The sequence below is a fragment of the Monodelphis domestica genome, chromosome 6 (assembly GCF_027887165.1).
Source record: "Monodelphis domestica isolate mMonDom1 chromosome 6, mMonDom1.pri, whole genome shotgun sequence".
Classification (NCBI taxonomy): domain Eukaryota; kingdom Metazoa; phylum Chordata; class Mammalia; order Didelphimorphia; family Didelphidae; genus Monodelphis; species Monodelphis domestica.
In genome coordinates this window covers 25880970-25953058 of record NC_077232.1, presented here as the reverse complement: position 1 = coordinate 25953058, position 72089 = coordinate 25880970, and the positions used below count along the sequence as shown (strand labels likewise).

General features: G+C 34.7%; 2 protein-coding genes across 2 annotated transcripts; both read left to right on the top strand.

Moving 5' to 3' along the window:
* The first annotated feature begins 23291 nt into the window (after window positions 1-23291).
* Window positions 23292-24233, top strand: monDomV1R1279 (vomeronasal 1 receptor monDomV1R1279). The gene has a single exon (NM_001167523.1). The coding sequence runs from the start codon at window positions 23292-23294 to the stop codon at window positions 24231-24233; it is 942 nt and encodes a 313-aa protein (NP_001160995.1).
* A 28807-nt stretch (window positions 24234-53040) lies between these two features.
* Window positions 53041-54089, top strand: LOC100616878 (olfactory receptor 4S1). The gene has a single exon (XM_016423531.2). The coding sequence runs from the start codon at window positions 53088-53090 to the stop codon at window positions 54015-54017; it is 930 nt and encodes a 309-aa protein (XP_016279017.2). The 5' UTR covers window positions 53041-53087; the 3' UTR covers window positions 54018-54089.
* The last annotated feature ends 18000 nt before the right edge of the window (window positions 54090-72089 follow it).

Below are 72089 nucleotides of genomic sequence, written 5' to 3'. Positions count from 1 at the left end.
GATTTTAACAATGATTTACATATAACCCAGATAAATTGCTTGTCAATTCCAGGAGGGTTAAAGGAAGAAGGAAGAGAATGATGAATCATGGAACCTTGGAAAATTTTTTTCAATAAGAAAAAAAATGGACATAAGATGTCTGTGACACTAAGGTGGAGTTCTATCTGATGCTCACAAACTTGCTACTGTAGGACAAGTGGGTCACAGACCTCCCCCACTGTGGGTAATGTATATTTTTGGTGATTAAATCTAAAAATGGGTAGGAAAGAGTTAATCCTATCTTCACAACAGTAGAAACAATGGTGACAGCTGCAGCAATGATCTGAAGAGCTCTCAATCCAAAGATGACAAGAGGCTCAGGAAACATCAAAAATAAATGACAGCGGGTCTTTTCAGGCACTGGGTATAGCTGGCACTATGAAGCAACTCAATTGCCCATATGTGGTTCTGGGACACACGTGCAGGGCAAAGAGGAGTACTGATACTCAGCCACATAGAAATGGGAGCCCTGAACACAGTTTCAAAACAAAGTGAACATAAACATTTGAATGTACAGGTAACCATAGCCCTTCCTGGGTAAACACTGTCACTTAGAGAACAGTGACCGTATCTCTCCCAATATTGCACTTTCACTGAAGTACCAAAAATTTGTAGGATCTTTCCCCAACCCAAACTAGCTCTGAAAGTTGCAGCATCAAAAAATGAGCAAAGCTTGGATTTAACAAAGATTCTAAGTCAAGAAATACACTGGGAAAAATTAGCAAATAAAAGAGCAAAGAATTGACTATTGAAAAACAATTACAGTGGCATGGAAGATCTAGGAACATACTCAGAAGAAGACAACAATGAAAAGAGCTACCAATAAAAGACAAAAACAAAACCAAAAACCCTTCAAAGTAAAATTCCAATTGGACAAAAATTGTAACAAGTATTACTGGAAGAGTTAAAGAAAAATATAGTAATAGTAGATGAAAAATTGGAGAAAGAAATGAGTTATGCAAGAAAGTATGACCACAAAAACAAAACCTTGGTAAAAGAGGCACGAAAGTGTTGAAGAAAATCACTCACATGCACACACACATACACACACACACACACACACACACACACACACACACACACACACAAAGAATTGGTCAAATTAAAAAAAAATTAGAGAAGTGTAAAAAATCACTGAAGGAAAGAATTCTAAAAATGTAGATTTGTCCAAATGATGAGAAGTATAAAATATTTCACTGATTAAAAATATTTTCTTAAACTTTAGAACTGGGCATTGGGAAAGCTTGAATCTGTATGAGAGATCAAAAAAGAATGAATTAAAATCAATAGAATGAAAATGTGAACTATCTCATTAGAAAACCTATTTACCTTTAAATTATGTTTGAGAGAGCTCATTTAAAATGTGTTCGATTAACCACTATTCAGACTAGCCTTTCATTCCTACTGTTAATCCTACCTTTTCAGAGTATGATATTTGTGATATAATGCTGCAGTCTCCTTGCCAGTATTTTAATTAAAACTTTGCATCTGTAGTAGTAGTCTCTCTGTAACCGAGAATGACTATTGTCTTTGTGCTTTTTCTTCTATGGTGTATCCTCATATGGCTTTGAAATCCAAAGACTGAGGCTCAAAGTTTGTGGCACATGGGGCATTGGACACCAGTTGTTACGGGAGGTGCAATTACGGCCTGATGTCAGCATTCACACGCAGTGGCAAGACATTGATGTTGTTTGTCTTCAAAGGTGGTGGTGGCATGACTGATGTAGATATGCCAGCTGCTTCTGACAGAGGCAGCAAGTTCTAGTTGCTTTGGTGTAATGCCAACCCACTTCAAGTTTAACTTTAGCTGATCCTTGTATCTTTTCTTTGGTCGACCTTGTTTCCTGAGTCCAGCTGACAGTTCACCATAGAATACCTGTCTTGGTATTCACTGTGGGCCCATGTGGATGATGTGTCCAGACCATCATAGCTGGGTTTTGAGGACCATGACTTAGATGCTGGTGAAGTTGGCGCTGTCGAGGACTTCCTGGTTGGTGATTCAGTCCTGCCATCAGATCCTCATGATTGATTGAAGAGAATGTTGTGGAATTGCTCTGTTTTTTGTGCTTTCGGTACAGTGTCCATGTCTCACAACCATACAGGAGCGAGCTGAGGACCACTGCATTGTACACTTTGAGCTTCGTTGCAGTGCTTACACAGCTCTGTTGGAGGACTTTAGAGTGCAGCCACAGGAGTGCCTGGCTGGCCTTTTGGATCTTAGCATTGATCTCGTGATCTAGGGACCCATCGTTGGTGATGGTGCTGCCCAGGTCCTTGAAAGTACTGACGTTGGAAAGCTGGGTGCCCTCGATTGTAATGCAGGCTGGTTAGTTGACCTCCCTGGTGAGGGTTGGAACAGCACCTCTGTTTTGTTGAGGCTGATGGTCAGGCCAAACAATTTTGTTTCGATAGAGAACCTGTCCACAATGGTTTGAAGATGATTTTCTTGGTGGGCCATGAGAGCTTCCAGGATGAGTCTCTCTGTTGTCTTTGTTTTTGCAGTCAGATTGCAAAGGTCGAATAGTGAGACATCCAGACAGTATTTGATATAAACGCCCAGGTTTAGATCCATCACAGCATGTCGTAATACATGGATGAAGAATAGGTTGAATAGTACCAGAGCAAAAACGCAGTCTTGTTTCACGCCATTGGAGATGTTGAAACGATCAGAAGTCTCTCCACCAGCTAGGACTTCCCCTGTCATATTGACATGAAAGAGCTGGATCAATTTGATGAATTTTGCTGGGCAACTGAGCTTGCTGAGGATCACCCACAATGTGTCCCTGTTCACTGTGTTGAATGCCTTAGTTAGGTCTATGAAGACAATGTTGAGACTCAGGTTCTGCTGAAGGCATTTTTCCTGTATTTGCCTCACCATGAATACCATGTCGATGGTGCTGTGATCTGGTTGGAAACCACATTGTGATTCAGGCAGGTTCTGCTCTGAAACAGATGACAGGAGTCTGTTGAGTATAACACAGGCGAGGATCTTTCCAGAAGTGGAGAGTAGTGAGATGCTTCTGTAGTTGTCACAGACTGCTCGTGTGCCTTTGTTCTTGTATAGGGCTAAGATAGAGACACCTCTGAGTTCTGAGGGCATGTCTTCCTCTTCCCATTGCTGGTCAGCACTATATGGAATGCCTGAAGTGCCTTTCCCTTTAAGGCCTTGTACACCTCGGTTGGGATCCCGTCTTTTCTGGGTGCCTTGCCTGTACTCATTTGTTTAATGGATTTTTTGACTTCTTCTATTGAAGGAGAGACATCAAGTTGTTCAATGGTGCGGTTTTGGGGGATCTGGACAAGGGCGCTTTGGTTGACTGAGGGGTGTAGGTTGAAGAGCTGGCTGAAGTGTTCTTTCCACCTGTTGGTGATGCCGTTTTTCATCTTTTATGAGAGTGTCACCATCAGAGGATAGCAAGGGGGTGGTGGCAGATTTAAATAGCCCATAGACAGTCTTGAAGGCACTGAAAAATTGTTTGTAGTTTTTCATATCAGCAAAGTGCTGGATTTCTTCTGCCTTTCCTTCCCACCATCAGTCTTGCATCTTCCTGATCTCACACTGCGCCGTAGCTTGGAGAGACTTGAATCTGTTCTTTTTAGGAGCAGAGTTTGGGTTATTTTGCCACTCCATAAAGGCTTTGTTCTTTTTGCTCAATAGGTCTTCAATAGCAGTGTTGTTCTCATGGAACCAGTCCTGGTGGTTGCGTTGCTTGGGGCCTAGTACTGCCTTTGATGTTTCCATCACTGCATCTCTGAACTGGTTCCATTTCTCAGTTGGGCTTTCAGTGAATGGTCCCTTGGCAGACAGCTTGTTGTCCAGGAAGGACTGGAATGTTTGCAGATAAAATGGATCTCTGAGATGACTCACGTAAGATGTGCGAACTGTCTTGGCACTTTTTGGATGACGAGGCACAATGCGCATTTGAAGAGTCACTCTAACCAATCGGTGGTCTGTCCAGCATTCAGCTCCTCTCATGGCTCTGGTAATCTGTATGTCCTGGATGTCTCGCTGGTGTACAATGATGTAGTCAATGAGATGCCACTGTTTTGATCGTGGATGCATCCACGTTATTTTATATTTGTTCACCATTCTGAACACAGTGTTTGTAATGGTGAGTTCTAACTCTGAGCATTTGCTGAGTAGCAGTAGGCCGTTGTTGTTCATTTTGCCCACGCCTTGTTTGCCAAGCACTCCTTCCCATCTTTCATAGCCATGGTGAATGCGGGTGCTAAAATTTCCCAGTAGTATCAGCTTGTCATTTGTGGGCACTGAGTGCAGGACAGCACTTAGGTCAGAATAGAACTGCTTGATGGTCTCCTCTGTGCTGGTCAGTGTTGGGGCATATGCACTGATCATTGTGGCATACCAGTCTTTGCTGAGAGGCAAACGGATCTTCATGAGCCTCTTGCTGATGCCCACAGGCAAGTCTGGCAGCTATTTGCGAAAACCAGTCTTGATAGCCAGGCCAACACCATGGATTCTGTCTTCATTTGAGGCTCTACCTTTCCAGAAGATATATCCAGTGGTGGGTTCACTGAGTGATCCCTCTTCTGGTAAGAGTGTTTCACTTAAGGCTGCGATGTCGATGTTATATTGCACCAGTTCTTTACCAATTAGACCTGTTCTGCTCTCAGGTCATGGGGTATTCTCTCTGTCAAGTAATGTCCTGATGTTCCATGCTCCTAATAGGAGTTTCCTTGTATTTTGTTTTCTTTGATTTCAACTGCTTAAAGGGATGACCCGCCAGCTGTGGTGTGCTTACTGGGTGTTTGCAGGGCAGGCAGAGTTTGGGACACCTTTTCTAGTCCCCTCCCTTGATTAGGGTGAGCAATGCTATCCTAGAGAGGGCTGCTCATTTGCCCAGTATGCTGCCAAATGTCCCTGCTGCCCTACATGGGCAAGCGACCACTGGTCCGTGGGCCACCTACGTGCAGGATCATGACTACAACTGCCAGTGGTCACCTCCACCTGTTGCATCACCACTCTCCCATCGCCTCAGGTCTTGAAGAGGGTGGGTGGGGTTAGGATAGATAAGTGTGCACAAAGACACTTGTGCATGAAGGAGATTTAAGTGGAAAAGTTGATGCACAGAGATAGTCCCACTCTCTCGGCGTTGGAAGCCTGGGTCCACTGGCACGAAAAGTCATTACATCTGGAGACTTCCTCAGCTGCATTGGATGGCCATGTTGTCTTTTGTGCTCCAACACGCCCTAAGCACTCCACAATGCTTTGCTGCGTCGCCATCTCAGCCGTTGAACCTTCTTATTGGTTTCTTCCATCTGTTCAGCTGAAGCAGTCTTCACATGCTGGGTGAGAAAGGCCCTGGTTCACCAGGGGTCTACGACCTATTGGCTACCCTCACAGGGTTTAGCCGGCCTGTCGAAGCCTTTGCCTGGGGTGTGGCCGCTGCCTCATGTTAACAGCAACTAGGAGCTACAAGTGAGAGCTGGGTGTCAGGTGTTGCATCAGTATTCTCTAGTAAAATTGATTTATTGTTTCTTTCTCTGTTTTTGCTCTTCCAAATTGAGTTATCAGTACCATAATTATGTTGTAGAAGGATTTAAGCAGGACTCAATCTTCATTTATTTTTCTAATATTTTATATACCATTAGAATTAATCATGCCTTAAATGTTCAATAGAATTCATTTGGAAACCCTCTGGCCCTGGGAATTTTCCTTAGGGGTTCATTAATGGCTTTTGTAGTAACTTTTTGGGAGACAGGCATATTTAAGCATTTTCTTTTCCTTTTCTGCTTATCTGGGCAACCTACATTTTTTGTATATATTCAATTCCATACCATTGGAATTTTGCCCAAATTTTTTAATACAGCTAAAAAATTACAAAATTCATCTAGAAGAACAAAATATAAAAAAAAAATCAAGTGACTGATGAAAGAAAAAAAATATGAAAAAGGCAGTCTAGGAGTACCCAATATAAAAATCTATTAAAAAGCTATAAGTATTAAAAATAATTTGGTGTTATTTAAGAAATAGAGTGGTAGACCAGTGGAATAGACTAGCTTAGTTATAAAATATATAATAGAAAATGACCTTAACTATTTAGTGTTTGATAAAAGATTCAGATTTTGGGAAAAGGGAATCAGTATTTGACAAAATTAAGAATGTATGGTAGTATCCGAGTGGATTCCAAAATTTCACACCCTATTTCAAGATTAAGTAAAAATGGCTATATCACAGACATAAAGTGTACTATCATAGGTGAACTGGGGGGAGTGGGACATAGAATAATTTATCTGTCAAATCTATGGCTAAGGAAAGAATTTATGACCAAACCAGATAGAAAGAATTGTAAAATGTAAGATGGATAATTGATTATATTAAATAGTTTTTGCAAAAAGAAAACAAATTCAAGCAAAATTAAAATAAAAAGAATAGAGATAAAAAAGAACATTTTAGAGCAAATATCTCTAAATTTAGATATAGGTATAGATAACTGAGTAAAATCTTAAGAATTCAAATTATTCACAAATTGATAAATGGCCAAAGGATATGAATATGAAAAAAAATGTGAAGCAAGGTGGTCTATTAGTACCAGATCTTAAACCATACTTTAAAGCAGTGGTCATCAAAACATTATGGTACTGGCTAAGAGACAGAAAGTAGGATAAGTGGAATAGACTCAGGATAAATGAACTCAGCAAGACAGTCAATGATAAACCCAAAGATCCCAGGTTTGGGGATAAATATTCACTATTTGACAAAAACTGCTGGGAAAATTGGAAAGGAGTATGGAAAAGATTAGTTTTAGATCAACATTTCATATTCTACACCAAGATAAACTCTGAATGGGTGAGTGACAAATATAAAGAAGGAAACTATAAGTAAATTAGGTGAACACAGAATAGTATACTTGTCAGATCGTTAGGAAAGGAAAGATTTTAAGACTAAGCAAGAGTTAGAAAAAAATTACAAAATATAAAACAATTAGTTTTCATTATATTAAATTACAAAGTTTTTGTACAAACAAAACCAGTGCACGCAAAATTAGAAGGGAAGCAACAAATTAGGGGAAAAAATCTAAAAATCTTCATAGCAAAAACCTCCGACAAAAGTCTAGTTACTCAAATTTATAAAGAGCTAAATCAATTGTTCAAAAAATCAAGACATTCCCCAATTGATAAATGGGCAAGCAACATGAATAGGTAATTTTCAGATAAAGTAATCAAAACTATCAATAAACACACGAAAAATTGTTCTAAATATCTTATAATCTGAGAAATGCAAATCAGAATAACTCTGAGGTACCACCTCACACTGAGCAGATTGGCTAACAATGCAAGAAAGGAAAATAATAAATGTTAGAGGGAATGTGAAAAAATTGGGACATTAATGCATTGCTGGTGGAGTTGTGAATTGATCCAATCATTCTGAGACCCACATATGGGGGAGGAATTAAAAGGGTGGAAGTATCTCCTCTGGGAAAATCCTTTAGGAGACTCATTGTTGCCTAAAAGATTTACCGACATTTCTCATTCAGGCTTTAGCAATGCAAGGGAAAGAGGGCCCAATACTTTACCAACCATAGCTATAGCAAAAGTAGCATCAATAATAGCAGTAGTAGTGGCAACACAAGGACTACTCAGGCAGAAGCAGCAGCAATTGGAGTTCCACAGAGGGGGAGGGCAATGAGAAAAGTTTCTTTTTTTTTAATTAAGAATTTTTTAATTAAGAGTTCTAAATACCATTTATGGTCTCCATAAATGTAATATTTAAATTAATATCCAAAACTCAAAGAACTATATTTTATAAATTGTTTTTAATAATCACTTTATGTAAGAGGAATAAAAGGAAATAGAAGCATAAAAAAACCCAATTAACTAACAAAATTAAGACCATGTGACTAAGTTTACCTTGGTTGTTTTAAAGGCCTGCTCCAGTAAAACTGTGACACGAGTTATCCGTAAAGATACAGTGAGAGAGGCTGGGCTACACCAAATGTATATCCTTCCTGCATAAGAACCTAACATGAGAAGGATAGTGGGAAACTGGGGGTTATAGTTTTCCCTCATTCTCCACCCTACATAGTGTAACAAGATTAGGAAGGGCTGCATCAATCTCAAGATTTGATTATTTGAGAAAATGGCCTTCAACAGACATCTTCAAAAAAAAAGGACAGACCTCTGGGTGGTCCTAAGTTAAGGTTGAGTCACCATTGGCACATGTGAGACTCAGGAAGTGAGGTAGAGAATATCCTCAGGAGTTCTTGGGACTTCCTGTGAGGAGGGCTAGAGTGCAGTGCAATCCTGGAGCTTAAGCATGGAAGAGCCCTGCAGACAGCTTTCCTTCAGACGGGTCACATGAGTGATAAGTACTTACCCCTTTCTCTGCCTTGGTTATCCAAGGCCTTAATGCCCACTTTGGCTCAGCCTGAGCCAGAGTGGTACTAAGTTAAACTTCTTTCCTTCTCTCCCTATTTGCTTCTCTCCCTTTTCCCTTCTCTCTCTCTCTCTCTCTCTCTCTCTCTCTCTCTCTCTCTCTCTCTCTCTCTCTCTCTCTCTCTCTCTCTCTCTCTCTCTCTCTCTCTCTCTCTTTCTCTCTCTCTCTCTCTCTCTCTCTCTCTCTCTCTCTCTCTCTCTCTCTCTCTCTCTCTCTCTCTCTCTCTCTCTCTCTCTCTCTCTCTCTCTCTCTCTCTCTCTCTCCCTCTAATATTTTCTTACTCCTGTTGTAATTAAAACACCATAAAAATTAGGCAGCTGACTTGGGTATTTTATTATTTGGGATTTCCCTTGACGATGATTTAAATTTAGATTTTTTTTTCAGTTTCAACCATAATATTCACCCTTTACAGTTCATTAAGGAGATTGGTCTGTAGTTTTCTTTCTCTGATTTTGATCTGCTTTTTTTGGAATCAGTACCATATTTGTATAATAAAAAGAATTTGGTAAAACTCCTTCTTTGTTTATTTTGTCAAATAGTTTATATAATATTAGGATTAATTTTTTCTTTAAATGTTTGATAGAATTCACTTATGAATCTATCTGGCCCTGGGGGTTTTTTTGATACGAAGTTTCTTGATGGCTGTTCAATTTTCTTTTCTGAGATGTGTAATAATTAAAATAGTGGGAGAAATAAATTGTTACAGATAGAGTGGTTGTTAAAATTGTGACCACATAAAAAAAAAGACAGTGTTTTGTTTTTAAATCATATATAAGGTGGTCACCAGAGAAAAATTCCCAATTATTAAATATACCCAAGTCAGCTGGGTTTTATAGAGATTTTAATTAATACAAAATTAAGGAATAAATGAGAGAGAGAGAGAGAGAGAGAGAGAGAGAGAGAGAGAGAGAGAGAGAGAGAGAGAGAGAGAGAGAGAGAGAGAGAAAATAATAGGAAAAGGACTAGACCAGTTTAGGCCAGCCTTAAGAGAGATCAGTCAGGTTTTATCCACCCACCACAAGATTTGTCCCAAGTAAGATTCTAGTGTTCAGAGAGACACCAGGCCAGCTCCATCTCAGCTGACTCCACCAGCTGAAATGTCAGTCCTGCTCTCTCATGAGGCCTCCTTTTAAAGGGAATTTTCTCCTATGTCACCTCCCCTAAGTTCTCACATCTACCAATCACAGTAGACGTTTTTCAAAGGACAGACCATTCTTAATTCACACCTAAGAAGGCGTAAATTTTGATTAACTTCACACCAGAAAATCTCTGAGTAAATTCTCACCTCTTCGCTCCTTGTAAATTCACAAGTTGCCTTACCTTTATAGGTACTTAGCACCCTTTTGTATTAGATTTAAAAATAGGCACAGCTTAAAAACTTTTGCCTTACTATAAGTACGGGTTTAAGTATTTTTCATTGTTCAGCAAGGAGTTTCTTCCCCTAAAGCAGGCTTAAGTAGGGGTGGAGAAGAGATCTTCACATTCCTGATCTAAGTTCCTTCATTGTTTAAAATGAGGAATGGTCTTAACCAAACATTATGATGTAGGATCTGAGAATTTTTGAGGTTCACAGATGAGATTATTTAAGTATTCTATTTCCTCTTTTGTTCATCTAGGCAATTTATATTTTTGTAACTATTCACCCATTTCACCTAGATTGTCATATTTATTGCCATTTAATTGGGCAAAATAGTTTTTAATAAGTACCTTCATTTCCTCTTCATTGGAGGTAATAACCCTCTTTATGTCTTTGATAATGTCAATTTTATTCTCTTCCTTCTTTTTAAATTGGATTAACCAGTATTTTATCTAATTTATTACTTTTTTCAAAGTACTAGAGCCTAGTCTTATTTATTAATTCAATATTTCTTTTACTTTCAGTTTTATTAAATTCTCTTTTAATTTTTAGAATTTCCAAATTTGTTTTTCCCCCCTGGGGATTTCTAATTTGTTCTTTCTCTAATTTTTTAACTTGGAAGCCCAATTCATTGATCTCTACCTGTTGGTTTTGTTGATATAAGTACTCAGAGGCATAAATTTTCCCCTACATGTGGCTTTGGCTATATCCCTTAGATTTTGTATATGTTGTCTCCTCATTGTCATTCCTTTTAAAGAATTCCATATTTGTTTCTATGATTTGGTTTTTGACCCAGAAGATTTGAAGATTTCAGTTGTTTAGCTTACAATTAATTTTAAATTTTCTGTTCCATGGATCCCTATTATTTTGTCATTTTTATTGCATTATGATTTGAAAAAAGTTGCCTTTATTAATTCTGATTTTCTGCATTTTTTATAATATTTCTATACCCTAGTACATGGTTGATCTTTGTATATGTACCATGTACTGCTGAGAAGAAGGTATATCCCTTTTTATCTCTGCTCAGATTTCTCCAGATATCTATTAGCTCTAATTTTTCTAACATTTCATTCACTTTCCTTACTGCTTTCTTCTTTATTTTTTGATTTGATTCATCTAGTTTTGAAAGGGGAAGTTTGAGATTTTCCACTAGTATGGTCTTACCATCTATTTCTTCCTTAAACAAGTTTAATTTCTCCTTTAGAAATCTAGATGCTATACCATTTGGTGCATAAATATTTAGTAATGACATTATTTCATTGTTTTTACTTCACTTTAGCAAAATGTAATTTTATTCCTTATCAATTTTAATCAGATCTATTTCTACTTTTGCTTTGTATAGTATCATGATTGCTACTCCTACATTTTTTCCTTTAGATGATGCATAATAAATTCTACCCAAGTCTTTTCTCTTTAATCAATGTGTGTCACCCTGCCTCAAATGTGTTTCTTGTAAATAACATATGATAGGATTCTGGTTTTTAATCCACTCTACTATCCTCTTTGGTTTTATGGGTGAGTTCATTCCATTCACATTAAGCATTAAATTACTAACTGTATAGGTCACTTCAAAACTGAGTACCATTTTTCTGTCCAAGTCGACAAGGAATATAATCTTTTGACAACATTGTTGAATTTTCTAAATGTCATAGAAGAAAATCAAAACTGGTTTAGGAGGGCTAGCTTACTTAAGAAATTTTAGTTCATGTGTGTCCTTTCTATTTTTTTCAATGTGGTTAGCAATGGAAATAGGAAATACAGGTATTGTGATTTTATTGCCATTATTATTGTTACTTCTGTTTTGATTGATAGAAATAAATAAAACCCACCATAAATAATAGTTAAGATTTAATTATTTATTTAATTTCCTTTCATTTATTAAGCTATCATAGCCATTGTTTTTACTTTCTCTGAGTTTCATGAAGAAATGTATAGATATAAAGAACACAAGTAGCAAATTTTTACCAAAAGTATGTTTCTTTTGGCAAAAACTAACACTAAACCTGAATATCCCCTTCAATTTTGTCTTCCTTCAAGAATTTATTGCAACCCTGTGTGAAGAAGACAATAACTCTGCCCTCACCCACTTTTAAATTCAATCACCAGAAGAGTATACACCCTACTTATCCTTAAGTATGGGGAGATCTGTGACCCACATGGGCTATAGTGGGTGATGCATCAGAAATTGACAGAATGTCCCTGGCAGTGCGAAGCAAAGTTAAAACTGCAAATGTTCCACCTAAAGTGGAAGGAATGAACAGGAAGTGATGAAAGGAGTGGTATTTTAAAGTGGGAGAAACTTCCTATGACCAGTTCTTTTCACCTTCTAATTTGACCTTGAAAGAGCTCCAGCTAGGGACCTTGTACTGCTCTTGGATTTTCCCTTAAAACTACCATGTGAGTGAGTGAAAAAGGCTTACTCCTTTCCCTTGTTTTTGTGGAAGTACTAGGCTCGGGAGAGGCCCCTCAACTTAGAGGAGGAGTCTTGGCTGGGATATTTTTTTTTTTTTAATTTACCTCTGGGTCCACCCTTTGTTACGTCCTGTAAAGTCCAGCCTGGTTTGGACTGGGTAGGGGTAATTATCTACTTTCTCTTATTTCCTTATTTTCCAAATTTCTCCTTTTGTAAATAAACTACCATAAAAAGTCATCCTGACTTGGGTAATAATTTTGGGAACCACATGTTCATACATTTAATCCAAGCCTTTTAATATTAAACCCTTTAACCTGTCAGCTCAGTAGTCTATATTTCTTTATGACTTCCTTCCTGCTCTTATAGATGGTTATTTAGAAGTTTATATATAACATATTTACAACAACACTGAATCAGAAGACTAGCTTATCTGTTTTAAATATATATATATATATATATTTGTCTCTAATTTTGAAATCTAATTTCTAATTGATTTTTTCCTTAAGAAAAGCTAATCCTTTTGAATAGCTAGTTTATGTAAGAACTATGTGAAATTTTGAAAACCCTTTTGAAGTACTTTGGAAATTTTGTCAAATTAGCAGCTTTAAACTTCCCTCAAAAGCACATTATTTCTAGAGCTCATGATGAACAAACAGATGACACAGTTAGAAAAGGTTCCAACCAGCTTCTCAGTAATATAAAGAATTTATTTAAAAGAGATTTTTCTTAGCATAGTTTTTAAACCCTTTGCCGAGACCCAATTCCAGTTAAGAAAGAAGTTCACCAATTTAAAATCCAGTTGAGACAAAGTATCCTCCAAACTCTAATAGAGGCTCAAGCCTACTCTGTGGGCCTCTTTTTCCCTGAACATGACTAACTAGAAATTATAGAGTAAATGATACTAACAACAATCTAAAAAAAATTAGACTGAACACAAAAAAGCCCACAAAAAGAATAACCACTTAAGAGATGGGGCAGACACATATTTTATGGTGCTACTAATGCAAGAAAGAACCATCCAGATTCATTATAAACAAACTCCAATATGAACATCATTTTCTATCATAAAAGTTAAAATTAAATCTCAATAATAATATTATATTTTAAGAGATTTAATAATGATAATTAGAAATCAAGGAATAAAGAAAATACAAAATAAAAACCACCTGCCCATGACTGGTTAGCCATTTTTTAGTCAACCCCAGTCACCACCATCAATGCTGATACTATATCATAGAGAGAGAGAGAGACTCCAACGCCCACACCCTTTATCCTCTGTCTACAGGAATTACATACTAACAGGAAGTCAGTGGGCTCCTGGATTATGTAGTTCTTTTTTTAGGGTAACAAATTTCAATTATACATTATCTAATGAAAATGAAAATAAAATTTCCTGTGTTTGCTAAGACTCAAATGTTCTATCTCTAGATTGCTCTGAAAACAAAAACACTGAAGAAATATTATTTTAAAAACAGATTCAGGAGGTCAGCTAGGGCATTTAGTGGATTAAGAGCAAGGCCTAAAGTTGGGAGATTCTATTCAAATCTGACCTCAGAGACTTCAAACTGTGTGACCCTGATCTAGTCACTTAATTTGAGTTGCCTAGTCATTACTGCTCTTCTATCTTGGAACTAATACATAGTATTGATTTTAAGATGGCAGGTAAAGGTTTTAAAAATAGGTTTAATTATATTTTTTGTTGAAAAAATCATGAACAGCCATAGATTAAAGATGGGAGCCATCACATATAAGTGATCAGAGATCTGGGGAAAAAATGTTTCCCTTCCAAACATCCAGAGTTGGTCCTTTAGAAAGTCTAATTAACGACTTGTAATTGTTGACAGGTATTTCTATCTTAGACAAAGTATTGCTTTTTTTTCCTCAGACACATCCCAGACTTGTTCTGCTGATATTATTTAGTGTTATTTTCAGATGACATGGTAATCGCTGCTCTGGGGAGTTGAGCTCAGAAAACATAGTCCTGATAATTCTAGCTTGGTTATTGCCACAAACTACATGCACATACACACCCATGCACTACTCTAACCACTGCTCTGTTAGCATAAAACAGACTGGTGAGTGCCTTTATGCTTTGGACACAGGGAGAGACATTCCTGGAAATCTATTCTTGAAGAATGGGATTCTCTCAGTGATGGAGAAACAGAAGGGACCTTGTAAAAGAATTATTATTATTATTATTACTATTGTTGTTGTTGTTGTTATTATTATTAGTCATTCAAATCTCACAAGAATGTATTTCTATTCCTGATACTTGTATGTTCTCTCTCTCTTTGTCCACTCCCTAACATTGTCCCCAAGGAGACTAATGGGTGTATTTTGAGGCACAGCACCCAGAAGGCTCTGATTCCAATGCTGGGAGATTCTGTGTTGCATCCATCCTGAGAGAACACTGGGTCCTGATTACTCCCTTTCTGACAAGATGAGGGCATGGAGTTGTAACTTTCATGACTGAGCTTAACCACAGGAGCACAGCTGGATGATCAAATCTGGGATGCAGGCTCTCTGTGCTGAATAGTCAGTGGGGCCTGTCCTTACAACATCACTGGTCCTTCTGAGAGCCCTGACTGACTTGTGGCATGGGCAGAGCAAAATGGGCCTTGAGCCCTCTGGCTGCTGCTCTCAGTGGATTCAGGCTCTGCAGGTTCATCAGATCTCCTCCTCACTGAGGCAGACTGTAGGACTTTGAACAAAATCTGGATGATAGGCTGAGTTCCTCTGACATTGTCACAACCAAGTCTTCACAGTCTATTCTTTCTTCTTGTGCCAGTCCCATAGACTCAGATTCAGAGCAGAAGAGATGTCAGGAAAGTTTAACTAAAGGTCTCATTTTACATGTGAGGAAACTGAGGCCCAGAGAAATTCAATGACTCAAAGTCCCAGGAAGGTAAGATTGTGGGGACTGAACTTGAATGCAGGTGCTCTCTGACTCCCATTCTAGCCTTGCTTCAACTCTCCTACTTTGCTTTCAGAGGGGCATTTACTATTTGTTTGTTCTCAATGTCTCTTTAATTGGATCTCTGGGAGGTGTTCTCAGCTTTCTTTTTCCCTCACTGTACCTCTTCTTTTACCTTTTTCTATGATCCCTCCTTGGGCCACTCTGATAGTCACAGTGAGCCTCAGATTTAATACCTTCTGACATTTTAAAAATGATTTTCTATGAATTGGGGAAAATAGCTCTCAGCCATTAGGCTTAAAGAATGTCTATGAATCATGGTGAAATGGGAAAAACAGTCAAATGAGAGACGCTAACTTGGATTCAGAGATTCTAACTCCTTTCCTTGGTGCTTGTGCTGCCTTCGGGAGATCATTTCATTTTTGTAGACTTCTGGTTCTTTATTGTTAACAGCAAGAGCAGTACCAATATTGAAAAAGTGTCCATTGACCAAGCTATAGCCTAAGAATCCTTCCAGTGGGAGATTCTATATTGAAGTGTCTCCCTGTCAGACACTGATCTCTGCCTGCCCTCCTCAAATCCCCAGGCTCTTTGCAGAATGTATGACCTTATCCTAGAAATGTAGGTCTGCTAAGGCTTTTCTCAGACAAAGTAGTGGAGGTGGGAATTGAAAGGAAAGGAGTTGCCATAACACTGTTCATAACTCTAAGCTACAACACTTAATGCTGTGACAAATGTAAATATTTCATTAAATATTGATTGCAAGGTCTATGGAAGACTTACTTAACTGGACTTGATTGTTGGGGAAAGGGCAGTGGCACCTGTGAAAGAAGAGTGGGGTCTATTTAAGCTATTGTGGTGCTCTCTTCCACTATGTTTTAAAGAAAGCATGTGACAGGGGGCAGCTGGGTAGCTCAGAGAACCAGCCCCAGAGACGGGACGTCCTAGGTTCAAATCTGGCCTCAGACACTTCCCAGCTGTGTGATCCTGGGCAAGTCACTTGACCCCCATTGCCTAGCCCTTACCACTCTTCTGCCTTGGAGCCAATACACAGTATTGACTCCAAGACGGAAGGTAAGGGTTTCTAAAAAAAAAAAAGAAGAAGAAAGCATGTGACAGACTTTGGTACTTTGTTCTGCCATCCCCTCCTCATCCTGAGATCTAAGTTATCAAGGAGAGGCCAGTGTTGCTGTCTTAGTTTTCTTTATTAGATAATATTTCATGAAATTGATAGGGAGCAGCCTTCTATTCATATGGAACAACCTAAAAGATTGTAGGCTCCAGTGAGATAATTGGACAGATGTGTTGGAAATATAAAGATCTCAAGGAATCCTTTTGACAGAAGTAAGGCATACATCGTGTCTGACAAAGAAACCCACGTCCATCCATAGTGCTAAACTGGTCTAAGGGGAGATTTGAAAACTGTTTTTTCTTATGAGGAGAGGACATGATCCCTCATCTTTCCATTTGTGATTAGCTGTTTTTCTTTATATATTCTTATCCTAAGTTCTAAGGTAACAAAGCTATATATTTTGATATTTTCTTCTTATCAATTTTTTATTTGGGTAATGTGTTTTATGGTTTTGGTTTTATAAGATTATTCACTTAAAATAATATGGAAACATGTTTTGTGTTGTAATATATCTATAATCCAGGTTGAATTACTTGCCATTTCCAGGCAGGAGGAAGGAAGAATGGTGAGAGACAATTTGACTTATATTACTTTGGAAAACATATGTAAAAAATTATCAAAATTTAAAAAAGAAATAAATATATTTTAAATGAATACATTATATTTCCAGTTTAAGACATATTATCATGCCATGATTCTAATGAACAAATCAACTGGCCATGAGTCCTGCAGAGGTTAAATGCCTGGAATTTGATATTAAAATAATTCATTTATGAAGTAATTTCTATCTATTATTTGTCGTTATTTAACTAAGAATAAACAAATGACTGAGAAAAATAAAAATTAACAAACTGAATGAACTTCTCTCCCTATAAGTTTTCATTGAAGTATTCCTCTCTCTTTGATGTTTTTTTTTTATTCCATTTCATACTGTACATATGGTTCTTATGAAGCAATAGAAAGAGTTAAAGGTTCTAGAGTTAGGAATCTTGAATTCTAATGCAATTGTAGACACTTAATAGCTGAGTGATCCTGGACAAGGCACTGGATCTCATCTCTTTCAATTTCCCCAAATATAAATTTGGAATAATAAGACATGTACTTCTTAAAGATTTTATGTAGGTAGCAAATTGCCTGGTACATACTAGGAGCTTAATAATGCTTTCTTTCCTAGATACCTTCTTCCTTCATGCTTTCTTACCTTTTACCCAACAATTTTTATCTCTCCTTTATCTAGTTAGATGTTATATATATATATATATATATATATATATATATATATACACATATACATATACATATATACATAGTCATGAACATATATATTCTAAACTTTGCATATAAATATTTATGATAATTAATTTACAGTGGTTTAATATAGTTTGATTATCAATAACTTAAAAATGTTTTTCTCTTTAGAATGCTCTAAGGCTTCTGTTGTAAAAGCAAAGATCCTTCCTCTGTGGTTGGTCCACTTCTATTTGAAACAAAGACAGTGATTTGTTATTTACATTTTATACTGTTCTTTTTATTGACTCCCTGTTCTGATTTGCAAGCAAAATGAGCTTCAAGATTAGTGAACTGATAATTTAATCAAATAACATCCTTGATCAACAATTCAAAATATGCTTTCATGTATTGCAGATAACTAATACCAGTTTTTTTTCTTTTTATCCACAAAGCGAATTTATTACAAAATGCATGCTTTTGCTTTATTTCACATTTAATTCCATCATTTGAGAGAATATTTTTACCTGGATGTTGTCTTTTCAACTTAATCATCTTATTTAAATATTTTATAATAAATTCAGTGAGAATAAAAATGATCATTTCTTCATAAATATTCCTTGGACATCAGCTTGACCTTCATTGAAAGTTAAGCCTCCTGTTAAATGCAGTAGACATATTTATTGTCATCTTGCTCACAGTTTTTATGGACAAAAACAGTTTCCTGAAATTTCCTTGATTTTGCCATTATTATATCTTACTAATAAAGTTTGATTTTTTCTATAGTTCATTATCACAACATAATTTCTCAGGCTTCTAGCTTTGGATCTGCATCTAAAAGCTGAGGGTAATTCCATGCTTACTGGACATTTTTTCATCTCTAGCTCATACATCAGTGTCTTTTATAACAATTTCATTCTATAAGAATCTTGTTTTGACATTCTTGCTGTCCTTAGTGGTAGTAGTGAATTAGTGAACATTCTTACAAAAGCAAAGTCAGTAGAATCTTCTATTTGTACTCATCTATAGTTTTAAGAAAAATATCTGTGACCTTTTAATATAATCCTACTAACAATAATTATTGGGGAAAATTTAGGCAAAAATAGATTAAGGAATTTTCTCAGAATCACAATTTGCTAAGTGATTGCTAATGGAGTGTACCAAAGATCTTTCTCAAATTCAGGCCTTACAATTTATCTGCATTGTAGCCTAACTGCCTGGTTCTTTCCAAAATTATGAACAGAAATACAAAAAAGATTTTTAGAAAATATTTATAATATGAAAATAAGGCATACAGCATATTTGTGTCAAAAGTATCAATAAAAATGGAGGAAATTTTAATGATGTATACCAAAGGAAAACCATGAAAAAATGATCCTTTTATAGGTAAGTAATGCACTGGTTAGTGCTCTGTGGCTGGAGTTAGAATGAGTTTAAACTTGTCTGTAGTTATTTATAATCTCTGTGTCATGGAGCAAGTTACAAATCTTCTTCTGCCTAAGTTTAGTCAGGTGTAGAATGTGGGTAACGGTAATAATTACATGCTAGGGATGTTTGTAAGGTAAAAACTATTTAACATTTGTTAAGTTATCATAGAGTCTGATATACAATTGGTGGTTTATCCCCTTAAGGCACTCAATAATGTTTTCTTATTCTAAATCGATTTCAAGCCTTTGTAATTTTATGCCAAAATAAGACACAAATCTTTAATGATTAATATCAAATAATCTTGGTATATTCTGTTTAGTACTTAATGGTAAAAGTCCCTGATCAAGTGGATAGTGATATTTACTTTAAAAAGTAAAATCTAGTTCCTAGGCATTAATGGGAGTGACTACTCTAACTCTGTCTGAAAAACATTCTGTCCTCATTTCCTTTTCTCTCCTCTGAAGGTGGGGTGTGATAAATATAATTACTGTCAAAATTTCTAGTCTTCAATGGGCAAACATACAATAGCAATATTGAGCCTTTCTTTAAAATTAATGTTGTTTCATCTTCATAACTAAACCATATACTGCAACTCTGATATGAACTGCATGTCCCCTTCCATAAACACTTAGTTAGTTAATTGAATGGAAAAGATGACTGCATAGGAAACAATAAAAGTTCCTACCTTGGCATCAAAGTTATACACAATGATATGGTCAAATTCTTTTATAATTCTCCACAATTCCTTTTTTTCCCCAAAACTAAGAACTCCTAGAAAGCCTATAAATTCTCATAAATAATTTTATGAACTTTGGAGTACCCTTGAATTATTTCCTAGATTGTGTTCAAATGCCTGGGTTTGATTTTCTATTTGAAGAGGGAACAGAGATTTTCAACCATATTTCTAAAGTTAAGATTAGAAAAATACATGTCTCCTTTTTTTATTGTGTTGCTTCTTGGTAGACAGTATCATTCTTCAAAATTGCCAAAATCTATAACTCTTTAAGTTTTAATCCATTATCTTAGCAAAATTTTTATTCCATTTTTAAGAAAACCCTTTCTTTATCATCTTATTTTTAGACAAAATATGATATAATGAAAACAAAAAAATTCTAACTCATTCTGAAATTACTATGCCATGATTCCTTTTATTTGACTATCAGTCTCAATAACTTTGTTTACTTTATATTTATCAATGAATTAACTAAAAATAAATTAATAATCCCTGAGCAATTTTATTTATTTAATAGAATTTATTTACAAGTGTTTCAGTTCATTATTTGGAAAAAAAACATTCACAATTTATTCTTTAAATATTAAATCTCTTGCTGTGTATGATTTTCACTTGGTTCTCCTCAGTTCATTATCCCTGGCAATTCAAGTGTTTTTTGGTTTTTTTTTGGTTGTTGTTGTTAATGTTTTTTTGTTGTTGTTCATTAACTTGCTCTTCACTTCTTATGGCAGAGTGTAATGCCATCATAATCATATATCAGAATTTGTTTAGCTCTTCATAAGTTGATGATCATCCTCTCGATCTTCAGTTCTTTGCCACGGAAAGAGAGCTGTTATAAGTATTTTGCAACATATGAGTTATTTCCCTTTTTCCCCAGATTTCTTTGAGAAAGAGGTCCAGGTCTATTGGTTTGTGCAGTTTTATAAGTATCTGGGTATAATTCCACATTGCTCTTCAAAATGGTTGTATCAAGTTGCAGTTCCAACAAGAATGTATTAGAGTTCCCATTTTTACCATCCCCACCAACATTTGTCTTTTTTGCCCCTTTTCCATTGTAGCCATTCTCATGGGTATGAAGTGAATCTCACAATTGTTTTCTTCTGCATTTCACTAATCAGTAGTAATTTGGAGGATTTTTCTCATGCCTATATCTAATTTTGCTTTTCTCATCCAAAAATTATGTCAATATTTTTGATTATTTGTCAATTGCAAAATGGCTCTTATTCTCATCAGTTTGATGATAACATCTCTATAGTTTTGAAGTAATAATTCTGAAAAACCACCCTTTTTCTAATTTTCTGCTTTCCTTCTAATCTTGTAAACATTGAGTTGATTTTTACAAAAACTTTTAAATTTAGTGCACCCAAAGTTATCCAAAGTATATTTCACATTGTTCTCCATCTCTTATTGACATACAAGTCCTCTATTATCCAAAAAGCTGATAAATAATATGTTCTGTGATATGAATTACTTATGATAGCTCCTTTTATTTCTAAATCAGATATATTTTGTTGTTTTCTTTGGGAATGGTGTAAGAAATTGATCCACACCAAATTTCTGCCAAACTACTTTCCAGGTGTCTTCAATATTTTTTACCAAATATCTCTAGTTTTATGAAATACAATTTTAAAAGAGTAATTTTATTACTCTTTATTGTTCAAGCTATGGCTTCATTCATCATAAACATGCCATATCTTAAAATATTTTAATATATAAATCCAATGCCATAATATAAACATGTGCTAGGCAAGTTCATGTTATGTCCATTCTAAGCCAGAGAATAGACTCTTAGAATAGTATCACATTGGGCTAGATATGGCAAGGCAACAGAGTATGCCATGAAATGTCATAGTCTTCGGACTAATTATCATTCTGGATGAATCCAGTCCTGAATCCCTAAGTAGGAAAACAGCTCAGAAAAAAGAATTTTTTTAAATAAGGATTATTTGGGAGTCACAGACCAAATAACAGAAACACCTGGACAATGTTAGACATTTATTAAGGTCAATAATAGAATAAACTATGAGCCACTAGGTGCCCATGTCAGCAAGCAATAGTCAAAGTTTAAGTATTGGATGAAAGTCAGGAGTAGCCAGCAATTCAATGGTGAACTGGGTATGAAAAGGAAATTGTTCACACTGACTTCATAGGGATTGCTGAGTTTTTACTGATCCCCTCTCATTCCACATGTGTCTCTAGATATATTAATCAGTAGTTGGCATTCAACCAAGGAGTTTGAATTACTTTACACGTATGATCATTTGATCCTGACAACAAATGTCTAAGTTATCCATGTGTTATGGATGCAGATTTGGGACATATACAAATTAAATGTCATTACTCTTGCCATGCCAATATTATGAAGCATCAAAGAGGGCTTTAAACAGTTTATCTTCTGTACCCTCAATCTGAAGCCCTCTGAAGTTACCTCAAATGCCTACAATTGGAGTTTGGAAGAGACAGGTAACTTGAATTATGGAGAGATGTTTCAGGAAGCATTAGCATATTAACAAAATAAAATCAAACAGGGAGGAAAGTAATCCTTTTTCTTTTCACTTTCTTGTTTGCCTTTTTATGATTCTTTTGATTCTTGTTTCTATTCAGATCTGGTCTTTTCATCAGAAATATTTGTAAGTTCTCTATTTCATTGAATACCCCCTCCCCCAAGATCATGCTTAGTTTTTCTTGGTAAATGATTCTTGATTGAAATCCTAGCTCTTTTTTCACTCTGGAATATCATATCCCAGGCCCTCTTATCCTTTGATGAAGAATCTGCTGGGCCTTGCCTCCACAATATTTGAATTATTCATTTTGGCTACTTCCAATATTTTCTTCTTGACCTAGGAGTTCTGGAATTTGGCTATAATATTATTGGAAGTTATTCTTTTGTGGATTTCTTTCAGGAGATGATCAGTTTATACATTCAATTACTATTTATCCTCTGGGTCTAGAATATTAGGGCAATTTTGCTTGTTGATTTTTAAAAAAAGAAGATTACTAAGCTCTTTTTTTCAATCATGGTTTTCAAGTAGTCCAATAATTTTTAAATTAACTCTCCTGAATTAATATCCAGGTAAGTTTTTAAAATAAGATATTTCTCATTTTCTACTATTTTTCTATTTTTAATTTTTTTTAGTGTCTGGATATCTCATGAAATCATTAACTTCCACTTGCCAAACACTAATTATTAAGACTTGATTTTCTTGAATGAGCTTTTGTAACTGCTTCTCTATTTGGCTAATTTCTATTTTTTAAAGAACACTTTTTCTCAGTGAATTTTTGTACCACTCTTCCCAAAGTACCAATTCTGTTTTTCAAGAAGTTTTTTTTCTTTCATGAATTTTTGATTGTGCTTTCAATTTAGCTAATTCTGTTTTTTAAGATATTAATTTATTCAATTTTTGTGCCTCCTTTACCAAGCTGTTGGTTATTTTTTTATGATTCATATCCTGTATCATATGTCTTTTCCAAATTTTTCTTCTCTCTTACTAGATTTTTAAAATACTTTTCTGAGGTTTACTAAAGCTCATCTTACTGCCCAGGAGTGTGTGGAATCTCATTTGTATTTGAGTATTATAACAATTTTCTTTCTTCATTTGCAGGTCCCTGTGCATCTGACTGCCATTTTTTTCTGTAAAAAATCATAAGGAATGCAATCTTATGGTAGTATCATGTGCATTTTGTACAAATTTCAGACTATAATTGGACTCTTTGGGAATTATTTTCTCCTTTATCTATATAGCTTTAAGTTAATCATTAATCAGAGGATGAAATTCATTGATAAAATTTGCATTAATTTGGTCTTTTCCAACATTCTGATGATGCTTTTCAGGGGAATTCCATGGACAATGCAGGTTTGCAATCAGAAACTTTTCATGACTGACATTGAATGTAAAATCATAATTTATGTTCAAAGAGTATCACGGGGAATTTCTCTTTGCACTACTTGCCTTCTGAGTGTCTTCCAGGCCATCACCATCACTTCTTGTGGTCCAAAATGGGCAAAACTCAAAGCCAGAGTGCTAAAGAGCATTGTTCCAGCCTGTGTTTTCATATGGGTACTCAATCTGTTGATAGATTTAGTGGTGCCTCTGTATGTAAGTGCTCCTAGGAGTAGCAACAACAGTCAGCTGACACAGAACCTAGGGTATTGCTCTGTTGACATTTATGCTCTGTCGACCATAAAAATTATAATCTGGAAGACCCTTTATGATGCAGTGTTTGTGGGACTCATGTCCATTACGAGTGGCTACATGGTTCTTATTTTGTACAGACACCACTGGCAAGTTCAACACATTCATCACACCAGTTTCAATCCTAGTGCCTCAGCAGAGATCAGAGCCACCAAATTCATCTTGTGTCTCATGAGCATCTTTGTATGTTTTTCTTCACTCAGTTCCATTATTATTGTGATAGATAATTCCAAAGTTACAAAGCTATGGATGATAAATCTGTCCTCATTTTTTAGTTTAATTTATCCAACAATGAGTCCTTTTGTTTTAATGACTAGTGACTCAAAGAATGCCAGTCATTGTAATGTTTTCAAATGGACTAAAAAGTCTTATAAACACTCATCTAAGAACCCAGAATGAATATGTGTAAAATTATAGAGTCAAAGAATTTTGAAGGGAAAAAACAAAACAAAACAAAACATGTGTCTGACTTAGTCCAAACTTGCTTTTCTGATAAAAAAGACATTGGAGAAAAGGATCAGTTTATTTTCAGCTCATTACTTTCCAGGGTATCTGATATCAGTGAGTGAGTCTCAACTGAATGAGACAGATACTAGAAATGACATATTTTAATATATTCTCAGCAGAACAATATACATATAGGTCTCCTTTCCCAGAGAAAATGAGTTCATTAGGTCCAGAAATTGACCAACTTTTATTGTATGAAAAATGAGAAGGAAAGAAAAATTACTTTTAAATTTTAGAGAGAGATAGTATAATTTCAGTTTAGATTTCAAAATAACATTTTAAACATAACTCTCTCACACAAACACAAATAAATAAACATGAGAATAATTAAGCCATTACTTTGAAAACCTTAATTCATTCTTTCAAGATTTCAACCCTTTAATTTATCCACAAAGACAATCAAAGGAATTATATGAACACAATAACAAAACCATTTTCACACAATTAAAACTACATCTTAATAAATGGAAAAACATTAACTGCTCTTGGTTAGCATTAGCTAACATCATAAAAATTACAATTCTACCCAAATTATTCTATTTACTTATTGTCATACCTATCAAATTACCAAAAATGTTTTTAAAGATTTGAAAAAAATTACAACAAACTTCATCTGGAAGATCTATCAAAAATATCATGGGAAATGAAAAAAAATATATATATGAAGGATGAGGGCATAGCAGTACCAAATGTTAAACTATGGTATAAAGCAGTGGTCATCAAAACAATATGATGCTAGCTAAGAGACAAAGGAGTGGATCGATGGAATAGACTAGGGATTAATGACCTCAGCAAGCTAGTATTTGACAAACATAAAGTTTCCACTTTTGGGACAAGAACCCATTATTTGACAAAAACTGCTATGAAAATTGGAAAACAATATTGGAGAGATTAGGTTTAGATTAACATCTCACACCCTATACAAAGATAAATTGAAAATAGGTAGATGACTTAAATATAAGGAGTGAAATCAAAACTAAATTAGGTGAATATAGAATAGTATACCTGTCAGACCTGTGGAAAATGAAGGAATTTAAGACCAAATAAGAGATAGAGAACATTGCAAAATGTAAAATGAATGACTTTAATTATTTCAAATTAAAAAGGTTTTATACAAAAAAATCAATGCCACCAAAATTAGAAGTAAAGCATCAAACTGTGAAAACATTTAAAAAAATTATCTAACAAAGGTTTGTTTTCCCAAATATATAAGGACTAAGTCAAATTTAAAAAAAAATCAAATCAAGCCATTCCACAAATGACAAATGGTCGTGTTGCTTATTTTTTCTAACCACAGGCACACAAATGATAAAAAAAATATTCAACCTGTAAAGAAAGTTAGGTTTAGTGTGAGTGTGTGTGTGTGTGTGTGTGTGTGTGTGTGTGTGTGTGTGTGTTTGGGGGGTACCATAACAAATCTAGACTCCTGATATGAACAGAGGACCCTGAGCACAGAGAAACCTTCTTTTGTTCCCCAAAGAATTAAGCATCTTCTATACCAGTAGAAAAATTGTCCAGGTCAGAGACAAAAATAGAGAGATGTGGATTCATTGAAATAATCAGGAAATACTTCTCTTGGGTAGATGAAATCATTTGAAAATGATTTAATCAGTTGATAGAAAGGGGGGAAATGAATATGCCTGGGATGATGATGATGCATAAGATAAGAGTGGAGGCTGACAAGCAGTACCCAGTTGTGAACTAAGGATCAGGCATCCTGACATTGTAACAGTTAAAATTTAGGGGAGACTGAGGCAGGTAGAAATTAGTTTCTCTCTGCAAGGAGTATTATATTTTTTAGAGTTTTATTAAGGATTAAGGATTAAAGAAAATACAAGATAAGGAAAACTTGCCTAGGCCAGAGGTTTGGACAAGACCTCACCTACATTATGGAAAGAGCCATGTCTGCTCCAAAACGGAAGTCCAAAAAGAGACTCAAAAGTCCTTGCAAATCAGCTTAAATACCTTCTGGATCTTGTCCACCTCAGAATTCTGTGAGATTACAAAGCATTTTGGGGAAGTGGAGCAAGGACTTATGGGGATTGTAGCCCTGTATTCGAGTCTATTTTTTAAATTTTCCCATTTGATCGTTTGAAAAAAATTAATTTTTTTTCCAAAGGATCATGAAAACATAATCAATTTAAAGATTAAAATAATTTGAGGATAAGAGAAAAAAAGAAGAATAAAACCAATAACTGATGAACACATTGACAAAAAGCCAGTTAGGGGGCAGTCCCCTTTGGCATGAAAGTATACATACAAATAAATGTTCAATCAAACTACACCCAAAGTTCATTTTTGTGCAGCTTGTGGTCTGGAGGCTTCTTCATGGTGGCTTCTCCAACAGTTCAGTTCTGGATTCAGAGAGGTAGCATCTTCTTTACCTAAAATTCTTCTCAAAAGGAATTTAAACTTTTCAATTTAAATAATGGTATTTTTTACATTCCCCCCATTAAGAGGGTGATTAAAAAAACAGGATCACTTAGGGATGCATGGCTGAGGTATGAGGTATATGAATCAATTGGCAAGAGATATTACAAAGATATCAGAAATATCCAAAAAAAAGAAAAATTTCTGGATGAAAATATAGACTAGCAAAGTCTTATGTGTAAAAATTCCAAGTGAAAAGAAAAATAAATCTACAACAGGTCCTTCAATCAGGGTCCAATCAAAATGATCTAGCAATGATGCATTTATCCAATCAATAGCCAGGACTACAGAAAGGTACCACACTATGAGAGTCAGAAAAGGGGACCAGATTATGAGCCAAGGTTTCCGGGATACTCGTCTGTGAGTATCCTCAGGGTAAGTGTGGATACAAGGAAAGCCTATGTCTTAACATGTGTTAAACATAGTAACCTCGAGTCTTCACACTAGGTTCAAGACCTTTGTATTGGCCTAGAAGTGCATCAATCCATTCTGGATTGGCTTTTCTTTGGCCCTGTGCAATGGCTCTTTTGTGTATATCTTGTCCTGGAATCAGATAGAATCATTAAGCAAAGTCCCATAATTTATTTAAATAATTAGTGGCATCATTTTTATAGTCACAAGCCTTTTGGGGCATGCATTAGCAAATGTATCTTAAACTTAAAAATCAAAAGGTTAAAGAAAATCTTAATGCTGATGACATGTGCTTGAAATATAAAATAGGAGAGGAAAAAAATAAAAAATACTCAAATAGTATATTGCACATGCATGAAAAATATAATAATAAAAGAGCTTTAAAAAAATTCAAAAATGTAGCTTATAATCATTGACACTGTGTCAGCTAAGAAAATATAAAATGCAAGGCTTCCTCACCAAAAATGAGATCCATTTCCTCTTAATATCTGGCCATGTTCACTGTGAGTAGAAGGCAAATTAATTGAGAGAGGTAACATTTTTTCATTTTTAAAATACAGTAGTACAAATATGTAGGTATCAAAATCCCCAAAATTCTCAATAGCCCAATTAATTACAATAGCAAACAAACACACTTTCATATTTCACATAAGTTGCTGTATGGCATTTGAAAAAACCTGTGAATTGATGGACATTTGTCACAAGTTTTTACAAACGTAGCAAATCTTTCAACTTTGGTATTCAAACATATTTTTAAACAAAGTAAAACTCATCTTGGGCTAAGAACATAATCAAGAAATCTATATATCATTCTGGTGCAAGTAAAGTAGTGAGCTGAAGAGTATAAATAAAGGGGTACTCCTTTTTCGGAGGCTTATAGGATACAAATGCCCTGAGATTAACTGCCCAACTTCCATTCACATATTTAGAAATGCGGGAAGGTTGGGTATTATAAAATGTATTTCACTTCAGCTACTATTGGCCTTACCTTGTGATAGGGGCAGGCAAAAATAACCAGAGATTGTTAAAAAAATTACAAAAATCATATTTAAAAAACCCTTAAAATCATTTGAGATATTTAGCACATTAAATTTTCCAAGGTTTTTATGGCAATTGTAACCAGTTCTGAAGTCCATCTATGTGATAATTTACAAAGTCAAAATATAAAGGCTGTTTTTTTTTCATATGGGCTTAATTACAATAATATTTGTTCAACACAGTTATAGGGGAAAAACAGAATTATAAAACTCAGTACATTTAAAATAAATTCAATCAACCTTCAGTGTAACAGAATATTGAATCCAGTAATATATGAACTTAAAATCACAAAGTTAAACCATCACAAAAAATGCAATAGAATACAGAGATTTTTATAAACCATTGGAGTTTGAAATGCCTCAAAATATAGCCTTTAAGTTCCTTGGGTTCTTATACATTTAAATGCCTATTGTCTGAAGGCAGAGTAGTAAGGGCTAAGCAATGGGGGTTAAGGGATCTGCTCAGGGACCCACAGCTGGGGAGTATCTGAGGCCAGATTTTAACCCAGAACCTCATGTCTGTAGGCCTGACTCTCAGTTCGATGAGCCATCCATTTGCCCCTTCAAAGTTAAAGTTGAATCTTTGGGCTGAATCTTTCTTCTGGCACACAGGTGAAATCAATGAAATTACCAGATCAGTCAAAAGGTATCCTTTTAAACAGCCCATTGCTTAAAAGTCTGTTTGAAAAGTCTGTTTCTTCTCTCTCCCCTGCTATGAAACCCCTGTGGTCAATATCCCCATCCACGTGGAGGTTTAGCCTAAGGGAAAATTACCCATTCTCCTTTCCCTCTCATCTCTCCCCTCCACCCACAGGGCCAATAATGTTACCAGTTGGTCGCAATGAGTCCTGAGCAATCTGCTCCAAGGATCTGCGTGATGAGCCGGCTGGGGTTGCACTTGTGGGTCTGGGGCTGGGGTGATGAGCCGTCTGGGTCGGAGGGCATCCCTCCAGGTTGGGTAGGACCGGGAGCCGGAGAGCAGACAGGTAGGGCCGGGAGCTCGGGCACCAGGTGAGAGGCCAGGAGCAGAAGCAGGAGCCAGAGAGGGCCGCAGGCAGGAGCTGATCAAGATGGTTTTCTAAAGAGCATCTTGGAGAAACGTGGCTTTAAAAAAATCATTATCTAAGCTAAAAAATTTGAGAAGTTCTCATCCAATCTAGTGGTCACCATCTGTAACAGTTAAAATTTAGGGGAGACTGAGGCAGGTAGAAATTAGTTTCTCTCTGCAAGGAGTATAATATTTTTAGAGGTTTATTAAGGATTAAGGATTAAAGAAAATACAGGATAAAGAAAACTTGCCTAGGCCAGAGGCCTAGACAAGACCTCACCTACATTATGGAAAGAGCCACGTCTGCTCCAAAACGGAAGTCCAAAAAGAGACTCAAAAGCCCTTGCAAATCAGCTTAAATACCCTCTGGATCTCACCCATCTCAGAATTCTGTGAGATTACAAAGCATTTTGAGGAAGTGGAGCAAGGACTCGTGGGGATTGTAGTCTATTTTTTACAACATATAATGGATCACAAGTTAGGGTGCCTGATATAGCAAAGTTTAAGGGTGGGGCTGTCAGGAATACTTATGCAAAAGCAATTATTTCCTTAATACCTATACCAGAATATTCACAAAAGCCTGTTAGAATTATGACTTATGCTAATTATCTTAGAGTTACAATTATGATTATCTCAAGACTACTGATAAAATTAAAATCTAATCTTCATATTACTAAGATTAAATAAGCGATAGGGCTAATGAGGACTCTTTGGAGTAATTGAGATCTTAGCAGCTAAGAACAGGGTAAAAAATAGTGAATAGGGTTTCTTTAAGGCCAGACAGAATCTTGGGAAAGTTGCTGGTTGGAATTCTGGGTAGTCTGAGTCAGTTGGTTTTCCAACTGCCAGGGACTCCTGGAGGTTTTTTTTGTTTTTGTTTTTTTTTTTCCCCCCTAGGAAGAGGCAGGTATTTCTATTCCTTGGAACACTGAAAAATCCAGTGGCAGGTGAAGGAGAAGAACAGGTTAGAGTATCTGGAACAACTTTGTGGGGGAAATCAACAGAAAAGAGAGAGAAACCTTTGTGTGGCTGCTGAGAGGGCCAAGCCATTTTGTGGCCTACTTAGACCAAAAAGCCTATCTAGGCCCAGAAGGGCTGGCAATGGGCAGAGGGAGTAAATGAGGGATCTGATTTAAAACTGAAAGAGCTTTAAGGAGACAGTACATTTACTTATGTAATTAAGAGGATTAGTAATTAGCATAGCTTATTTAGTAGAGATCCTGGTTTTTTATTGATAGTTTTAAGGAGGCTCAAGTTCCTCTAGCAATAAGCAAGTTCTGGGAAACTAGAAGGGAGTGGGTAAAAGTTTAGATCCCTTTTGGGAATAGGTAATCAATCCTAATCTTCAACCTTCATTACCTTTCCTTCCCTTTCTTCAAACCTTTTTCAATATTTATTAAACAGAGCTTTTATACATCTGTCTCCAGTAGGTTTTCTTGTGTAATCTCAAAACAATTACATGGAGCTTCAATAGTCACAAGCTATTAGGCACTTGACTGATCTCCTACAAGCAATAAAAAGATACTATATTGAATTTCCCCCTTTAACATTCCTATATTAACATTCCTGACTATTTTTATTTGCAACTTTTTGTAGATAAATTACATTAATAATATGAGGTAGGGGAATTTTTTCTCTCCCATAAGGGCCATGAATAGGCAATTTTCACATGAAGAAATCAAAACTCTCAATAAGCACATGAAAAAGTGTTCTCAATCCCTCCTGATTAGAGAAATACAAATTAAAACAGCTTTGAGTTATCACCTCACACCTAGCGGACTGACCAATGTGGCAGCAAAGGAAAGTGATAAATGTTGGAGAGGATGTGGCAAAATTGAGACATTAATACATTGCAGGTGAAGTTGTGAATTGATCCAACCATTGTGGAGGGCAATTTGGAACTATGCCCAAAGGATTTCAAAGGAATGCTTGCCCTTTGATCCAGCCATAGCACTGCTGGGTTTATACTCCAAAGAGTAAATAAGGAAAATATATATACAAAAATATTTATAGCCTCACTCTTTGTGGTAACAAAAAATTGGAAAAAGAGGGTTGTCCCTCTATTGGGGAATGGCTGAACAAATTGTGGTATCTGATGGCGATGGAATGTTATTGTGCTGTAAAGAATAATAAGCTGGAGGAATTCCTTGTGAATTGGAAAGGCCTCCAGGAATTGATGCAGAGTGAAAGGAGAATTAGGAGAATATTTTAAACAGAGATGGATACACTGTGGCACAATAGATTGTAATTAACTTTTCTACTAGCAGCAATGCAATGACATGTGATAATCCAGATGGGCTAATGAGAAAGAGCATAATCCATATCCAGAAAAAGAACTTTCAGAACAGAAATGAAGAAAAATATATTATAATTCACATAGTTCAATAGGGATATGATTAGGGTTTTGTTGTTAAAAAATCATGGAAATAGTATTTTAACAATGATACATGTATAACCCAGTGAAATTGCTCATCAGATCCAGGAAAGGGGAAGCAAAAAGGAGTGTGAATTTTATATTTACTCCTCCCTGCTTAGCCTATCAATCATGAATGTATACACCCCTACTTAAGAATTAAGTATTAAGGAGGATGGGCTATGGCAGACATGTGTTGGCAAGGGACAAATAAAAAACTACTGACAGACCACCGGGCTGTCCTAAGTCAAGCTTAAGCTACCATTGGTACATGTGAGATGAAGGAAGTGATGTAAAAAAAGGCTATACATTAGTGTCACTTCCTCTTGACTCTCTCTCCTTCGCAGTAGAGACATGGCTGGTGGTAGCGTGCTGTGCATCTTGGTGTCTTGGAATCTTGGTGTGCTGGTAGCTCTTGTCTGGGCTTGGCATGAACATGCTAGGTGAGTGAGTTTAGACTGATTCCTTTTTCCTTTACCTTCAAAATCACTATCCTCTTAGGAGGACCCTCATCTTGTAGTAGACCTTGTTGCTGGAAGCTGAGCTAATTTTAATCTTTTAGGAGGCTGTGGGGCTGAGGTCTCTGAACTTCCCTTAGCTTAGGCTAGGCTGGAAAATTCTTATACCTCTTTATCTTTTGTCTTCTTAATTCCTTCCCTCTATATTAATTAAACCACCATAAAATTCCCCAAGTGACTTGAGTATTTTTATTGAGAATTGAATTAATACCTGGTGATCAACTAAACTTATATTCAATTTTAAAAAGCCCTAAATTTACCTGTTACAGTCTGTTTAATGCACAAAGGTTCTGACCAGGACCCTCAAATTTCTGTGAAACTTCCTTTCCTTTCTCTTTTTATTACCTCCTTTAGCTAACCTTTTAAGCATCTAATTCAGTAGTTCAAAACACAGCTGCGAGATCAGGTAGTATATATATATATTTTTTTTTCTCTTTTCTCCTTAATTTGAATTGAATACAACCATTTTTTTTGTTGTTGTTTTAACTTAAAAGTGGCAGGATCTTAAGTGGCAGGGCTCTGCCAAGGAAGCTATTCCAAATCTCCCTTCCCTTAAGGAACAAACAACCCAATTAGGCAACCCTCACTGAAAATACTCCCTAGATTACTCTTAACTAGCTGTGAGAAATACCTGGAGGAAGTTTTGACCTTGTCTTTCTCCCTATATGTCCCTAGTTTTAAAATTGAGTGAGAATTAGAAAAAGGCTTATGAGGACAGCTATAAAAGCCTTTGAGGCTTTGATTAAAGAGAGAAAAGGTTTTACCCTGAAAGGGAAATAGAGGAGGCTTGTGACTCCTCCAAATCAAAGAAAAATTCAGCCTTAGCATCTGGCAAAAGGCTATACTTTCTGTCTCCTTTTGGCCTAGGTGACTTTATTGGATTAAAAGGCTTTTAAAAAAAGGCCACTACACCCAAATCTTTTGTTTTCACCTCCTGACTTTAACCCCTAGCCAGTAGAGATATCTATTGACTAAAACCAAAATTGTAAATAATTTATATATATATATATATATATGCATATATATATATATACATATACATGTATATATATATGTACACACAGACACACATATATATAAATGAATACTACATTCTACAAAATTTGTATGACTTTTGATAAATTAGGAACATTAAAAATTTCAAAATACCTCCCATTTCTTATATTCTTAGGTAATTTCATTTTTATACTCCCAAATATTCTGACAAGAAATACTACCCTAATTTAAAATACTTCTTATAGGATCAATTGGCAAATACTGACCCCACCAAAAACATGCTTACAGCCCTTACAAACCTGCTTCTGAACCTTTAAGTGAGGGAATTCCTTCCCTTGAAATGGAGATGGAAAACACCTCTCCTATAGCTCAGCTGCTGGATTGCTTCTCTTGTGGTCTGCAAATCTTGAATGAACTTACTTCCCAAGACTCTTCTCCTGAAATCCCACCTTCTGAAATCCCAGTTTCTCCTGTTCCTTCTCCTACCCCAAAACCAATTCCAGTCCTAAGGAAATATCATCCTTCTAAGGAAACTCTTTCTAGTCAAACTGACTCACAGCACCAAATTCAACTAGAGGCATTTTTCCTCTAAGAGAAGTTCTTGAAATAGGATGAAATGGGGATGTGGTGACTAAGGCACAATATACTGTTTACCCCCCAAGAAATAATTTCAGACTCCAATGTTTTATAAAAATCTTTGTATTTTATTGCATTTTGCTGATTGTTTTGTTTAATATTTAATTTTGTTGGTTTTAAGTTCATATATTAATGCATTTAATACTATTCTGTTACACTGAATTGTTTTAATATACTGGGTTTTAACTACTGTTATATTCTGTTGCTTTTCCCCTATAACTATACTGAACATATATTATTGAATAAGCCCATATAAAAATAGCTTTTCTATTTTTAACTTTGTAAATTGTCTCATAGAGGATAGATGGACTGGTTACAATTGCATAACAATTTAATTTGGAAAATTTAATAACTTTTAGCTAAATATCTCAAATTAATTTTAGGGGTCTTTTAGACATGATTTTTATATATTTTTCAACAACTCTGGTTATTTTGCATGTTTCTAACATGAGATAAGGTCCATTTTAGTAGCTGAAGTGAAATACATTTATAATCTCCACCTCCCACATTTATAAAAACATGAATGAATGGGACATCACAGTCTCATACCAAAGGAGCTAAGAAGTTAATCCCAGGGCATTGTACCCCTCTGGATGACTCCAAAAAGAGGAGCATTTCTCTTAACTCTTCAGCTCACTTTACCCAACATCAACAGTACAGAGGTTTGGGTTTTTCCTAGACTCTTCTGCCACATTTTTAATTTTATCTAGATTTCTTGATGATGTTCTAGATCCAAAATAAGTTTTACTTTGTTTAAAATATGTTTTTCAAGGTTGAATGATTTGCTACATTTGTAAAAATTGTGAAAAATATCAATCAGTTCAGAGTCTTTTAAAAATGCCATAGAGCAACTTCTGTGAAATATGATAGTGGGTTTGTTTCCTATTGTATTTAATTAGGCTAAACCTGAATTGTGCCAAAAGAGCACACAGTTCAAAAACAAAACAAAACAAAACAATCCAGGGAGGATTGATGCATTTCTAAGCCAATACAAAGTACTTGAACCTAGTATGAAGACTTGAGGTTGAGATGCTTAACCTATGTTAAGATGTAGGCCTTCTTTGTATCCATACTCTTCTTGAAAATGCTTACAGACAAGTATCCCAAATTTGGCTTCTACCTGGCTCCTATAATCTAGTCTCTTTTCTGTCTTTCATAATGTGGCAACTTTCTGTAGTCTTGGCTACTGACTAGGTAAACACATCATTGCTTAGATCATTTTAATTGGGCCCTGAATCAAGGACCTGTTATAGATTTATTTTTCCTTTACTTGGAATTTTTACACATAGGACTTTAATAGTCTATATTTCACACAGAAATTATCTTTTTTATTTTTATTTTTTCTGATGATTTTTAATTTTTCTAGTCAATTGATCAGTATACGTCATAACTCAGTCATGCATCCCTAAATGAGCCCCGTGTTTTTCAATCATCCTCTTCAGGGGGTAATGTAAAATTATTATCATTCTAAGTTACAAAGTTTAAAATTCTTTTGATAGTAATTTTTGGTTAAGAAACATTCTACCTCTCTGAATCCAGAAACTGAACTGTTTGGAAAAGACACCATGAAGATACCTCCATAGACCACAATCTGTGCAAGAGAAGATCAAGAATGAACTTTGGGTGTGATTGATTGAATATTTATTTGTATATATACTTCCATGCCAAAGGGGACTGTCACCTAACTGGCTTTTTGTCAATGCACCTAGCAATCATTGATTTTGTTCTTTTTTCCTCTTTACCTCAAATTATTGTAATTTCAAAGTTGGTATGTTTACAAGCCCCAGCGGAGAGACTAGTCTTCCTTGGGCCTCAGGGGGATGACGTAAAAAAGGAGAATTGAACCCCAGACTTCAATCCCCAGAAGTCCTTGGTACTTCCCAGAATTCCCTATAATCTCACCTGAGTCCCACCTGGGCAAGATCACAATTTGTATTTAAACTGGCTGTAATGCTTACTTCGGCCTCTCTCTTCCTCTACTTGGACATGGCAAGATGTAGTGTGTAAGATGTGAATGGGTTAATCAGTCCTAGGCACGTGGGTTTATTATTTTGTATCCTTTATTTCTAATAATCTTTAAAAAAACCTCACAAAATATAATACTTTTATTAGTAGAAATTAATTTAAATTTTACACAAGTAATACTGGAAATGTATGCTAATTTAATTAATATAGAGGGAGAAAATTTAAGGAGAAGGAGGAAAGAGGATATAGGATTCATTTTAAAATCCCTGCCTCTAGGTCTCTGAAGAAGATTAAAGGCTTCTAAGGGGATATAGTTGAAAAAGTAAAGGAGGAAAATTCAGCCATAAACTCACCACCAAACCAGACAATAGCTTGTAGCCACGCTAAGTTGCCAAAAGTTCAGCATGCTGCTATCAACAAATTCTCGACTGCAAAAAGTGCCAGAGAGAGGAAGTGATCCAAATATATAGATCTTTCACCCTTGTGTCTCCTCCTCTAAATTTTCATATCTACCAATCACATCAAAGGCTTTTCTCCAGGACTGTCCATACTTTTAGTTCCCATCTTCTTTGATTAGATTATATCTTTAGAGTTACTTAGCACTTCTTTGTTAAATTCACCTTTTGTTAGTTACTTGACCTTTTTATGATTAATTTAACCTTTATATTTACTTAACACCTTTTTGTATTAAGATCTTAAAATAGACTTAATTTAAAATTCTAGCTTCAAAATAAGGTAAGAGTTAAGTACCTTCATTGTTCAATCAGGAGATTACAAATTTATCTTCCCCTAAAGTATGTCTAAGTAGGGTGGAGTAATTTAAAGTTCCCAAGTCATTCCTGATTTTTTAAAACTAAGTATCTTCATTGTTACAATCAGGAGATAGCTAAATCCAATCTTCACAACCTCTACTTCTCTCATAAATATATAAATCTAAAAAAAATAAACAATAAACAATAGAGAATGTAGGAAGTTGAGTTTCATTTTAGAAAACAGATACTATAGGTATCTGGAGAAAATTTAATGGAAATAAAAAGGCATACTTTTTCTGCAATTGTACATGGCACCTTCACCAAAAATTAACAATGTGTTAAGTTATAAAAACATCACAACTAAATGTCCAGCAGGAGAAATAATAAATACATTCCTTTAAGATTATAATGCAATAAAATGATATTCAATAAAGAGCTGTGGAAACACAGATTGAGAGATAATTAGAAACTTAATACTAAGAAGTATAAAACATGAAGTCAGGAAAACTCATCAAATGTTGGAGGAGATGTAGAGAAAACTAGAAAATTAATGCAGTTTGTAAAGTTGTAAACTGATTCAATGTTTTTGGTGAACAATTTGAAAGTAGAGTCAAAGAATCATTATTTTGTGTATACATTTTGATCCAGAAATATCACAACTAAGTGTTGTAAAGGCAAAAAAAAGGGGGTTAATGATATAAAAAGTTAGAATGGATTATATTTAAAATAGGGACACCAGGAATTTAATTTATTTGAAAGACAATTATTTACAATTTATTTACAAAATATAGAAAGAGTGAAGTAAGAAAATCAGAAAGAGAACTAAGTAATTTATTCCAGGCCCCTGGCTCAACCCCAGGCAGGAAAGTTAGTCCTTCTCTGGCCTTGGCAAAGTCAGAGACCTGGGGAAGTCTCTCTCAAGAGGTAGGTCTCTTCTGAGGCTAGTTTTTGTTGTTGTTGTTGTTGTTGTTGTTTTGTTTTGTTTTTAGAAAATCAGCCTTTTCACTTACCATGTGTCAGTCCAAAGGAAGAGATTTAAGAGTAGCCTCAACAGGAACAAGGTCTCAGGTCTAGTCAGCAGATTCTTCACCATTCTCAACTCCAAGGAATGAAGAACTGTCTCTCACTGGAAGTTCAACTCCAAGTAAAACTCCAAGTAGAACTGCACTCAGAAAGTTGTCATTCCCTTTTAAAGACACTTTCTTTGCTCTACTTCCTGTGCCTTCCCCTAATTTTACATCTACCAATCACAGTTGAAACTTTTCTTTAGTTAGTTTAATTCTGATTTGTCCCCCACTATTGCACACATGGGTCACAGACCTCCCCACTTAATGATTAAGTGAGATGTTTACACTTTTGGTGATTAGATCTAAAAATGGGCAGGGGAGTTTATTTAATTTCCATAATCAAGGGAAAGTTACATTTAATCTTCTCAGTCTATATGTTAAAGAGATCTTTTTAATGTTACAGGATCTATATATGCAAAATTACATTTGTAGCAGTTTTTGTGGTGGCAAAAATTGGAAAGTGAAGGAAGGCCCATAAACTGAAGAATGGCAGAACAAGTTGTGGAATACAATTGTGCTACTAGAAATGACAAACAGAATGTTTTTAGGAAAAAAAAAAAACAAAAACCTTTGAAAGACTTGTATGAACTTATGCAAAGTGAAGTGAGCAGAACCAGGCTAAAATTGCAATCAATAACAGTAGCAATATTATATTATCATCATGGGTGAATAACATAGTTATTCTTAGCCATAAAATGACCCAAGACCATTACGAATGAGGGACAAGAAACAGAAGCAATGTAAAATTTTATATTCTTGAACTCAAAGATAAAAAATTTAAAAATTCTTGTTCTTTCAAATGATAGCTTTGGAAAATATGGACAGGATACTAAAATAAAAAGCAGAGATATCATTTTGCCAATAAAGTTCATATAGTCAAAGCTATGTGTAAGCTTAAAAATTAAGATATAATAACTCCAAGAATCATATTTAATAAGATTTATTAATAATAGCTAAAATAAAAAGCTAGAGTAAAAGAGAGCCAACTCAGCCACAGACAGGAGAGAAGAGAATGAGGGCAGAGTTACACACAACCATATACAATATGCAAGCACAGAAAGTGGGTATGAAAGAGGAAAGTGATGCTGGGAGATGTAGTTCAAAGGTACAAGATTTTCCAACTACACATATGTTTTTACTAGCATCAGTGAGTTGCTGTTAGGATAGAAATGATAAAAGAACACAGAATGATAGACATGAAAATGGTCTGAAATAATAAATCATTAGACCTATAAGGGACTTGAGAATATGGAAAGAACATAATACAATAGATTAGAATGGGACTGAGAGTTAGGAAAATGTCTGTTAGATAATGGTAAATTTGTTTAACCTCTGAACAATATCAATTTCATTATCTATAAAATGTCCATAACAAATATAATGATATCAATTTCACTGGCTTATTTTGAAGATCAAACAAATTACTATGTAAAGGGATTTCTGAAACTTAGAGCAGTATAAAAAAGTGAAACTTGGTCCTGGAGATAGAAATGGCCTGCACAAATGAAAATAGCCAATTACTAAAGTAGCTGAGAATAGAACCCAGGTCTCTTGATTACTTGGCCTTTGATGTTCCTAAGAGGCCATGCATCTCTTGTCATTGTACTTTGGACTGAGAACATATTGCAAAATCTATTGAACATTTCTCACATAGAGTTCAAGGTATGGCTGGTAAGAGATATGGATTGAAAATGGTTCCTAAATGATATAAAATGAATTTAAAGAAATAATAATAAATATATAATAAATTAATTCTATATTAATAATATAAAATATGATAAAATAACAAAACTACATAACTATTTTTAATTAATCAGCATACATTACAGCTTTACATGGAATTGATGTTCATTAAATGATGCATAATGCCAGTTTCATGAGAATAGACTGTATTCCTTCCTTCCAGGATTGTGTTGGACCCAGCTCTAGCAGGTTTATTTGTTGTTAAATCTTCATTGTAAAAAGGGATATATGTTTTTATTCTTTTCCAATATTAATTTTATTTTATTGATTAAGAAAAATTTTCCATGGTTACATGACTCATAATTTTTCCCTCCCCTCTTCTAATCCCCCTCCCTTAGCCAAATTCCAATTCCACTGGGTTTTACATGTATCATTGATCAAGATCTATTTCCATATTGTTGATATTTGCACTAGGATGATCATTCAGATTCTACATCACCAATAATATCCCCATTGACCCATGTGATCAAGAAATTGTTTTTCTTTTGTGTTTTGGCTCCCACAGTTCTTTCTCTGGATGTGGATAGTGTTCTTTCTCATAAGTCCCTCAGAAATGTTTTGGATCATTGTAGAAATCTGCCCCTAGTAGGGAACGCCATTACATTTGATTGTGCCACAGTATATCAGTCTCTGTGTACAATGTTCTCCTGGTTCTGCTCCTTTCTCTCTGCATCAATTCCTGGAAGTGTTTCCAGTTCACATGGAATTCCTCCAGCTCATTATTTCTTTTAGCCCAATAATATTCCATCACTAACAGATACCACAATTTGTATATTCATTCCCCAATTGAAGGATATCCCCTCATTTTCCAATTTTTTGCCACCACAAGGAGTGTGGCTATAAACATTTTTGTACAAGTCTTTTTACTTATTATCTTTTTGGGGTATGAATGGAGCAGTGGTATGGCTGGATCAACGGGTAGGGAATCATTTAAAGTCCTTTGCACATAGTTCCAAATTGCCCTCCAAAATTGTTGATCAATTCACAACTCCACCAGCAATGTATCAATATCCCTATTTTGCCACATTCACTCCAACACTTATTTCTTTCCTTTGCTCTCATGTTAGTGAATCTGCCCCATGTGAGGAGGTATTTCAGAGTTGTTTTGATTTGTATTTTTATAATTAATTATGAATTTTTCTGATCTCTCTAATGATTGTATTTCTCTAATTGTATTTCTCTGATTTGTATTTCTCTAATTATAAGATTTAGAACACTTTTTCTTGTGGTTATTGATAGTTTTGATTTCTTTATGTGAAAATTGCCCATTCATGTCTCTTGCCCTTTATCAATTGGGGAATGGCTTAATTTTTTGTACAATTGATTTAGCTTCTTATATATTTGAGTAATTAGACCTTTGTCAGAGGTTTTTGTTATAAAGATTTTTCACCAATTTTTTGCTTCCCTTATAATTTTGGTTGCATTGGTTTTGTCTGTACAAAACCTTTTTAATTTAATGCAATCAAAATTATTTATTCTACAATTTTGTAATTTTTTCTAACTCTTGCTTGGTCTTGAAATCTTTCCTTTTCCAAAGATCTGACATGTATACTATTCTGTGTTCATTGAATTTACTTATAGTTTTCTTCTTTATATTGAAGTCTTTCACCGATTCTGAGTTTATCTTGATGTTGGGTGTGAGATGTTGATCTAAATCTAATTTCTCCCATACCATTTTCCAATTTTCCTAGCAGTTTTTTGTTGAGTACTGGATTTTTCTCCCCCAAACTAGGATATTTGAGTTTATAAACTGTCTTGCTGAGGTCATTTACCCCAACTCTATTACATTGAGCCTCCCTTCTGTCTCTTAATCAGTACCATATTATTTTGCTGACCTCTGCTTTAGAGTACAATTTAAGATCTGGTACTGCTGGGCCCCTATTCTTCACATTTTTTTCATTATTTCCCTTAATATTCTCAATCTTTTGTTCTTCTAAATAAACATTGATATTGCTTTTTTTTCTAATTCAGTAAAAAAGTTTCTTAGTAGTTTGATGGGTATGGCACTGAATAAGTAAATTAATTTGGGTAGGATTCTCATTTTTATTATGTTGGCTCATTCTATCCATGAGGAATTAATGTTTTTCCAATTGTTTAAATCTAGTTTTAATTGTGTGGAAAGTGTTTTGTAGTAGTGTTCATATAATTCCTTTTTTTTGTCTTGGCAAATAGATTCACAAGTATTTTATATTGTCAAGGGTGATTTTATATGGAATTTCACTTTTTAACTCTTGCTGCTGGGATATGTTGGAAATATATAAAAATGCTGATGATTAATATGGGTTTATTTTGTATCCTGAAACTTTGTTAAAGCTATTGATTATTTCCATTAGGTTCTTAGTTGACTCTCAATGATCCTTTAAGTAGACCATCATATAATCTGCAAAGAGGGACACCTTGGTCTCCTCATTGCCCATTTTAATACCTTCAATTTCTTTTCCCTTTCTAATTGCTACTGCTAGTGTTTCTATTACCATGTTAAATAATAGAAGTGATAATGGGCATCCTTGTTTCACTCCTGATCTTCTTGGGAAGGCTCCTAATTTATCCCCATTGTATATGATGGGTGCTAATGGTTTTAAATATAAGCTGTTTATTGATTTTAGGAAAGTTCCTTCTATTCCTATACTTTCTATTGTTTTCAACAGGAATAAGTTATCTTTTCTCAAAGGTTTTTTATGCATCTATTGAGATAATCATGTGATTTTTGTTGGTTTCCTTGTTGATATAGTCAATTCTGTGAATGTTTTTTCCTAATATTGAACCATCCTTAAATTCCTGGTATAAATCCCACCTGATCATAATGAATAATCCTCATGATCACTTGCTGGAGTCTTTTTGTTAATGTTCTATTTAAGAATTTTGCATCTATGTTCATTAAGGAGATTGGTCTGTATTTTTCTTTCTCCATTTTTGACCTGCCTGGCTTTGGAATCAGTACCATATTTGTGCCATGAAAGAAATTTGGTAGAACTCCTTATTTACTTATTTTGTCAAAAATTTGTACAGTACTTGAAATGGTTGTTTTTTAAATGTTTGATAGAATTCACTTGTGAATCCATCTGGACCTGGGGATTTTTTTGGGAGTTCTTTAATAATTTATTCAATTTATTTTTCTGATATGAAATGATTTAAATATTCTATTTCTTCTTCCATTAAACTAAGCAACTTATATTTTTTTTGTAAATATTCATCCATATCAACTAGATAGCCATTTTTATTACCTTATAATTGGGCAAAATAGTTTTTAATGATTACCTTAATTTCCTCTTCATTAGAGGTGAGATCTCCCTTTTCATCTTTGATACTGTTAATTTGGTTTTCTTCTTTCCATTTTAAAATTAGATTGATCAATATTTTATCTATTTTATTTGTTTTTTTTTCAAAGTACTAGCTTCTAGATTTATTTATTAAATCAATAGTTTTTTATTTTCAATATTACTAATTTCTTTAATTTTTAAGATCTCTAATTTAGATTTCATCTGGGGATTTTCAATTTGTTCACTTTCTAGTTTTTTTTAATTTGCATGCCCAATTCATTGACCTCTGCCTTCCCTAATTTGTTTATAATATGCACTCAAGGATATAAAATTTGCCTCAGTACTGCTTTGACTGCATCCCATAGATTTTAATAGGAGGTCTCTTCATTGTCATTCTCTTCAATAAAATTAGTAATTGTTTCTGTGATTTGTTCTTTAACCAATTTGGGGAATCATATGATTTAATTTCCAATTAATTGTTGGTTTGGCTCTCCATGTACTCTTACTAATTACTATTTTATTGCATTGTGATTGAACAAAGTTCATTTATTATTTCTGCTCTTGTGCACTTTTTTGGCATGTTTTATGCCCTAGTACATGATCAGTCCTTATGAATGTACCATGTGCTGCTGAAAATAAGGTGTATTCCTTTTTGTCTGTATTTATTTTTCTCCACATATGTATTAATATTAATTTTTCTAAGATTTCATTCACATTTCTTACCTGTTTCTTATTTATTTTTGTTATGATTTATCTAGATCTGATAGAGGTTCAGATCTCCCATTAGTATAGTTTTACTATCTAATTCCTCCTTGAGCTCCACTAGTTTCTCCTTTAGAAATTTGGATGCTATACCATTTGGTACATACATGTTGAGTACTGATATTGCCTCAATGTCTTTACTGCCTTTTATCTGGATGTAGTTACCTTCCTAATCTCTTTTGATAAGATCTATTTTTTTCTTTGGCTTTGTCAGATATTATGCCTGTGACTCCTGCCTTCTTTTTCTCAGTAGAAGCCCAATAGATTTTGCTCCAACCTTTTACCTTTACCCTGTGTGTCTTCCTGCCTCATGTGTGTTTACTATAGACAACATATAATAGGATTTTGTTTTCTAATCTACTCTGCTATTTGCCTTCATTTTATGCGTGAGTTAATCCAATTCACATTCAGAATTATGATTACCACCTGTGTATTCCTCAACATTTTGATTTCCTCTCCATTCCTGGCCTATCTTCTTTTGCTAATTTATTCTAGGCCAGAAGTTTGCTTTTAATTAATATACCTAATCCCCACCCTTATTTTACTTCTCTTTCTGCTCCTCCCTTTTTATTTCTTTCTTATTTTTAGGGTCCATTTAATTCCCTCCCCCCTCTCTTTCTAACCCTTTTTGTACTTCTCACCCCATTCCCCACCTTGGTTTTTCCCTCTCAACTTCCCTGAAAGTTAAGATAGAATTCAATACCTCAATGGATCTAGATGATCTTCCCTCTCAGAATCAATTTTACTGAAAGGTTTAAGTATTACCTATTAGCGCCTTCTTCCTCTCCTTTTTATAATAATATTCTTCTTCACCCCTTCTCATGTACCTCTTTGTGTGGTATCGATTATCCTATTTTTCTTATTCCTTCAAGTTTCTCTCAATGCTATCTCCTATTCTCTTCCTTTTCTATTTTTGCAAATCATTTTAGACTACTTAGTATCCCAATGTCTACCTATAAGTAATTCTTCTAACTACTAAATAGTAAATATAATTTTTAGAGTTACATATAGGAATATAAACAATTTGACATTATTGAAGCCCTTAAGGAAGGGCTTTCTTTTTCCTTCTCTTCTTATTTACCTTTTCATGTTTCTCTTTATCTTTGTGTTTGGATGTTAATCTTTCAGCTTAGTTCTGGTCTTTTCTTTACAAATACTTGGAAATCTTCTATTTTGTTGAATACCCATACTTTCCTCTGGAAATATATAGTCAGTTTTGATGGATCCTTGGTTATGGAACCAATTCTCTTACCTTTCTGGATATCATATTCCAATCTTTGAAGTCTTTTAGTGTGGAGGCTGCCAGATCCTGTATAATCCTGAATGGTGCTCCTTGATACCTGATTTGTTTCTTTCTGGCTTCTTGTAATGTTTTTCTACTTAGCTTGGAAGCTCTTGAATTTGGCAGGTACATTCCTGGGTTTTGTCTTTTGAGGATTTAATGTAGAGGGTGATATATGGATTCTTTCAATGTCTATTTTGCCCTCTTGTTGAAGGACATCAGTGCAGTTTTTTTGGATAATGTTTTGTGGTATGATGTCAAGATTTCTGTCACTTCTGGGTTTTCTGGTAGACTAATGATTTTCAAATTGTCTCTTCTTGATTGGTTTTGCAGATCAGAAATTTTCTCAGTGAGATATTTTGTTTCCTTATCTTTTGTCATTCTTTCGACTTTGCATTATTGATTCCTGCTGTCTTATGAGATCATTAGCTTCTACTTACCCAATTATGGTATTTAAGTACTGGTTTTCAACTATGATCTTTTGATTTACCTTTCCAGTTTTGTCTATCCTGCTTTTCATGACTTTTAAATGTTTAATTCTGGTCTCCAATTTCCTTATTATTTCATTGATTTCTAAGCTTCTTTTTCCAAGTGGGAGTTGCTATCTTTTAAATTATTATTTCCCTTTTTAACTATTTCCCACTTTTCTTTCCAGGATGCTTCTATCTTTATCATTTGGTTCATCATCTCAAATTTAATCTACTCAAGAGTTTGTGATCAATTCTGATTTGGGGGAACATTTTGGATTTGTTTATTTGTTTGTTGCTCTCATGTCTCCTCTGTAGTCTGGATTTTTTTCTCCACAAAAATTATCCAGGGTCAATGTCTTTCTCTTCTTCTTTTTGATGGTTGAATATTGAATTTATTGGGTGTTGCTGTCCATTGCTATGTTGGTTTTTTCTTCTTTCCCCAGCCAGAAGTCTGAATGAGGAGAGAAGACTGTCTGTGTGTCAATCTATGGAGCTATTTTTACCTGAGTCTATTTTTTGAGTCTCCATGGATTCTACTGTGTGCCACCCATCTCTGCTCTTATATCTGTGCCCAAGGTCCACAGTCCTCAGCCTCCTAGTGTACCCAGTCTAACTCTTAGGGGCATATCTGTGGTATTCTTAGATAGCTCCCGAGAACCTAAAGATTTCTCTGTGCTCACTCTGATTCTGTTACACTGGCTCTGTCTCTGGTGCCATAGGTGGAGTGGGGGAGGATTGATCAGCTTGCTTTTTGATGTGAGCTTTTTAACCCCTTTATTATGTGGAAATGCCCAAATCCCACCTACCTTTGATGTTTCACCCTCTGGTGGGGCCCCTTCGTACATCTAATCTTGGTATTTTGTCTTTTTGAGGCACTCTATATTGGTCAGGGTGAGGAGAGGAAGAGTCCTGTCTCTATGCTGCAGCCATCTTAACCCAGAAGTAAAAATGTATAAATCTGAAATTGGAAAATTCTAAAAATCATATTTTATTCATTGTTTTACTGATTACCTAGTCTAGGGAAAACAACATAGAATATAAAAATAATACAGACTACATTTAGAGTATGTTGCAAATTTTCAAATATACATTTATCTTTAATCTTCAGTTTTTCCCACTTTTTATTTTTGTATTTCAGAAGTTGGGAACCATACATTTCTTCATACTTACTAGTTAACAATTGTTGAACCATTTATCTGAATGAATAGGTGGATGGATGAATTATTTAATATTCAATCTGATCTTCCCTAATTCAGCAAAGAAGTTTATGCTCTGCCCACCACAAAAATATTCCAAACAAAATGAAATATTTCTAGTGGTTTCCAAGTTTACCTTGTCTATTCCATTGATGTACCATGTGGAACCAACTGGCGCCATAGTGCATTTCTTTAAATTGGGATATAACACCCTGGGGGCTCATTACCAAATCTCTTAATTAAGTGAATATGATTCAGCTTCCATGGCAGAAGAGTTAAATGATCCTGATGCTGATCAAGAGAAGAGAGACATTTCTAAGTTTCTCACTGAAACACTCTCTGCATCTGAAAGACCAATACCAAATGCTTCCTGACTTTGTTGCAGGGCAAATCTTTTGTCCTTACAATAGCTGAGAACTTAACCCAGAAAAGTCATCAGGAGATCTGAGTCTATCTATAACTATTATCTGAAGATGACATGATTTGATCTGATAATGAATGAAGAAATCTAACTCCTAAAAGTGCTTTGTTATCTCCTTCTTTTGTACATGGTCTTCAGGTGAAAGGGCTTTTGTACATTATATAAAATTCCACTTTTCCATTTATGAACACATCAAATGTGAGTTTTTGTTGCTATTGTTTTAATCTGAGCTAATAATTTATCATGTTGTCTAAAATGCCCAAGATTTCTGTTCAGTCTTTTTGTGTTTGATATATGATTTCATCTGGGGGTTATCTATCCCTTATTAGTGGGATATGAATTCAAGTAGATGTGCCTTATTATATTGCATATGGTAGGAAATTAAGAGGTCTAAGTAAAAGTTCATTTACTTGTAATCTTGGCTACTTTGCCTCCCATACCTAAATGATTCCTGTATCCCTTTAAGCCATCATATTCAGTGATTTTTCCTGCAATGGGGCAGTCCTCTGTTTGGTAGTTGATGAAGGTAGAGAATGAACTAAGTGAAGGTGGGTTAAGATTTTCCTGAATTGGCTGTATTTGTGAGTTGTTTACTTGAATATGAACTATACAAAGTGATGAAATTTCAGCAGCACTAGTCTTGGAGCCAAGAGACTCATGAACACATAATAAGATCACAGATTTAGAGCTGGAAAGGACTTTGAGATCATGAAATCCGTGCTCATTTTATATGCAATGAAATTGAATATTGACTCAATGTTAGTAGATTATCTACCACACATTGCCTCCACCAAATATTATTCTTTTACACATCTAACCCTTTATTTCTTATTTTATGCTTATAATTTATTGTTAGCTTATAAACCTGCTTTTTCTATGTGCAAAGCCTCAATCAAAGACTCTACTTGAGATCTGAAGGAACCTTCCTATAAATATAATAACATAGAATATATTATTTTACAAAATTAATCTGATCTGCCTTCATTTCTCACCCTCTTTATTATTTTTTATTTAATTGTGCTTTTTGGTTTTGTAGCAGATAAATAAATATCAATATTAGAGGATCCTTTAGGAACCAAGGTACAAGATTCTGTTTTCCTTGTGAATTGAGTAAGTTATTTTTGGAGCAGTTGAATATTTTGAATCCAGCCTCAGACACTTTTTAGATGTATGCCTCTTGGCAAGTCATTTAACCATCATTTGACTCAGTTTTCTCAACTGAAAAATGGGTATAATACTATCCATTTATCAATCTTGATGTGAGGATCAAAGAGGACAATATTTGTGAATTGCTTAGCATAGTGCTTGCATATGGTAGGAGCTATATAAATATGTTATTAATTTATGTTAATAATATTATTTTTACTTTGCTATTTTTTACAAATAAGGATTATTATTTGTCAGCTCATGAAATCTTATTCAAAGTCATCTCCAAAACGGAAAAAATGGAGGAAAAAAAAGGACCTGCCTCTTCTCTATTTAACGCACATTTATATGATTGTGGTCACATATTTCTAATCTACACATATAATTCTCTTATCTATATTGATTCTATAATGAATTTTATGCTGAAATAAGGGAAAAATTGAAGACAAGATATGGAAGAGGGTTGAAATGTAATTTTATGAGTATAGAGAGTTCTCAGAGAAGAATTTTGTCTAACCAAATAGATCATCAGCTTTTCAGGAACTTATAGCTTCTTAGACACAGAGATTTATGTTGGTTACTCCAAGGCTAAGTATTTTGAAAGAACTTAAGTTCTCTTTTTTCTCAATGTCATTCTCTATTTGGTATTTGTAATTGAATAACAAATTCAATAATTCATAATTCAACAAATATTTATGAAGTACAAATTACATAGAAAAATATGTTTTGCCCTTTGAAGAGAGAAATTTAAAAATTGAAATAATCCATGGTTCCCAAGAGTTTACATTCTATGTGCTTAATAATGTTCATATATTTCTATAGTAGGTATTCATTTCAAAGTTCATCCATTCTTTTTCCTCATGCCTATTATGTTATAATATATGATGATTTGTTTAGTGATCTAGCATCCTCATCAAAACATTTTACTTTCCTTTTGGGAACCACTGTATTAAAAAAAAAAGAAAAGAATTGTTTAACTAGCCTGGAGAGACTCCCTAGAGAGGAAAATAATTGCTTCTTGGCAATAGTTGAAGTGAGTAGAATAGTCTAAGATCCCAGGATCCCAAGATTATATTGTTAAGATTCAGCTAAAATCCCACATCACTTGGATTGGATTTAAGTTTTTTGAGTATAACTAATGACATTATAGGAAATTGTAGAGATGAGATCATTCAATCCAACCCATCATAATTCAGATGAGAAAACTCAATCATAAAGATGGTGAAGGTCATATACTTATTAATAACAGATTCTTGATTGGAACCTAAATCCAAATTCAATCTTCTGTACACTATAAAACATTTTAGTCCTTCATCTAAATCCTACATTTATTTATGGAGCCTTATTTTATTTTCTCCCAGTTTGACAAATTTAAGTTTATAAGAAAAAAGGAAAAGCAAGCCCTGACTCTGAACAAGATCACAAAATGATAGTAAATTAGGGAATACCAGGGGATATCACAAAAGAGCAATGGCTTATGAAATACAAATTGCATCATAAAATTGTGACATTGTGAAATTTATTAGTTTTTTTTCTTCCCAGTCATATAAGGATTTCCCTCCATTGAACTTTGTTTAGTCTGTTTTTAGTCATGTCCATCTCTCCATTACTGGAGACTCCCATTATTTGGGATTTTCTTGACAAAAATATTGGAATAGTCTCCTATATCCTCCTTCAGATCATTTTACAGAAGAGGCTGAGATCCTATCTGAGCCTTTGGTTGACACATAATATAGAGTTAGAGAATTTAGATGGTATGGAGGTAGCTGGTACATTTATCCTGGGATTGTTTTTCCTTAGTCTCAATGATACACAGTGATGCATGACAGGTGTAAAAGTACAATTCCAAGAGAAGATAATGTGAAAAACTTATGCAAAAAGAATAGCCAAATATCTTAATGAATAACCTTTTCAGTGTGTGGTGTGATGATTTCTAGTACTTTGATGAGCCATAGCAATATTTTAGGATAATAATATGAGGACAAGGAGTCAGTGCATAATTTCTGATGCACTTTCATAAATAGACAATATATTTCATTATGGCCTTATAGGAGTTAGTATGGTTTTATCTACTGGAGATATGATTAGCATAATTTGCCATAGGATTTATATTCTATTTGATTATACTTTACTATTTACAGTATTCCAAAATGAGCATAAGAATATCAGGGGATCATAAGTCTAATTAAGTCCAGTCTGAGTAAAGAAAATAACCTCTTCTATGTTTTTTTTTAAATTAATTGTGCTCATTCCACTGCCCTGGCAGACTCAAGATGATAAGGTCAGGGAGAAAACTCATGAACAAGTAAACTTAGAGTTGTTTTTTTTTTCTTATAAAGTGGATTATCCTCTCAATATTATTTAACAAAATGTGTATCAAATCATGGATTGAAAACATTTAAAATTTTGTACAACCTGAAACAATGTAATTTTAGTAAATAAAAAAAGAACATCCAAAATTACCAAAACTTACTTAAAATAATTCTGGTATTAAAAGAGGTTAGTATGGTAAGTGAATGAGCAATTTGTTGCATATTTGTAGCCTTTTGAATTAGCTTCAAATATAGAAGAACATTTACTATAGCATGATAAGGCAGAGGAATCAAATCCACAGTGTACAAACACATCAGATTTATCTGAATTAGATTAAAATGAAATTGAGAAATATTTAGCAATAAATGAAATACAGTAAAACATAGATAATGTTAAATTTTTTAAATGAAGTCCATATGTAGTCTCATAGGAATCTCTATTTTTATATTAGAAGCCTGTTTTTCTAGTTAAGTTTAAAATCACTGTTGTAATGTTTACAAAAACCAAGCAAACAAAGAAACAATCAGAACAAAATCAGGGAATATCTTCTAATTCAATTTGTTTTAATTGCCTCTCCTATCTTACCCATGATCACTGTTCGTAATTTACATGGGTAAAGTGCGACTTTCAAGGGAAAATGGGACAAAGATGTTCCATAATTGCTATAGATCTTTAAGTTCTTCTGAGACATTTCTTGGAAAATAATTTACCTAATTTATTTCTTAAATGGATGCTTCCACTCATAAGCCTCCTTTGGAAAAAAAAAAGAATCACTATAAATATGTTAATGTAATAAAATTAGACAATTAGTGTTTTTGCATTAAATTATTTTACCTTATATTTTGCTATGGTTTTAAATAATAGAAATGAAAATATCATAACATTAACTGCCCCAAATAATTTCTTTTAAGAGAGAAAGTAGAATAATACCTTGACACCAGACAATTTTTTCAACCGAGACTTCAAAACATACATTGTAACTTGTTGTTACAAGGGTCCTCACAAGGCACACAAAGATTTGTTTGGTTTCATTTTAATTAAAGATAAAAGAACAATTTGGAGTAGCCAGTTTTTAACCAATAACCAAATTAGAGAAAAGACAAAAATATCCAGATCCAGTGTCTCATGGCTGACATGTTTTCTTATAGGAAGTATTAAAATAAGTATAGAATAATTCAGGGTAGAGCTGTCATATTGTCATGCCATTTACTCTAAAACTGATTGCACTCTGTTTCAAAACAATATATCCTGCATCAGTTATTCCATTTCCCCTAGAATTAGAGTTTGCTGACATCAATAAAAGAACTTTTACCTGAATTCAAGTAAGCATACAAGTAATTTATAGTCTTAAGACATTACATGTCACACAATAAATGTCACCTTTTGTATTTTCCAGTAAGGTATATTGTTGATTTAACATTAATGATAGGGGAATTTGGGGTTGATTAAAGACTGTCTAGTAATATTATATTAAATGTGTTTCTAATCCATTGGGCTGATATGTGGTAGCTGAAGTCTTTTAGCTTCTGGATCCTTTGTTGTTACTTATAAAATCCTCAATTCATACTATGAATAATATTTTATTTATAAGCAATTAAAATAAATATCAAATTTACAAATTAAGAAGCACAAAATAATAAACCTGTTAATAAAATATGAAAGAAAAGGGAAAATAATAACCTTAGATTTTACATAAGAAATGAAAATGTGAAATTTTAGAAAGAGAAGTTTGGGTTTCATTTAGTATAGAAATGGCTATGAAATTAAGTGCCACCATGTTTTATTATGTCTGAGGCTATTGGAACTACATTTTGTCTTTTCTTTTTCTTTCCTCTTTTGGGTAAGTCATGCATAATGGATATGTTCTCTTTACTTTTTTGGTTTTTAATTTAAACTTCCAAAATAATTTAAAGTTGAATTTGTGGATGCTAGATTGAAGGTTTTTATGGTCAATGGCACAGGTAGATTGCATATCTGCTGAGGTATTCACAAATCTTTTAGGCTTCCTTTCTTTTCAACTGCTCAAGGAATTGATTCTAAATCTTTAGGATAAAAATTTTTCATTCCTCTATTGAATAAGTTCCAATAGCTCTCTAGGACTCTTTGATCAAATAAAAGTCCTTTGTTTACTCTAACTTCATTTAAATACTTAAAATTTATTTTATGTTCTATGTTTTAAGTTCCCTACCTTTATGCATTTTAAGAAAACACATCCTCTTTATTTCACAAACTTGTATAATAATCTCTTTGAGTGGTACAAATCATTGTATTCATGTAATTTGTACTTAACATTGAACATTATCATTGGCTTTTAGAGTAGAAATGAAAGAAACAGACTACACCTAACCACTCATTTTAAAGACTATATGACAAGTGACTTGCCCAAGGTCCATGGTAGCACTTCTTCCTGACTTATGTTCATGGGAATGATTATAGGAAAATTGGATAATATCTCTTATAGGCTGACTCCTATTTTATATATGTATGGAAGAGATGATTTGTTAGAAATTATAGAGATTTATGTGTGTGACAAATATATATGGTAAAGAGAAAAATATATTTTATATATACTATACTAGTATTTCATAAATATATCCACATGCCAAGTCTTCCTTTAGATATGATATTTATGTGTAAATATGCAGATATGTGTCTATATGGAGTATGTATGAATTGTTGTTGATGTTTTAGAGGTTGTAAATGGATGAAATTACATTATATCTTTATATCTTCCATTCTGAAACTTATCAAATTCAGATATGGCCAATACTGGGAAAAAAGGTTGGTAGCTCTCTTTAATTTTATTCTTTTATATTTCATATAATTACAGGTATAAATCACCAGTGCCCTGAATCTGTGTATTAGGTATCTTCTCAATCAATGGAAAATCAAAACAACGTGACAGAGTTTGTTTTATTTGGTCTCTTTCAAAGTCGGGAGATGCAGTATGCTTGCTTTGTAGTGTTCTCTATCATTCATGTGCTCACTGTCCTGGGTAACCTTCTAGTAATAATCACCATAAAAGCCAGCAAGACCCTCACTGCCCCGATGTATTTCTTCCTCAGCCACTTGTCCTTTGCAGACATGTGCTACCCATCAGCCACCACCCCAAAGATGATTGCTGACACTTTTGTAGAGAGAAAGACCATCTCCTTCAATGGCTGCATGACTCAACTCTTTTCTGCCCATTTCTTTGGTGGTACTGAGATCTTCCTCCTCACTGCTATGGCCTATGACCGTTATGTTGCCATCTGTAAACCTCTGCATTATACAACTATTATGGATCGACAGAAATGTAGCCTACTGGCTGGGGCTTCTTGGGTAGCTGGTTTCCTTCACTCTATTCTGCAAACCCTCCTCACTGTCCAGCTGCCTTTCTGTGGCCCAAACGAGATAGACCACTTTTTCTGTGATGTCCACCCACTTCTGAAGCTTGCATGTGCTGACACTTACTTGGTGGGGCTGATTGTTGTAGCCAACAGTGGGATGATCTCACTTATATCCTTCATTGTCCTCATCTTCTCATATATCGTAATCCTGCTGAACCTGAGGAGTCAATCATCAGAGGGGAGGCGCAAGGCTCTCTCTACCTGTGGCTCCCACATCATCACTGTACTCTTGGTCCTGGTGCCTCCCATGTTCATGTATATCCGCCCCTCTACCACACTGGCAGCTGACAAACTTGTTATTTTGTTCAACATTGTGATGCCCCCATTGCTCAACCCTCTGATATATACCCTGAGAAATAATGAGGTCAAAAATGCCATGAGGAAACTATGGAGCATAAAAATGGCATGTGGAAAGAAATGAATTGATATGGGATTTACTCAGTTCTGGCAAAATTCAGAAATGAGAGAAAGTAAATATTTCTTTCTGTGACTAATGGAAACTGAGAGTCTTTTATTTTCTAGCCTGATAAATGGACTCATGAGGAACAAGTGGTTGTTGATCACATTTCCTCACATTGGGTTTAAATGTAATGTATTTAGAAACTTTTTTAGAATCCATTCATTTCCTTCACCTGAGAAATTCAAAAAAGCTTAGGTGGATGAGGAAGTTAAAAATGCAGGTTAAATGACTTGCTTAGCTTCAGCGGAGTAATTTAGAAAGAGAGATAGGAGTAGAAATTATGTCCCCTTTTTCCTATTGAGTAATATCTCCCGCCTTCACCTCACAAGACAATATATAGAACTTAACTACAATGCATAAAACAATTAAAGAGATGGCTCTACCTGGTTGACATGAACTGATTCAGTGTGAGAAACAGGTTTCTTTTTGAGAGACACCGTTTTACCTTCTAAACATGACTTTAGCCAACTGCTTTGCCATATTTCCCAAGGTCTTCTATTTATTTTTTGAAGAAGTTTTTGAGGTGGTGTAATGATTACAGTTCTGTATTGGAAGTTGGGAAGACCTTATTTTGAATATCGTCATCGTCACAGGCACTTTCCAACAGTATTACTAAAGACAATTTTCTTAACCTCTCTCTGTCTGAATTTCTTCAATTGTAAAGTAGAAATAATAACCACTTAACTCACAAGGTTGTTATGAGGTTCAAAAAATATATGTAGTATATTAATGGTAGCTATTATTATTATTATTATTATTAATGCTAGTTTATTTAATCTACATCAAATACCGACTGAATGGCTCACTATTCGACCTTTGCCGCCTGACTGCAAAAACAAAGACAACAGAGAGACTCATCCTGGAAGCTCTCTTCGCAGATGACTGTGCTCTCATGGCCCACCAAGAAAATCATCTTCAAACCATTGTGGACAGGTTCTCCACCGCAACAAAACTGTTTGGCCTGCTATCAGCCTCAGCAAAACAGAGGGCCTGTTCCAACCTGCACCAGGGAGGCCAACTAAGCAGCCGTGCATTACAACTGATGGCCCGCAGCTTTCTAACGTCAACACTTTCAAGTACCTGGGCAGCACCATCACCAACGACGGGTCCTTAGAACACGAGATTAATGCCAGGATCCAAACGGCCAGCCAGGCACTTGGGAGGCTGCACTCCAAAGTCCTCCAACACAGCGGTGTAAGCCCTGCGACGAAGCTCAAAGTGTACAATGCAGTGGTCCTCAGCTCACTCCTGTACAGTTGTGAGACATGGACACTGTACCGGAAGCACATGAAACAGCTGAGGCAATTCCACCAACGCTCTCTCCGGTCAATCATGAGGATCTGATGGCAGGACTGAATCATCAATCAGGAAGTCCTCGACAGAGCCAACTCCACCAGCATCGAAGTAATGGTCCTCAAAACCCAGCTACGATGGTCTGGACACGTCATCCGCATGGACCCACAGCGAATACCAAGACAGGTATTCTATGGGGAACTGTCAGCTGGACTCAGGAAACAAGGCCGACCAAAGAAAAGATTCAAGGATCAGCTGAAGTCAAACTTGAAGTGGGCTGGCATTATACCAAAGCAACTAGAACTCTCTGCCTCTGACAGAAGCAGCTGGCAAACCCACATTAACCATGCCGCCACCACCTTTAAAGATGAATAACGTCGACATCTTGCCGCTGCGCATGAATGCCGACACCAGGCCACAACTGCACCTCCCGTAACACCTGGCGTCCCATGCCCCATGTGCCACAAACTTTGCGCCTCAGCCTTTGGACTCCAAAGCCACATGAGGGTACACCGTAGATGAAACTGCACAAAGACAATTGTCATTCTCGGTCACTGAGAGACTACCACTAACTAATGCTAGTTTATTGTGGTTATTTGTGATTATTACTTTTTCCTCCATCCATTTTCCCTACTTTTCCATCCCTCACTCTCTTTCTCTTTACTTTTTTTTCCCCTATATAATCCTATACACTGAAGTCATTGACAGGATAAGGTTTAAACGAGAAACAGTTAACAAAAACTTTGTTTTCCTTTTCTTGTTCAAAGCCTGAGAAATATAGATGATGATTTTGACTCCCATCTTTAGAAAGAGCCATTGGACAACTGGATCATAGAATTAAAAGTAATAAGGGGTCTTAGAGGTAATCTAGTTCAAACCCTTTAAAGGGTTTATTGACAGAAGATGGACCTGATACTCACATAGGACTGCCATAGGTAAATAAAATAGAAGAATTCAGATTTGAAATTAAGTTCTTCAACTCCATGATCAGCACCTATAGTTTAACTATATCTCAGTGATTATGTATATAATTTGGTACTACTTAGAACACCATACTTTTAGTTGTACTTTTATACATCAGTATACGCAGCACCTACTAAGTGACACATATTTTACTGTACTTGAGGGTCAATTTTAATGCCTTCATGAGATTTCTCCCAATTTCTTCTTCACGTATCTCACTTAGTTGTATAAGTTCTGTCCAATTAGACTGTGAGGTCGTTTAGAGCAAGGATGATTCCTCCTCTCTGCCTTTGTATCTTTAATGCTTAACACAGAGCTTGGTACATGGTAGGTAATTGGTGAATGTTAGTTCAATGGCAGTCTGTGGTCAAGACAATGAAATTCTACTGGAAGGGATCAAATTAATTAATGGTGAATAGTTACAGAGAATAGGGTCAAAGAAGTCACAATAACGATGAATAGACTCAAAGAAAATGTCCTTGATTATCACACTATTTTTGTAGTAATGGAAATATTTTGTTTATTACATTATTTTTTTCTTGATAAAGTTGTAAAAATTTGAGATGATGAAATGAACATGGCAAGATGTCCTCATTGTAAAGGCTACTGAGACAGTAAATGCCTAGATTGGATGAAGCAATTGATTCTGGGAGTCTTTGGTTAACTACCCACAGACATTAAGATAGGGATTCACTCATCACCTCCAATCAGAAGTTTTCTATTTTGGATTCATTGCCAGTGCATTAATTATTCACCTCCTGGATGAGAGCAGATGAATTTCTGATATTTTGGATATAGACTGTCACTGTTCTTTATAGGGACAGAAGAGCAGATGATCTCCTCAGAAACTTAAAACTCTTAAATAGCATCAAATTTGGTAAAAGCAAACCAAACCAATATTATCCTAATTTTATTGATAAAGAAATTGACATATAAATAGGTCAAGGAATTATCTCAAGGACAAATTCAATTCATGCTACCTATCCAAGGACTAATTGTTAACTACATATTATGTTCAAAACACTTGTATGAAGGATTAGAGATAACAGAGGTGAAGTCAAAGTCAGTTTCTTTCCTCAATGAAGCTTATACACTGACATTAATGTTGACATATTGACAAGTAAGTATGCTAAAGCCAAAATGTGAAAAATTCAAATAATAGGATCGTGTTAAAATATGAGACCAATCTGTGAAGGAAAAGTTCACTTCCAGCTGTTTACCTGCTTGTGAAGGGGAAGAAGGGATTATGGAAGTTACCATGAAAAAATGGAAACTATGTTGGACCTTAAATAAACATATCTTTAACAATCTACACACATATACACATATACATATCCACATACCTCTATGACTACACACACATACATATATATATGAATGTAATTATATATTTTGTTTTTTATATTGCATATATAGACACATGTACAGAGAGATAGATAGAAACAAAGAGAGAAAAAGAGAGAATACTTTGAGAATCATGGAAAAGTCCATATTATTTATATAAATGCACAGTTAGGGGAGGGCAACATTATATTAGGAAACACACGCTGTTTTAAATTCTTGAAATAAAGAATGTGTACAAAAAGATGATGTGAATTAATGCTGGAACAGTAGGCTGGAGCCAGATGGCACACACTGCATAAAATGTCAAGGTAAGGATATGTATTTTGCTAGAAATGCAATGGTGAATGACTGAATGCTTCAATATTTTCTATTAAAAGTCAATACTCAGGGGTAGCTAAGTAGCTCAGTGGATAGAGAACCAGACCTGAAAGTGGGAAATGTTGGGTTTAAATCGGGCCCCAGACTTTTTTTAACTATGTGACCCTGGACAAGTCATTTAACACAACTGCCCAAACTTTGCCACTCTTCTCCCTAGGAACCAATATTGATTCTCAGACATAAGGTAAAGGTTTAAATAAAAAGAAGGCAACACTCCATTTGGACAGGCATATTTTTATTTTAACATTTGTTGAATATTTTAATCCAATTTTCATTTAGAAGCTTATGATGTTATCTATTTAATAACCATGAGAAAAATCACAAATTAACTATTAGGTTGGTTTAAAAAAGTGTGTGTGTGTGTGTGTGTGTGTGTGTTTACATAGGAAAGTAAGAAGAATTTAGAAAATTTAGGTGGGAGTGAGATTATCTCAAAAAATAATTCAGTTTTTGTCCAAGGGTTAGGGAATTAAAGAATTAAAATCACTATCTGTCTGGTTCTCAAATGCATATCATATATGATGCAGATGGATAAGAAGAGACATAGATGATATTCAGAAAATGGACAGATAGAGATTTAAAGAGATGCTACAGATTCTCAGGGATAGCAAGAGATCTTCAATTTTTCTTCCTTAAATCTGGCACACTATTTGCCCTAACATTTAATGGAGACACATTAGATTCTGTCAAGTCAATTAATTCTGTCCTCATGAACTCTTCTTGCTTGTCACAGATTCTTGACTGAGTGAAAGACTCAGTGGAGATGCTTTCAGGTCACAAAATGATTTCCAGTATGAATTCATACTGTCTACTTTTCTAGAAAAGATTGATTATTTCAATTGTAATGAGAGGGTAGAATGGCCTCAGAGTGTTTATATTCCATTAAATGAATAGGTGGAGGTATGACAAATTGCCTTGTTTCACCTAACTTGGGTTGTTGATGTCTCTTGATCAAATGCCACAGTCTCAGGAAGCTGAGAAATATCACTATATAGTGTAGTAAGCAAAGAAAGATTGCAAAATGATTCTTCAAAATGAACTGTATTTGATTGACAGGGGCATGTGACAGAATCACATGGGAGCCTGAGTCAAGATTCTAGGGCCCCAACTGAAAAAATACAAGACAAAACAGACTTCTGGGGGAAGTTTGGAGGTAGCTGTGATTTCCATCTTTCTTACAAATTTTCTGGTGCTTTTTTGAGATACCAGCTTGAGAGGAGAAAACATGCTTGAACTGGCTGCTGGCAGCTGGACAAAAGACCAAAGAAGAATCATCACTTCTCTGCTGGACCTACTTTGGCCTTTACCTCTGAGATCTTGGCCCATTTCTGGACTCTGTTTTGTGACATTCTGTTTGGGTGAACTTAACTTATTTAGCCTAGATAAGTTAGTCATTAGGACAGTATTAAGGGAATTCAAGTTTGGGGATAAGATTAAGAACTTTTCCTTCTCCTTTGTTACCCTCCTTCCTCTCCCATTCCCATCAATAAACTTAAGATATTTAGATGTTTCCCTCTTGTCTCTTCCTTAAACAATCCCATAATAACAATATTAGGTACATTAGGTGAGTAGCAAATATACATGTTGGAACAGGACAAATATGAGAGGAGAGATATGGACTTGATACTTTTGAGGAGTTATGGGATTCATACTGCTAAATTCTAGTAAGAAAAGCCCAAATTCAAGTGGTGACTCAAACATTTACTAGTTTTCTGATGATGAAAAAATCAACTGACCCTTTCTGAGGCTCTGCTCCCTTATCTATAAATGGGGAATATAATGACTGTAGTAGCTATGTCAAAGAGTTATTTGGAGGTTCAAATTAAATTATACATATACATATGGAGAGTGCTTTACAAACCTCAAACTAATCATCATTTTTGTAACCATCAATTACTATTGTAATAGTTAAAATTATATTTCAATAATAATATTATATTTTAAGAGATTTATTAATGATCATTAGAAATCAAGGAATAAAGAAGATACAAAATAAAGACCATGTGCCTATGGCTGGTTAGTCATTTTTAGCCATCCCAACTCACTACCATCAATGCTGATTCTACATCAGAGAGACGGAGCCTCCAAAGCCCACACCCTTTATCCTCTGTCTACAGGAAGTCATAGGCTCTTGGGATACGTAGTTCTTTTTTAGGGTAACAGATTTTCAATTATATATTCCCCCCTGAGACCCATGGAAGACCAATCTCTCCAGTGGGTCTTGTAAACATACCAATTTTCATATTGCAAAAATTTGAGGATAAGAGGAAAAGAGAAAAAAATCAATAATTTCTAGGTGCATTGACAAAAAGCCAGTTAAGGGGCAGTCCCCTTTTGACATAAGAGTATACATTCAAATTAAATGTTCAGTCAACTTTCAGTTCAATCAACCACACCCAAAGTTCCTTCTGGATCTTCTTGATTTAGTTTGTGGTCTGTGGAGGCATCTTCATGGTGCCTTCTAAGAAGGTTCATTTTCTGGATTCTGAGAGTTATCATGTTTCTTAACCTAAAATTACTCTCAAAAAGAATTTAAAATCTTCAATTAAAAATAATAATTTATACATCCCCCCCTGAAGAGGGTGATTGAATGCATGGCTGAGTTATGAGGTATATGAATAAATTGGCAAGAGAAATAAAAAAATATTTTTAAAAATCCAAATAAAAAATAAGTTCTAGATGAAATATAGATTATCAAAGTCTGATGTGTAAAAATTCTAAGTAAAGGAAAAATAAATCCATAACAGGTCTTTGAATCAGGGCCTGATTAAAATGATTTAAGCAATTATGCATTTACCCAATCAGTAGCCAGGACTATAAAAGTTTGCCACACCATGAAAGCCAGAAAAGGGACTAGATTATAGGAGCCAGATAGGAGCCAAATTTGAGATACTTGGTAGAATGTGAGACAAGGAAGACCTGCCTTTAACATATGTTAAACATCTGCAACCTCAAACCCCAAACAAGTTTTAGTCTTCTTGACTTGGCTCAAAATTTTCATGAATCCCATTGGGATTGGTTGGTCTCTTTGACCTTATGCTCGATGAGCACTATGCAGCTTAACTTTATGCTTCTGTGGCACTGTGCAATGGCTCTTTTTGTATTCTCTTATCCTGGAATCAGACAGAATCATTAAACAAAATTCTATTTTTTTTCTTTAAACAATCAGTGGCATCATTTTTATAGTCTAAAGCTTTTTGGGTATGCATTGACATTATAGCAAATATATTTTAAACTTATAGTACTGCAAAATCAAAAAACTTAAAGAAAATCTCAATACTGGTTACATGTGCTTCAAATACAAAAAGGAAAGAAAAAATAAAATTGAAATAGTATATTGCACATGCAATCAAAAACAATGATAAAAGAATTAAAAAAAACATAACTTAAAATCATTGACACACTGTGTCAGCTAAGGAAATATAGAATATAAGATTTCTCACCAAAAATGAAATACAACATGTAATGCACATTAAAAAAGTATCAATATGCCCAGAGTAATAATAGCTCATTTAATTGCAATAGCAAACAAACCCACTATCATATTTCATATAAGTTGCTCTATGACAAAAACATCAACAACAACAAATGAACTATGAAGTGATGCATATTTGTCACAATTTTTATTGCTATAGCAAATCTTTCAAACTTGGCAAATATATTTTTAAGAAAACTTAACTGGGTCTAGAACATCACCAAGAAATCTAGATTGTTCTGGTGGAAGTAAATTAAACTAAAGAATTTTGCAGGAACTCTTTTTGGCTTCCTGCTTCATAGAAATACCTTGGTAGGATCATTTCTTTGTTTCACTCCAACATTCTTTAAAATATAAATGTTAAAAAAAAACTTATCCATTCAGAAACCACTAATTAAATAAAATTATTTCTGAAGTCCCCTTAACATTACAATTAAATTCCTAGCTTATTAAATTCTCTAAAGGTTGTTAGCTAGGTTGAGTCCATTCATCATCTATGTGACAATGAACAAATGCAAAATGGAAAAAAAACCTGTTTATGAGCTTTACAACATTTTGTTCAGTATAGTTATAGGGGAAAGGTAACAGAATATATCTAATAGTTAAAACAGAGTAGATTAAACTGATTCAGGGTAACAGAATAGTATCAAATACATTTAATATATGAACTTAAAACAACAAAATTAAATCTTAAACAAAAAAATCAACAAAATACAGTAAGATACAGAGACTTTCATTAAAATAATGGAGTCTGAAAACGCTTAAAATTTCACCTCCAGACCCTTTAAAGTTCCTTTTTCTAAAATTCAGATCCCTATGCTCAGCACTTTGGTATCTCCCATAGTGAGGGAGAACATGGGTTTTAGGAATCTCAAACTGTGTAGGCCCATATGGCAAAGGGTGGTAGGGGGATGAATTTCTCCCCTGAATTTCAGGCAAGATAATTGAAAGGAGCAGTGGTTGAAAGGAAAAAAAAAAACATCCTAAAGCTGGAAGCTGTTTGAAATACATAATACAGTGCTCTTTCATAGAATACACCATGATTGTAATCAATTTCCTATTTGGAAGAGTCTCTTCCTTCTCCCCATTCCTCCTGAGGTAAAATGCTAGTTTCCCCAGAGGGAGTTATGAGGCTAATTGTTGCCTGTTTTTTGTTTGTTTATTTGTTTGTTTTTTTACCATCTGCCCTGAGGAGCAACTCCAAAGACTCCTAACTTCTCAGTGGCAGCAATCAGCCCAGCAGGGGCAGCAACAGCAAACAGGGTCAAGTTGGAGGCCTATTTAGGATCAGAGCTGGAGATCAGGAGGGGGATTTCTGGAGGTTGGGGACTGGGGCCAGGTGAGCCATCTGGGTCCAGAAGATCAGCAGGAAGCAGTATCAACAATGCCAGAGTCAGCAGTGAGGAGGAATAAAGGAGAAATGAGGAACAAAGGACTCAAGCAGTTGGAGGAGAGAAGTGGTTTATTCCTTCTTTGCCAAGAGTCCTCCCAATACAAATACCCCAGCCAGTAGGGAGAGCAAGCAACCTGGCAAAAAGTAGTAAAAGAAAAATATAGCAGCTCCAAAGGGAGCTGGAGTTTGTGAGAGTGAGTGGGGTTGGCAAAAAGCTTTGGCAGGAGAAATATGGCTTAAAAAATTTATCTAGGCTATCAAAAAATTGAGAGCTTCTTCTCTGTGGTTGCCATCAATGCAAAAGTTAAATTTAAATTTCAATAATAGTATTATATTTTAAGAGATTTATTAATGATCATTAGAAATCAAATAATAAAGAAGACACAAAATAAAGAACATGTGCCCATGGCTGATTAGCCATTTTTGGCCATCCCAACTCACAGCCATCAATGCTGATTCTACATCAGAAAGAGGGAGCCTCCAAAGCCCACACACTTTATCCTCTGCCTACAGGAAGTACATAATGACAGGAAGTCAGTAGGCTCTTAGGATATGTAGTTCTTTTTTAGGGTAATAGATTTTAAATCATACACTATTATGACAATAATTTTATTTGACAATCAAATTTCCATGTTAAACTTGGCTTTATGTGTGCTGTCCAGCACTGGAGATAAACCACAAATGCATTCATTTCTTTATTCAGTTATCTGACATTTATTAAGTGTTTCCCTACTATGTGCATCTCTCTGTGATGGTTGTAGGGAGAGATATAGAATATAGGTAAAATTTAGCCGTCATTTCTGCCAAATGTAAAGCTCACAGATAGTAGGAAGAATACACATAAATAATCATAATAATGTCTGGTAAGTATATTTGATGGCTATATAAAAGAAAATGTGAACTTATAGAAGCAGAGGAACATTGATTAGGATATGGAGGAAACTTTAGAGCTCATCTAGTTAACACTCATTTTCCGATAAAGAAACAGAGACTCAGAGTAATTAACTGACTTGTTTACTAACACACAAGTATTAAGTAAGAGACATTGGGATGAAGATCAGATACCTACAAAATAATGTTCATATCCTTGACATTTATTATCTATATAAAACAGTGGATAAAGTCTATGTGACTCAGGAAACTTACTGGTCCTTATCTACAAAGCAGAGAGAGGTCAGGATCTGCTCAAGGGAAGAGTTTACATATTTCAAATACCTACACTGATGAAATCATAAATCATTCACTTGTTGATGCAAGTGCATTAGAGAACTATAAGTGGGATGTCCTGTAGGGAAAGCCAATTGTTAAATTAAATTCAGTTTGTTAAGCATCAAATAAGCAGCTTCTCTGTCCAAAACACCAGTGGTGTCAAATTCAAACATAAACAGGGCCACTGAACCATATATAAGGATTCCTGTCTATTTCAGATTGACTAAGAAAAGCAAAAATTAACCATGTCTCCAACCTATAATTCTTTTATTTCTTGTGTTAAATATTTCCTAATTAAATATTTTTATATATTGATAGAATTTTGGATAATCATTTTAGCATTTTTTTCTGACACTTTGCAACCTGTATTAACTCCTTTCCCAAACAGTAGGGAATATGATACAGGTTCTGCATATGCTATCATACTTTACTCATTTCCATGTTCATGTTGTGAAAGAAGACACATATTGCTTCTGGGAGCAAATAAAGTAAACAATGTCATGCCTTAATCTGCATTCAAAATCCATCCATTCCTTCTATGGCATTGGATAGCCTTTTTTCAGTATGCTTTCCTTGGGGTTGTCCTAGATCTTTGCATTTCTGAAAATAGTTGTCATTAAGAGATGATCATTAGACTTTGTTGCTGTACTGTGTTCAATGTTCTTCTCATTCTGCTCACATCACTTTGCATCACTCCATACATCTCTTTCCAAGTTTTTTAGTGATCTTTTTGTTCATCATTTCTTACAGCACAACAATATTCTATTACAAGTGTATACCACAACTTCTTCTTTTCCCAGTTAGTGTAGATCCCTTCAGTTTCTCATCCTTTGTTACCATAAAAAGAATTACCTAAATATGTTTGTAGGAGTAGATCCTTTCCCCCCATCTTTGATCTCTTTGGTATGCATACCTAATAAGTGTATCACCAGGTTAAAATTTTTATGGTCCTTTGAGCATGGTTCCTGCAATTACATTTTCATTAAGTTTTGTTGCATTCAAGAGTATTTCTGGTCATGGCCAGTAGTGACATGTTTGACATATCGATTACACTATATATATATATATATATATATATATATATATATATATATATATGTGTGTGTGTGTGTATATATATATATATGCATATATAAGCATAGAAATAATATGTGTCTTGTGTTCAAGGAGTTTACATTCTATTGGTGGGTAGCAGAATAGCTGACTTCTATGCTTTTTTACTGGCTTTCACCTGTGCCTATAATGTTGACTTTCCACACCACCATTTTTCCCAGGCTCCTCTCACATTCCCAACTGTGTCATTTATCTTTTATGTGACTAATTTATTACATCTTGTCTCTCCCATTAGAATGTAAGCTTCTTAAAGGTAGAAACTTTTTGTTTTTCTTCAGTTTGTATCTTTCTTGCTATACCTAACATTTAGCATAGCACCTGACACAGTAAATTGTTTTAAAAAATGGTTGTTGGTTGGCTGGTTCGTTGACTGGCATTTTAGAGAGGGTATCTGCTTTATGACAGCAAGAGAGGGGTGAACATGTCTAACTAGCCTCCAAAAGAAGTATGAAAGTCTTTCAGAGGCCTCTCTTAGGACAAAGATTTTGTATTTTACCCCACTTTGGAATACCAGTGATGAGAAATCACTGGCTGGTCAGCAAAGGAATATAAAGTCTATAGAGGTATAAGGAAATTATTCATAACCTGTGGTAAGGTTCAGGGACTAAGTAGGAACTGACATAATTTTTGTTGTAGCTCTAATAGTCCTGGCTTGAATTTATGATTTTACTTCTGACTTTCTAGAATTTGCTACCAAGTGCTAGCTGCATCCTTTATTGCCTGGAACCTCTCGACCCTCGATTTTTCCTTTTCTATTTTTTTTTCATTCTGGAATTTCTCTCTGCTACTCCAACCTACTTTTTTCCAATCCTGAGTTCTTCCTGGGACCTCTATTTGGGCAAAAGGTCTAGACCAGCTAAGCTTTATTTCCCTCTGGGTTCCTTCAGAACTTTCAGATTTAAACATTATATCATCATTTGGGTACTTGACCCTTCCACTTTTATGTTGCTTTTTGGCAATAAAGACTGAGATGGTAGATGGATTATCAGATATGGATAAAAATAGGCAATTGAGTTTGGTTCAAAACATAATTAGTCAAGTTGCTATTGAAATTTAAGATTTTTAGAGTGCTTCTCTTACAATAACAACTCCACCAACCATGAAGGTAGCATGCAGTTTATGTTATTTTGTAGTTCTTAAAAAAAGTAGATATGCAAAAAAGAGGCCTAGAGAAGTTATTTGAATTGCATATGGTCAAAGAGCTGCAATAGGCAGCAGAATTATAATCTGAAATTAGGTCTTTTGAATTTAAGTCCATAGTTCTTTCATTTTGCTGCTTTTATAAAACTTAGTTCTAACATGCTGATAATCAGATATATATATCCCCTATATATGTTGGAGTTTATTTTTAACTGAATCTTCCATTTTCCTTCCATGAGAAGAACACCACAAAAGTAAAACCCAGCTTCTTTCTGATTACCTATTTCTTTTGGTCTCTTTGTTTCTTTATGTTTTCACTTCCTCAGCTATCTCTTTATTCTTTTCTCTTCTTCTTTTCTGTTTCTTCTCCCTAACTTCCTGACAATGTTTGCTCTTTTATTTTCCTGCATTTTGTGAAGAAATAAGTAGCCTCAGGAAGAGAATTTTGAAAAATAAATACTGGTGATGATCAAAGTATTTGAATTGAAATCAAGAGAAAATATTCTAAAAGTCCTTCCCTGCATTTGTAACTTTGGAAGAGTCCCCTTGCCTCTTTAGTCCTCAGTTTACTTCCCCCCCAAAATGATGTTTTAACCTTTGTCAGGATCTATAAAGGAGAGATCTAGACTTTAGTGCACTAGGATTCTATGAACTAAAATAGAGAGATTTGTTAGTGACTGTAAGTTTTGTCTTTGGATTCCATCTTAGTTGGCATAAGAAAAATGCCCTCCTTAAAAGTAGTCTACTCAGAACAGGCTACAGTTAGAGTGGATTACACTCAGAGCCTTGGACATGCTTAACAAGGGGTTGTTAATGATCATTCTTCATAAATCATTGCACATTGTAACTCCTCAATAAATACCTATAGAAGAAAGATATTTGCTACTGATATATATTTGACCTTGATACATCTAGGGCCGTGTTGTCACTGAAGTTCATTTTAAATATTTTAAATTATAATATAATAATTTGATAGGAGAAATGGCAGTGAGCATTTAATAAAATCAGCTTCTGGGGGTGATTTTATATATGCATACATATATGCAAACTATATCTATGCATCTACACACAAATATATGCACAGATATACATTCATATCTGCACATATATACCTACATATCCTTCAGCAATATGTCCCATAAGAGGTCATTTTTCCTTTATATGAAGGAATTTAATGAACCAATGAATGGGCTACCTCTTGTAAAAGCCTATTTCCCTTTGGGGGAGTTCTCATTGTAAATATTTCCTGAATATGCTACTAATTGTTTTCATTTTTATCATTAATAGCCCCAAATATCAAGTCTAAAGCACCTTTTATGTGATGAATTTTTAAATAATTGTAAACTACTAGTATGACTACTTTGAACCTTTTCTTCAAAAGAAAATTAAATTTCCTTTTTATCTTTCATTTTCAGTGTTGGAATGCATAATTTATTGATCGTTTTACAGATGGAGACATGGATATTTCAATATATTGAAAGGTTATATCTGGTCAGTATATCATCATCATCATCATCATCATCATCATCATCATCATCATCATCCACCATGTGACTCTCTTCCAGAATCCAACTCAGTAGATTTATCTTTATCATTGTCGCAAGTTCTATATTGGGGCTCTGATTGATCATTTCCTTAACTTCTTATTATGTCCAGAAATAGATCCATTCACATTTTAGTTCAGTCCTGGAAACCTCTTTAACATCCACCTATAAGCATAACTCTTCTAGCACTTTCCATTTATTAAACTTTTATTAAGTTATCTTTGTTATTGTTCCTTGCAGGATGTGTAAATCTTTTCTATATCTCTAATCTTTATCTTCTGTTAGATTTAAAATAGTTTTGAGCATTAAATAGTTGTAGATAAGAGAGTGGGAGCCATAAACTGTTATAATTAAAATGTTTGGGAGCAAGGGAAATATATAACAATTATGACCACTGAAATATATTTTCTACTGTGTCTTGGTTTTATATAAATATAAGATGGTCGCCAGGGAATATATTCCCAATTTATGAATATGCCCAAGCCAACTGGGTTTTATAGAGAAATTTAATTTTTAATACACTGATTAATCAATAGAAAAAGAGAGAAAGTAAGAAAGGAATAAGCATGAATAAATCAGTCAGTTGGTTTTATCACTCACCCAAGATCTCTCTAGGTAAGGCTTCTCATGACAACCTCAGGCTCCACCTTCAAGAGAGCCTCCTTTCAAGAAATGTTTCCAGAGAATTCTCTTCCTGACTCCTCCTTCAGAGCAAAACCTTCCATAGCCTCCTTCAAGACCTCTCCAGGAGCTCTCCCTCCAGGACCTCTCTCCTCTCAGCCCTCCTTCAGAGCCTCACCTTGCTCAGAGCAAAACCTCCTCCTTAGAGCACAACCTCTCAGAGCAAAACCTCTTGACCCTTCCAGTCCTCAGACCCAGCTCTCTTTAAGGAAACCATCTAAGTTCCCTCCCCTCAGTTCTCACATCTACCAATCACTGTCAATGTCTCCCCTGTGACAATGGTGGCTCTAGCTTAACCCAGGACCGCCCAGAGGGTGTCCCCTTTGCACATGTCTGTTGAAGGTCATATTCTCAAATAATTAAATCTTGATCTTTGCTGCAGCCCTTCCTAAATCCTGTTACTCTGAGTAGGGTGGAGATTGTAGTTTCCAAGACCTGGTTCTGTCATTCCAAGTATCCCTATTGTATCAATTCTAAAATCAATCAAGACTCAAAGAACTTCCTGTTCTATGCTTAAGCATAGGTCAAAGCCCTTTCCATTGTTTAGCAAAAGGTTTCTGTCCTAAAGTAGTCTTAAGTAGGGAGGAGAAGGATCCTCCCATGCCAAGGAGTTTCACATTCCAATAGAGTTCTTACTATCAGTAGGAAATTTTTTCAAGTATGAAATTTCCCAATGGGGAAATTTCCAACATTCATAAGTCTAAGAAATTTTAAGGTTTACACTTCTTAACTTTCCAAAAGGAGATATCCTTTCCTGTCAAGGACTTCCTTATAAATGATACCCCTTCCATTAGGAAATAAGCTTGTTGAGGACAAAGACTATTTAATTAGAGGTATGCAGAAGCCAACTCAATTGGTTCTTTTGAGCCAATTTTTAAATTTCTACTGTGATTGATTATTTTTATCTTTAAATAAGCAAGCAATTTTAAATAATGAAAAATTTATAATTTTATAGATTGCCTAGACTTAAGAAAGTGCTGGAGAAAATTTTAATAATGTAGTTTAAATTAAGAAGTGCATCACCATACTCCTGACTATCTCCCTTTTCCAATTGTACCCTGAATTTATTTTTATGGAGTTATTAATAGTGACTAAGAGAATGAGATCACAAAGGGAATCTTTCTAATTTGAGTAGGGGGCACCAGAAAAGACAACAATGAGAGTAAGTGGGGTGTAATTCTTCAATCACACAATAATAAGGCACAGAGAAAAAAAAGAAGCAAATGGCAAAAATGTATAGAGACAAAGCCTTATAACATAGGGACAGGGTTTGGGATAACAGAGAGAGGCATGTAACATTTTTAGCTGATTAAAATCAACTCTTTTTAGTTCATAGTTTAGACTTACCAACTTATATTGATTATTTTGCATCCTTCCAAGAGGAAGTTGAAAAGGGGAGGATTGGTTCACCTATGTGAAGTAAAATACCTACCTGTTCCAGCTTGAATGCTGTGCACCCTAGTGATAGGACATAGGAGTCACAAAGAACATGGCATGTTGGAAGGCAGGGTGGGTGTCCTGAGAAAGAAAATGTCAATGCCAGTACAACATGGCCATGGAAGGAGTTCAGGAAGCCAAGTTGTTCTCTTAATTTTCATACTGTCTCTGGTCTTAGGGATTTTGTTCTTTCTCTCTCTCTGAGCCATCCAGCCCCTAGCTTCTCTATTTAGCCATTTCTGGCAAGCCTCAACACATAGTGGATGGGACTGTGTGGGGATGGAATCTGGCACCTGATCTTAACTTAAGTTAGTGAGGCTGAGACCTCTTTGTCTCTGTCTCTGTCTCTGTCACTCTCTCTCCCTCTCTCTCTCTCTCTCTCTCTCTCTCTCTCTCTCTCTCTCTCTCTCTCTCTCTCTCTCTCTCTCTCTCTCTCTCTCTCTCCTAATAATTACTTGTAAATCTAGTAATAAGATTCCAGATAAAATTTTATTGATAATATACCAGAGCCACATGGGAATCAAAATTTAAAAAGATTTTATCAGTGGGAATCATACTGGTATCTATGCACTAATATCTGATTTATCATTTCACCCAAGGACCATAAGATCTTTCTATCTGACTTGTAGTTAAAAGTTTCCATCTGCATTTTTTCCCAATTAGGATGCAAGGTACTGGAGAACAGAGTCTGTTTAAAATTTGATTTCCCAAAAGAACAATGCTTTGTATAAAGAAATTGCTTAATACATGTTTAATCCTTCAATTTACTGATTCATAAAGACATGGACATAGAATTTAGACTGAGGAGCATAATGGAAAGTTAGACTCCACCTATTTCACAATGATGCACAGGAATAGTTTATTACCATGGATTTGAACAATATCCTGGTTTGTAATTAGAATGTATATTAACAACAGTCTCTTACAACATACTAATTTTTGTGGAAGAAGAAACTGAGGCTTCAAATGAATCATCCAGGATTAAATATAGTAAATAAGTAAGGATTTGATCTCCAAATTCTCAAATTTTAAATCAGGTACTCCTGAAATATATTTTGCTGCTCAAATATGAATATAATTTAACATATCTAATTTATTATTAAGTTTAAAAAGATATTTTGAAACATCTTCCAATATATTTCTTCAGTACTTACACATAGAATGACCTGAAGCCAGAAATGGGTGAGCAAACTTACAAATTTAACAACCAACTTATATGTGTGGTATCTGAAACTCGTAATCCAGGTTTCAATAAAGGAAGGAGGGCAGTGCTCTTTTATAGTTCTCCACAGACAAAGCACATAACTATAATAGCATAATTCTCAGGTTCAGATTTTATTGTTTTGTTACTCTCTCATTTATAATTGAGATAGGCACTTAATTTTAAATTATTTTAAATTTTAAAAAATCTATTTAGCCCATTCACTCAAAAAAGAAATGAAAAGACAAAATCTGGGAACAAATATGTATATATGTATGTATGAGAGAATACACAAACAAAAGTCAATCCAAAACCATGTACATGTATTTACAAGTGTATACACGTGAATATGTATATTTGCATGTATGTAAAAATTATAAATTTAGCAAGATCACAATATTGATAATTACTGATTGATAAATATACCAGATATTGGTATTTAATGTGGCATCATATTATGAGTTATTATCTTTATGGATGTATATAGATGTATATGTACACACATATATTATCAATCTAAACATTACATATAGGTGTATAATTGTTCCTAGGTTCTTATACATCTATATAAATTATTATTATATTGCATGATAATATGTATTATTAGAAGTATTTAAATAAAATATATTAATAATATTTAACATATAATTTTATTAAACTATTAAATACATACTTGATATACACACATTTGTAAAGTAGTTAAACACTTGCTACATTGTCCTTTTTCAAAACTGTGATCTATATATAGATTCAATCAGCAATCATTTATTAACAGCCTACCATTTGCAATACAACATATTTACATAAGAACCATTGGTCTTCCAAGTTTAGCCCTCAGTTAATTATTCTTTGCAAACCTTTC

Coding starts and splice junctions, on each gene's coding strand:
- monDomV1R1279 (NM_001167523.1), top strand. CDS start 23,292: ATGCAATCTTATGGTAGTATCATGTGCATTTTGTACAAATTTCAGACT.
- LOC100616878 (XM_016423531.2), top strand. CDS start 53,088: ATGGAAAATCAAAACAACGTGACAGAGTTTGTTTTATTTGGTCTCTTT.